The 60,948-nt window shown below is 35.4% G+C and overlaps 1 protein-coding gene across 1 annotated transcript; it reads left to right on the forward strand.

The window, feature by feature from the left end:
* Window positions 1-35,977: 35,977 nt before the first annotated feature.
* Window positions 35,978-57,562, forward strand: LOC145293887 (lys-63-specific deubiquitinase BRCC36-like). Its single transcript, XM_080140645.1, has 7 exons — window positions 35,978-36,206; window positions 42,121-42,240; window positions 47,277-47,364; window positions 49,896-49,984; window positions 52,459-52,517; window positions 54,831-55,006; window positions 56,691-57,562. The coding sequence occupies exons 1-7, from the start codon at window positions 36,099-36,101 to the stop codon at window positions 56,840-56,842; spliced, it is 792 nt and encodes a 263-aa protein (XP_079996771.1). The 5' UTR covers window positions 35,978-36,098; the 3' UTR covers window positions 56,843-57,562.
* The last annotated feature ends 3,386 nt before the right edge of the window (window positions 57,563-60,948 follow it).

Below are 60,948 nucleotides of genomic sequence, written 5' to 3' on the forward strand. Positions count from 1 at the left end.
CTAGTCTCATACATCAATCAATAATTTCCAAAATTCTACCACAGAAATTAAAACAGCCATCTTGTATTTTTTATTTAATGTTAACTTTAAAGAACAAAACCAACCCAATTATATTTCAGGATGAATTAAAAGATATTGAAAAAAAAAACAAAAAAAAAACATCATTCCAACTATAACGTCTGAACTCCAATCTCTAGTCCCCCTTCCCCAATCTTTCATGAAAAACACCCGTCTAGCTGAATCCACTGTGAAAAATTTCCCCCACTCTATATCTGTGCCTAAATCAAAACGCAGATTCCATGAACAAAGCTTCTTTCTTAGGACTGCACGCCTGTGGAACTTTGTTCCGTCTGTCTGCTTCCCACCAGACTACAACTTGGATGTCTTCAAGTCCAATGTTAACAAATTCCTAATGAACCGCCCCCTTAAGTAAACACTTCATCAAATCTCCACACTAACGTAATGTACTTGCAATAACCCTTATCCCTGAGTGGCTTCAGGGTCTTGATAAGTAGTGATCACTGTGTAAAAAAAAAAAAAAAAAGTACATCCACACAGGCGGATCTAAAGAATCAGATGCTATCATAAGACAAAAATGCAGTGTAGACTACCTGACAAAGCATCAATTTCCAATGCAGAAGCTGCAGCAATCTACTTTCATCATCTTTTCCGACTTTGTATCAATGCTTACAGCACTAAAAAACAAAAAATTATGGATAACCTTAAATAATCTCCAAAATCTTAAGCAATCTTGGAATGAAGGCCAAAGTAATAAATTACGCAAGATTTGGTCTCTTATTGAATAGTGGTTCTAGGCGACAGAAAAGCACAAAGAGAAGAAGTTGAAGTTGCCAGATTCCATGCAGGACCTATATTACTCACAAGCATTTGTTGCAAAGTGAAGAGTCCCCAATGTGTATATCATGTCAAGAATCTTATACAGCCAAAACATATGCTAATAGACTGTCAGGATTTGTAACAAAGCTGAAGGAAATACAACTCAAAAAGTCTAAAAGATCTGTTTAAAGACAGAAATCTGAACAAAATCTTAGATTTCTTCAAAGTTAGACTGTTAAAATAAATTAATTTTAAAATTTAATAATAATAATAATAATAATAATAATAAAAAGATGCGAATAATGATAACACTTGGATATGGATGCAGAAAAGACATGTAAACCGAGAAACTGAATCCCTAATAACGGCAGCACAAAATAAATTGATAAGAACAAACCACATTAAAGTAAAAGATCGGCAAAACACAAGAAAACAGTAAATGCAGACTCTGTGGACAAAGAGACGAAACGATAAACGGTAAGTGAATGTAGCAAACTAGCACAAAAGCAATACAAGAACAGGCACGACCAAGTGGGAAATGCAGTATACTGGGAATTGTGCAAACAACTGCATCTTGAACACACAGACAAATGATACAAACATAAGCCAGCAGCAATAACTGAAAACGAGAATCACAAAATCCTATGAGACATGGACATACAAACGGATAAACTCATTCAAGCAAGAAGACCAGATGTCATAATAATTAACAAGAAGGAAAAATCCTGCCAAATCATAGACTTTGCTGTTCCGGCTGACCACAAGATAAATATCAAAGAAAAGGAGAAACTGAAAAAATACACAGAGCTAGCCAGAGAACGGAAAGGGATATGGATGATAAAAATAAAAAAATCAAGATAGTACTTATAATAGTAAGAGCACTAGGAACAATTCCAAAAAACTTTGAAAAAAAGAATGGGAGAAATTGGAATCAGAGGAATGATTAGAAAGATGCAATGAATAACAATAATGAAAACAGCTGAAATATTAAGGAAAACCTTGAATGCTGAGACTAATACACATGAGCCACATGCGCGAGCCAGACGAGCTGCTGCAGAGACAAAACATAAAGAAGCGTAACATGGAACTAAGAACATTGAAGGTGCATGTCTATAAGTTCCCAATCTCCTTCTCCATCCCTCCCATTACCCAATCGCCCCCTCTAAAAAAAGAATGATGCCAAATAGCTGAGAAGGGTCAAGGAGAAAGGAAAGACCGAGGAGAGAGCACTGATGAGACCTCCACTGGACAAGTGCAAAGAGAACTGGGACCTTGAGGAGGTTTATTGCCACTCAAATTTCAGTGGAGACCAATGGCTGCTGCTAGCGAGAAATCAATGGTAAGTGACTGCTACGATAATGCAAATTCATTTGCAAATTTTATCAGAAGAAGTGGAGAGCACTGGAAAATTGGAGAAACTTGTTGTCACTCAGCTTCCAGAGAACATCACAGGCTGTTTTCAAGGAGAGATCCTTTATGACCTGTGTGAAAGCTCCTTGTGAGCCAATAATATCGGAATCAAATACAAACACCAGAACCCCAATAGTTATAATATGACTAAAATAGATGAAAAAGAAATATAAGTTGGTATACGTTGCCTTATAATCAAATGGTAAAAACCAAATTCCGTAAAAATTTCTTAAATCTCATCAAAAAACATTTCCTTGTAACAAATCCCTACCACAAAATCTTTAATAAAAACAACCTATAACTCTTCTATAGTTGCTGTGACAACTTAGAGATGATGATTAAAGCATATAATAAAATATTGAATGAGAGAAATAAAAAAAAATAATGGTTGGTTGCTTTTGTTTTACGGCATATCAACCCTTTTCAGGTTATTTAATGCTGAATCCAGTTATTTTGAAGAAAAAATTTAATAGAATATATTTGTTTTTTTTTCAAGTCGGTTTCTATTTAAGGCATAGTTGGGGCCCTAACAGGTACTACCACTCCGGGTCAGAGTGGACCTGGGAGCAATGGCAATTAAAGGGTGGCTCCACACTCCCCAAAGTCCGCAAGCTGGGGCCTCACCATCGGATATAGTTTAAGGTCATATCTAGGACCAAAAGAAAATAATGACAAAATTAATAATAAAAACGTGACCAACATAGTAACAACAAAAATAACACAAAGAACAAAAATATCATTACTAGAAACAGCAAATCCCGATAGAAATAAAAAAAAAAACTAACAATGAGCAAAAAATTGTAACTGTAGAATGCAGACATCCTGTCCACTACAAAACGAATGCATAACTAAAAGCATTGTTTATCAGGCCACAATATTGGCCAAAGAAACCTCGAATAACAAAAAATATTATGTAGGAATCACCTCTTTAGATTTTAAAAGCAAATATCATGACCATAGAATTACATTTAAAAACAAAAAACACTAGATAAAAACAGCATTAGTGGGAGCTGAAGGAAAATGGATGATCACCAACTGTAGAGCAGAAAATAATATGACAAGCCAGCACATGTAGAAACTTAGATGATTCATGTAAACTGTTAGAATAAAAAATTATCTATTCTAAACATTAAAAAACACAAAATTTATTAAACTGCAGGAGTGAAATAGCAAACGTATGTATACACAATATAAATTTACCATAACAAGGTGTGAATAACAAAGAATCTGATTGGCTGACTATCTAACTCAGTACCACAGGGAATATATAAAAACACATTGATTTCATGCAATAGTCTGATAAATTCTCATGAGAATAAAATATGAAAAATTCTGTGTAGCTTGATTGGCATATTTCCAAACTCATATATATATATATATATATATATATATATATATATATATATATATATATATATATATATATATATACATATATATATATATATATATATATATATACATATATATATATATATATATATATATATATATATATATATATATATATATATATATATATTGCATGTGTGTATTTACACTGCATTTTAGTGAGTTAGTATGTTAGTGTTTGTCTAGGTGAGTGCATAAATGTGAGTACATACCTGCATGAGAGCTTTAATATATGCCTGTATTTATGAGTGTGTGTATATGTGTGAGTAAGTAAATGTGTGTGTGCGTGTGTGTGTGTTTGTATGCGTATGCATGTGTAATACAATCTGTGTATGTGTAAAAATTTGCAAGCGTTTTATTTCATTTATAGTGCATGTGTTCGAGGAGGGAGGGTCCTTCTTGGTCAAAGAAAGATCTGACGTAAAAATAGATTGGAAGAAAAGAAGAAAGGAAGGAAGGGAAAAAGAATGGAAGAAAAAAGAGATACGGAAGAAAGAATGGGAGGGCGGCATGAATAGTGTTGCAAGCGTTTGTGAAAATACATATGTGCAAATGTAGGAAAAAATACTAATGAATAAATAAAGAAATACATAAATTTGTCTCCTCTTCTGCTCTATAGTGTGTAGTAAAATTCCACCAAGAAAATTTGAATTTCCATCAGAAGAGGCCAGCACTCTTCAAATCGGGCCAGTGGCATTTCCACTAGGACAATGCACCAGTTCACAACTCCATCTTTGTCACAGACTAGATGATCAAGATAAGCATAAAGACAGTCCTTCGTCCTCCCTATACTCCAGACCTTGCTCCCCGTGACTTTTGGTTATTCTCTAAACTCAAGAAAAACCTTAGAGGCTATCATTATGAGACAATTGAGGAGATGAAATAGGCTGTGACGAAGGTCATGGGCATGCTCACGCAGGAGTTTTCCAGAAGTTGTTGGAACGATATAGCAAGTGCATTGTAACCAGAGGAGATTACTTCGAAGGGGACTAGAGTTTCATGTATGTACTATCAATAAAAGAGCCCATATGAAAAAAAAAGTCTGGAAACATTGAAGGTACCTCGTATATTTGAATTTTCAAATGGGAGTAGACTTTTGAAACACTCCAAAGAAACTGAAATTTTAGGAATAATTATTTGTTGGTTCCGATTCAAATTTCAAATGACAAATATTTCATTTCTCAAAGAACGATGTCTGTTAAAGAAATTAAGGCTTAAATGATACGCTAGTGTATCTCAGAATTCTTTAGTTCAAATTTCATACATATTTAAAGAAGTGGAGCTACGAATAGTTTTTTTTTATTTTTAATTTTGTTTATCGTTTAATATTTTAGTGTTTTTTCATTTTAAACTGAGACAAACTCGAAACACACGTAATAAATATAAAAAATGAGAAATACTAAAATATCAAACGATAAACAAAATTTAAAAAAATAACTGTTGGTAGCTTTGTTTTTTTTTTTTTTTTTTTTTTTTTTTTTTACAAAGGCATCACCACATTATCAAGGCCCAGAGGCCACTCAAGGATAAGGGTTAAAGAGTGTACAGTAGAAATTGGTCAATATAGTAATCATTAGTAATGAAAATTTGGTAAATTTAATAACTTATATGGAACGGCTCATCAAGAACTTATTTACTTTAGACTTGAACACAACCATATTGTAGTCAGCCGGAAAGCAGGAAAACGGAAGACAATTCCACAGGCGTGCAGTTCTAAGAAAGAAGCTTTGTTCATGGAATCTACGTTTAGGTTTAGGCACAGATAAAGAGTGGGGGAAATTATTAATAGTGTTTACAGCTAGACGAGTGTTTCTTGTGAAAGTTTGGCGAGGGGGGACCATAGATTGAAGCTCAGTTGAACACTTTCCATGAAAATAACGATACATCAGAGACAAACTCGCAACATCTCTTCTGTGAGATAGAGGTTGCAAGGAGGAGAAAAGGACATCTCCTACGAGGCTACGAAGTCTATTTTGAACTCTATCAAGGCAGGACAAGTCCTTTCTAGCAGCTCCTGCCCAGATGTGGCAACAGCATTTCATCCTTGGGCGTACCTGGCTCTTATATAGATAGAGAATAGCATCAGCAGTGAGATATCTACTGGATCGATAGAAAGATCCCACCATTTTTCCAGCGGCCTTGGCAACAGATTTGATATATGTGTTCCATTTAAGATCAGGAGTAATGGTCAAGCCCAGAAGCTTGTCAAAACTTGAGGCCTCCTGAAGACGAGAGCTATCCATTTCAATTGATGACAAATGTGGATTAGAATGTTGATGATGTAAAGAGAGAAGCTTGGTTTTAGATGCATTAAAAGTAACCAGCCACTCCTTTCCCCATTGTACTACGTGCTCAAGATCAGAAGAGAGAGAATTGGAGAGAACTTGGTCGTTTACTGTCTTAGATGTGGTACCATAAATGGTAGTGTCGTCAGCATAAATGTCTACAAATGATGTAAGGATATGATTTGGAAGATCATTAATGTAGATCAGGAAAAGAGTTGGGCCCAGGATGGATCCCTGAGGGACACCGGCATTAATACTGTGAGCTTCTGATTTTTGCCCCTCAACTACTACTCTTATGAACCTATCAGAAAGAAATGATTTAATAATTGAGAAGACTTTTCCAGCTATACCATAGCTAGAGATCTTATGAAGTAAACCTTTATGCCATACCCTATCAAAGGCTTTAGATATGTCAAGAGCAATTGCCCTAGAAAGATTGCCACCGTCGAGAGATTTGCTAATCCTATGCGATATAACTGTAAGGACATCTGCTGTAGATCTAGCAGAACGGAAACCATATTGAGTGTCACTAAGAAGGTTATTTTTGTTGAGATGTTTGATTACTTCTGTATTTAACACAGATTCTAGCAACTTACTCATGACGCACAGGAGACTTATTGGCCTGTACTGAGAGGGGGATGAGCGATCACCTGAATTCTTAAATACAGGGCATACTGATGAGATTTTCCAGGGAGATGGGAAACTATTCTCATTAAGACAACGTTTAAACAGTTTTGTAAGTATGGGCGCTAGTTCAGGTTGAAGTTTTTTGAGTACTATAATTGGAATACCATCAGGGCCAGTTGCTTTACTCGAATCAAGGTTTTTGATTAGCTTGGCAACATCACGTACAGATATACGTATATCACATAGCGTGTTTTCTGATACAGGAGGAAATATTGGGGGTTGGCGATCTTGGTCGCAAAGGGTAGAATTAGCTGCAAAGTTCTTGACAAAGAGTTTGGCTTTGTCTGATGCTGACGAGATTACCTCAGGTCCATTGATAATAGTTGGGATGGAGCACACGCTTCTGTTCAGGATTCTGTTTGCTATTTGCCAAAACTGGTGGGAACCAAGCCGCTGCTCAGCTACTTTGGACTTAACAGATTGAGCATACAACTCTCTTGCGTTCCTTATTACTTTCTTACAATGGTTGCTGGCAGTCCTGAAAACGGCTTTAGTTTCCATACATCTATTACGTTTGAAGCAGTGGAAAAAGTGATTTCTGTGCGCAATGGCAGCAGCACATTCTGGAGAGAACCATGGCTGGCTGTTAGGTTTTTGCTGAAACTTTTTAGAGGGTATGAAATGGTCAATACCTACAATTAACCATTCAGTTAGGTCTAATACTATAGAGGACACATCCTTTTTAAACATGGAATGCAGAGGTAGATCAGATATAAATGTACGGAAGCTATCCCAGTCAGCCTTAGTGTATCGATATACTGTACGATGAAGAGGTACGTCTGGGGACTTATTACATTTCATTTTTATCTTAATTGATACAACAGAGTGGTCGGAAGATCCAAGAGGCGACAGAACAGAAACTGAACATAGTTCAGGGCAAGTTGTGAGAAAAAGGTCTAGTAGGCTCGCATACTGGCCGTCATTATTGGGCACACAGGTAGGTTCCTGAACAATCTGAGTGAGGTCATAGGCAATGGAGAAATCATGACAGAACCTCCCCTCATCATCAGTCTTGTTTGAGTGGGTCAACCATTCGACGTTGTGAACATTGAAGTCTCCACATACGTGAATGTTAGCTGAAGGATAAGTAGAAAGGACTTGGTCAATTTTCTCAGATATGCTTTGAAAGATAGTAACTCCGCTGTTGTGGGGGCGATAGAGAGTAAATATAAATGCAGTAGTGTGAACTAAAGCAACCCAGAAGCACATATAGGGTAAGTTAGGATCTTCTCTGGAGATGTCCCTCTCACATGGAAAGCTATCTTTAATATAGGCACATATTCCATGCCCATGGCGATCTTAGGGGTCAGATTTAGAAGTTAAGTTAGAGTATCCTGTAATTGCAAACTCATCTAGGGAAATAGCCTGTCCAATGCCAGTTTCACTTAAAAATAAAAGGTCTGGTTTAGTCTCCTGTAATTGGGTTTCAACCTCTGGAAGGTTAGAACGAAGACCCCTGATGTTGGAGAAGGAGACATGGTAGTAGGGGTCTACGTTGGAAGTTGGAGAACCGGGTTTAATCGTGTATTTTTTCTTGAAACTTGTCATGATGAAATTTTGGAATTTGTGGACTAGGTCGACAGATTTACTTAGAGCAGGACAGAGAGGGGAAACTAAGAGAGAAAAAGAAACGAAGAATTTTTTTTTTTTTTTTTGTAGCACATGATAAGGTAAAGCCGTAACAATTACCCACTAGTATGGCATCGAGAGGCCCCACCAGAAGCTACTGCATGGTCCAGATTCCATTCACCAAATGGCAATACAGCAGCCCCAGTACTTTGCACCTGCTGATAGGACAGCCTCCTTAGTGGTTAATCCAAGGTTCGGGTCCCTGACTATCAGGCGGATAACGTCAGCCCAGACAAAACGTTTACCTCCAGCACCCTTACTAGTGACATGGCTACAAGGATAGACATAGAAACAGAAAATTTCCACCAACTCTGCCAACTGTTCGCGCAATAATACTGCCAACCTAGAAAACAGCTTTTTCTTCTCCCTTTGTCAGAAAAATCACTCATTTAAAAAATGAGGACTGAGGGACAAATAAGAAGAAGCGAGAGTAACAGGAGCTGCCGATAACGCATCCACAATGCGTTTTCTACTCTCCATTAAAAAAAAAAAAAAAAAAGCTAGCATTTAATACAACAGAAATACATAAATTAAATACTGAAATAAAATGTAGTTATTAATATTGGAATCTAAAAATAAAAAGTGCGAATTAGTAGAGAAAATCACTTATCACAACAACGCTTCTTCCGTCTCCAAACTGCAAACTAGTGAAGAATTAAACTTTTAATAGCGTTCAGAAGATTTTTTTTTTTTTTTAAATTAACCGTTAAGAGAAAGCGTGATTTTATTCTGAACTTTAACTAATCACGTTTTAAGCAACTTATGATATAAAGGAAAATCAGATGGGGGGGGGGTGTTCTTCCAAAGTTAGTTGGTGACGTTATAAGTAATTGCGAGATAAGATGGGAGCCAGAAATTAGGGGTGGGGGACTGAAAATGATAATATAATGGATAGATTATACAATATTTAAGATCAACTTGGTAGATAAACATTTATGGACGGAAAAAAAAATAAAAATAAAAAAAAAAAGCTAGCATTTAATACAACAGAAATACATAAATTAAATACTGAAATAAAATGTAGTTATTAATATTGGAATCTAAAAATAAAAAGTGCGAATTAGTAGAGAAAATCACTTATCCCAACAACGCTTCTTCCGTCTCCAAACTGCAAACTAGTGAAGAATTAAACTTTTAATAGCGTTCAGAAGATTTTTTTTTTTTTAAATTAACCGTTAAGAGAAAGCGTGATTTTATTCTGAACTTTAACTAATCACGTTTTAAGCAACTTATGATATAAAGGAAAATCAGATGGGGGGGGGGTGTTCTTCCGAAGTTAGTTTTTCTCTCATTGGAATCACACTACCCTCTACTTTTAATATATATGTGTGTGTGTGTGTGTGTGTGTGTGTGTGTGTGTGTGTGTGTGTGTGTGTGTGTGTGTGTGTGTGTGTGTGTGTGTGTTATTTTTTATTACCGTATCTTTCTGTTAAGTTACATTATTGTTATTGTTTTAAATCCGTCAGCTTCTGTTGGGACAACATGCATATATATATATATATATATATATATATATATATATATATATATATATATATATATATATATATATATATATATATGTATCTTTTAACATTATTTTATTATTCCGTGTTTTTATTTTTTTCATTGAAAATTATGTTTAGATAATTGTAATAAATGAAACAAGTGATGAATTACATAAAAACTGAAATGAACAAAACCCAGAAAATTGTAAATGTAGATACTGTGAACAAAGAGACGAGACAGTAAATCATATATTAAGTGAATGCATCAAACTAATATAAACAGAACACAAAAGCAGACATAGCTGTATAAAGGTAGATCACTGGGAACTATGCAAACGTCTACACTTTAAATATACAGATAAATAGTATGTTCATAAACTGGAGATAATATTGAAAAATGAAAATCATAAAATTCTTTGAACAACCAAACACGGAAACCAGATGTAAAATAGTCAACAAGAAGGGAAAAACCTGTACAATCATAGACCTCACTATCTCAAGAGACCATAGAGTGAAGATTAAGGAAGAAGAAAATCTGAAAAAAAAAAGTTGGACAAATTGAAACTAATGGGAAGATATATACTGTACAATGCACAGCATTGATGAAAATAGTTGAAATATTAAGGAGAATCCTTCAGTGCAGAACCAACTCACATGACCTTATAATGCTAACCAATTGCAAGTGAGCTAAAATCGAATGTAGCTGTGGTGTAGCCACATGTAGGAAAATTGCATGAAATTAATGAAATGGAAACTGAAACTATCACAGTAAAATCACATGATCTGCACCTTCCTCCCCCCCCCCAAAAAAAAATACACATGAAATACAAACATACAAACTCATTCAAGCTAGAAAACCTTGGATGATAACAAGCAACCTAAACTAAAAAATGTAAAATAATACATTTCGCCATCCCAGCAGTTCACAGGTTGAACACCAAAAAAGCAGAAGTTGTAGACAATCATCAATGTTTTTTTTTTTTTTTCGAAATTGCCAGACAAAGCAAGAAACCAGTTGATATAAGGAGCTGACAAGAACAAAAGATGATTATCGCCAAAACAGAAGATGCCTATTGGCCTTAGTTTAGGCAGGAGGAAAGCAGTCAGCAGAAAGAGAGTTCCATAAGCCTGCAGTTCTTGGAAAGAAACTACTGGATGTTGGTTGATTGTTTTTGTGTTATGGCATATCAACACTTTTCAGGTTACTTAAAGCCGAATGCAGTGATTTTGAAGAAAAATATTTTAATAGAATATATTTATTTTTTTTTTTTTCAAGTTGGTTTCTATTTAACCCATAGTTGGGACCCTAACAGGTACTACCACTCCAAATCAGAGTGGACCTGGGAGCAATGGCAATTAAAGGGTGGCTCCACACTCCCCAAAGTCCGCAAGTCATCTGCTCAGAATTTCAAACGGAACTCTTTATTTAATCCATGGGGAGAGCGAATAGCATGAGTTTTGTTTCGTCAGCCATGACCAGGTAGAAGTCCTAAGTAATTTGTAATTGTAATTTTTTCTGTTGCTCGCACTGAGGATTCAACCTTCAGGAGTGTAACTTTCACAACTGAATTTTAGAAAGTGTTCTATCCACTGCACTATGGATCCTTGCAGATTCCCAAGTTCGACATGAAGATTCATGAATTCTACAGAAAGTTGGTTGGTTGTTTTTGTTTTATGGCATATCAACACTTTTCAGGTTATTTAATGCCAAATCCAGTGATTTTGAAGAAAAATATTTTAATAGGATATTTTTTTTTTTTTCAAGTCAGTTTTTATTTAACCCATAGTTGGGACCCTAACAGGTACTACCACTCTGAGTCAGAGTGGACCTGGGAGCAAGAGCAATTAAGGGGTGGCTCCACACTTCCCAAAGTCCGCAAGTTGGGGCCTCACCATTGAATATAATTTAAGGTCTCTACAGAAAGATTTCCAAGTTCAACAAGATACACTTGAAGAAGACCGGAGATTACACTGACTGAAACGGGTAAATAACACTCAAGATGAGAACGGGTGTCAAAATAAATCCAAATAATCCAAATAATCAATCCTCATCTCAAACATTCAGAACCTCGGGAGACTTATTGTCACAAAAACTCCAGAGAACGCCATCTGTTACCAGTAAGCGATCATTGATAATGATTTGTGTGAAAATGAGCTCCTGGTGAGTCAATAATAATAATGATGATGCTGATTTTTTTCTCAGCAGTTAAAATATTTGTTTCATAATAGTTTAAAAAATATACAGTAACTGAATCGACTATTTACAGTATCAGATTATTTATATATGCATAAAAATTATAGTTGGACTTTGTTTAATGGCAAATTTTACTTGAATGTGTGAAAAAGAAACATATTTATGCACACAGTAATATGTAAATTACTAGAAGGGTCTATTATATTATTTGGATTATTCAAACTACTGTTCTCATAACGTTTTCAGTTGATGTAATCTTCAATCTTCTTCAGGTGTACCTGGTCAAACTCGAGAATCTGCAGAGAATTTTGAATGGGAACCTTTATTTAATCTATGGGGATAGCATGCTCTACTACCATTTGCCATGACTGGGTAGAATTCTTAAGTAATTCGCAATTATATTCTTAGCATCGTAGCATTGCCCACACTGGAGATTGAACCTTCAACTTCAAGAAGAGTGTCACTTAGAACTTAATGGACAAGGACCCAGAGCATAGCAGATAAGGTACCAAGTAAAATTTAGTTGTAAAAGACATTAATTGGCCCCAATCTGAGAGTTTTCAGAAATGTTAATTCTTACCAGGATCCCGTCCACGTGTTAAATACGGGGTGGAACGATAAATTTGTCGCCCTAAAGAAAAGAACACTACAGCTTCATTTTAAAACTTTTATTAAAAAAAAAAAAAAATTTTCAGGTAGCTTGATTATGTAGTAGAGCTGACATCTATTCAATGTAGCCATCTTCAGCCTCAATTAGCACCTTGATATGGAATTGGGAGCATGCTTTTTCTACAAGCGCCAACAAGAGCTCAGCAAGTACTCGGCGATCAGGATTGTTTTGGTGCTGTTGGAAGTCATGTTGGTGATGTTTTCGATGTATGACCAAATGAAGTAGTCCAGCAGGTTCAGGTCAGGAAGGAGAAGTGGGCCAGTGAGAGAAGGGTACAAAATCGTAGCACTCCTTCTGAAGCCAAGACTAGGTCTCTTTGGGCTTGTGAACTAGCGCCAAGTCCTGCTGCCACACCCAGAGTCTGCCAGTAGCCACTTGATTGCACCAGACGATCACCACACACTTCAGCACATCCAGGTACACTTTAGTGTTAACTTTCAAGCCAACTTCGAAGATGTGAGGTGGCATGATGTGGCCCCCACCTGAAACCACACTTAAAACCATGACCGTGGCCAGAAACTTTGTTGATCTGTGCTCTCAAGTGTTGAACCGTCCGGATTTGCATTTTGAGGGTGCTGGCTGTTGAGACACTTGTAGTCTGTCTAAACTGTACGAACGAACTCGCTAAACCAAGATGGCCGACTCCTATTTATATCACCACAAGCAAGGGAGGTAACCAATGTCTACATTAACATTGCTGCTGTCCTCAAGTGAATAATTTATTTCTGATTTAACAAGTCCCTTAGAAGCTCAGACGAAGCTCCTGCCTTGGTCAAACAATCAGAGACCTGATCACAACCCTTGATCCATTCTATCTGTATCTCCCCTCTACTCTTCATTTCCTTCAGCCTTGCTACATCTATTCTCAATCATCGATCGCTTACCAGATTGTTGGAATTCAATGTCTCCACAAGTGATGCATTATCTGTCTTGCAGAGAACGTCTGGCAATTTAGATAACTGAAATACCTCTTGTATCATAACCGCAGTCAAAACACCAGCATCAGCTCCCTCATTCAGAGCAAGAGTCTCTGAGGCCAATGGGCTTTTTGTCACTCTGTCCAATTTCTTTGACGCCCAACACATGGGGGCCATTTTGTCAGTACTTCCTCCAATAAAGACAACAAAACCACCCTGTGAAGATCCATCTTCCAGACTGGCATAAGAGGCATCAGTATAACACAAAATGTGTAAATCTGAGGGCTTTCCCAATTTTGGAAATGTTATAGAACCCTTCTTGGATTTCAATTTTGATAAGGCTTTATTCGCCTCAAATAAGGCTTTTACTTTGGGATGCTTTCCAGTGTTGCTCATTTTACACACATCAAAAGCTATATCAGGGCGTGTTTGAGTTGAAACCCACATCATCTGACCTGCAAGTCTCTTCAACTCATGCTTTTCTTCTTCATTCAGTTCATCATTTTTCCTCAGTATCCTCCCTTTGCTTATTTCTATTGGAGATATGGAAGATACATATAGATCTTGTTCTACAGTGATCCCATTTTCCTGTTGATTAACATTCAGTCCAACATATTTGAATGTTCCACTTTCATGAGATCCCACCTTAAATTTTTCTTTCAATGTTGCAATCACATCCCTTTCAAACTCTGTGTTTCCACAGAAAACAAAATCATCCACGTGCATAGCAAGAATTCCAGTCAAATTTCCTTTAATATCATGCCACAAAAACAATGCATTATCATAAGCACTTGCTACTCCTTTTAATTCAATCAAAGCCTGAGTAACTCTCTTGTACCATGCCCGTGGAGCATCATTCAATCCATAGATGCATCTTTTTAATTTCCACACTTGAGATTTAGGACAAACATCAGATGGTGGCCTCAGGTACACATCTCTCTCTAAAATACCACCTTGCAAAAAGGCTGAGGTAAAATCTATGGTCTGCAGCATCCAATTCTTTATTGATGCGGTTAGCATGACCATTCGCATAGCTTCACGGCTACATGTTGGGGAGTCCGTTTTCAGATTACTATTTTCTTCATAGCCTCGTGCTACAAGGCGAGCTTTCATTGTTTTCTGATTATCCTTGAATTTTTCAGTAATCACCCATCTTGTGGATATTGTTTTTTGACCTGTGTATGGCACACATTCAAATACTTCATAGGTGTTCATGTTTTTTATTTCTTTATGCTTGGCATCCATTACAGCTTTCGGCTGCTCTTGTTCAGCGGTGAGCAGGACTACATTTTCCTGTTCAGTATATTGGGGCACTTCTCTCCAATGATCAATATGATTCCAGTTGATACAAACTTGATCCTCGTTTTCATCCTCAGGTTCTATATTGATCCAATGACTATATTTGCCAGTTGATTTAGGCTGTACTGACATAACCTTTCCTTTCTTCCACTCCTCACTTCCATTTATTTTATAAGTTATGGTCTTATTTCGGCCAGGTTTTTCAGTCTTATCTCTTAAACTGGTAGAACTATCAACAACTTCTTCTCTGTCTATATCTTCACTTTCTACCACTTGATTCTGCAACTCCTCCTCCTCAACTGGAAGGTATTCATTCTTCCCTTCTGTAGTGTTTCCCAGCATTTCAGCTTTTTTTGTTCTTTTTTCGTTGTTTTTATTCACTTTCATCAATTGGCACGGATGCATCCTATAAAATGCTCCGCCATGTCTGATTAAGACAAACTGGCCTTCTCTGCCTAACACTTTTGCTGGACCACGCCATCCTTTAAAACCCTGCCTCCGATAATAGATTTGGTCTCCGGTAGCATAATCTTCATCAGCATAAGTTCTGACATTAGACCTGAGAGCTCTCCTAATTCTCTCACTGGACTCAGCTTCCAAAAAGTTTCTCCTTGCACTATGGAGAGCATTTAAATTTTTTCTCACCATGTCACTTGTAGTAGAGGACTCCATAGCAGGTAACTGGTCTGTCAGAATTGAGGGTGTATTTACATTGAAACCGAATACAAGTTCATTTGGACTGTGTCCAGAGTAATTGAGGAGGGCATTTTTTGCACAAATAGCCCATGCCAAGGCAATTTCAGGTTCACACTTCTCATCGTCAATTGTTTTTTTCATTGCCTCAGCAACTATCAAATTATGACGTTCTACAGTACCGTTGCTGAATGGACTTTCTGCGGCAGTAGTACAGGTCTCTATGTTGAGTTTTTCATTCATCTGTCTATAGTGTTCGTTGTTGAATTCACCCCCATTATCACTCAGAAAACGAACAGGAGATCCGAAATAGGTAATCCACATCATAAAGATGTTTTTGATGATCTCCTCCTTCTTCTTTGTTTTGATCAATGTTGCCGCTGAATACCTGGTAGCGGCATCAATGAGATGTAGTATCCACACCTCATTGTGGATGAACTCTTTCAAATCCATACAAACTGTGTGATTAAATCTATTGCCAAGAGGCAATCCCACAACCGGTCGCAGTGGAGCTTTTTTAAATCTAAGGCAAATTTGACAGTTTTCACAAACCTCCTCAATCGCCTTTATAAATTCCTTGTCATTGAATTTGCCACTTTTTTTAACCAAGGAAACAAGTTTTTCCTTCGAGGCATGAGCAAACTGTCGATGAAGTTTTTCTGCTTTTTTTTTTTTTCTGTGAAAGAACACTGACCAAAATTCTGAACATGTAATACAATGTTCTTAGTACCACTATGATCCAACAACTTATTTGTTAAGGGGAGACAATAGTGCCCTGAAGTTGTGGTCTTTAGTTCAATACATTTATCAAAAATCCAGCACATATCTTTCCGGAAATCTAGCACTATTCCTGCTGTCTTCATTGATTTGTGACTTAATAGAAGAGGCAAGTCGTTTTTCACAATATCTGCTTCGATATAAACTCTTATACCTCCGAGTGTAACCGGAAATTTAGCAACTTTAATTGCTGTGACAGCCACTCTATCACCAAAACAAAAACTCCGGTCTGAGTTCGTATACTTCACTAGTTGCAGGTCACTTTCATTTAAAGTATCTAAATAAACATCAAGCCACACTTCGCCAGCCAGTGTGCGAGTACAAGCAGAATCCAAGACTGCCATTCCAAATGTTTCCTTTACAAGATTTGAGATTTTTTCATTTGTACTGTTCAAATAAATATTTTCTTGAATGAACAACGTAATGTGTATTTGTTCTGTCGCTTCCGTAAACCTGGGCGTATTTCTAGGACACTCTCTAATTAGATGGTTCGGAGACTGACATTTGTAACACAACAACACGTTTCCACTTTGGTCACATGGATTAGATTGTCCTCGACGAAAACGCCTTTTGTTGTTACCCGGTTTAGAATAATTATAGTTGACGATTTCGGGCTCTGATTTCACTGCCGGTACATTTTCATCACGATAAATGTCACCAAATACTTTCTTTATCGATTCCTTCATGTTTTGATACGTCAAAACAGAACATGTTGTCCGCGCTAATTTTTCGTTCTCTTCCGATATGTTAACCGCGTTCAAAACAAGAAAAGCTTGCACTCCTTCCGGTAGAATAATGTAGAATTTTTTTAATCTTTGGTACAAAAACTCATAACGAACAAGAAAGTCATTTATACTGGTACCTGACGGTCTTTTATAAGTGTAAAATTCCTTAAAAGTCATGTAAGCGCGCGTGTGTTCATCCTTTAAATATATGTCATCCAGTTTCTTTATTAAGATCTTCAAGCCATCTCGTCCGCCGATGTCACTTGTTGGCAATTCACGAACACATTCTCTAATATTCGGTGGTAGCGTCAAAAACACTGCTGGCCCTTTTTTTTCCTCAGAAAGATCCGTGAACAACGACCACATTTCAACGTCTTGTTTCCAGTTCTCGTAAACATCCTCCCCCTCCAACAATGGAGGTTGTTTGTTCGAAGTTGCCATATCCGATATCCGATCTGTCTAGTGCTACAGACAAGCTGTACAAAAAAAAAAAAATTTTTTTTTTTTTTTTTTTTTTTTTTTTTCCGTTTTGTCGCACACAGAGGGATATCTCTGCTACCATTTGTTGAGACACTTGTAGTCTGTCTAAACTGTACGAACGAACTCGCTAAACCAAGATGGCCGACTCCTATTTATATCACCACAAGCAAGGGAGGTAACCAATGTCTACATTAACACTGGCAATTGTCCTATTGTCATAACTTGGATCGGTAGAGAGCATGAGCTGTACAGCAGCACTTCTCCGATCTTGCTTGTGGAATAATTATGTCATTTTCAGACAGGATAGAAGATTCCTATCGCTCTTGGAATTTGTACACAACTAGCCAACTAGAAGATGGTTTGCAACAAAAAAAAAAAAAAAAAGAAAACTGATTTTCATCAAACGGAAATGGAATCATGTCATCTTTTTTCTATGACGACAATTTTATCGTTCCACCCTGTAGAAACAATTTTTGAGCTTTGAGGAATGTAGAATCATCCTTCACTTACCATTATTCCCAGATTAACCCGGGTTTGTGTTAGTACCTATGAGAGTCCTATTTTTTCTTAGTAGGGAAGATCACTGCTTAAAAGACCTAAAGGCCACTCAAGGATAAGGGTTAATGGCTATATTTTTTTCCTTTCTGTCTGATACACAGTTTGCAACCCGGAATGAAAAATATGTTTGTTTTATAAAATAAAATCAGTCACACTATTTCAAAACAAGACGAAAAGAAGCTGAACAAGAATGATGAGAAGAACGGCAAGTGAAAAGCACAAAAAAATTCACTTTAAAGATGACAATTAGTACACACACCAACATTTCTGAAGCTGCCATCCCAGATTTCTTATATATATATAGTCTTGAAAGCTTTTTAACCTTAAAAACTATATAAAAAAAAGTTTTATAAAAATTATTTTCTCAGTAAATCATTTAATCTCTGGCAATCGCTGAATAAACCAGCTTTCTTGAACTAACAATAATTCTACGTTTTCAGGGATCATCAGTTGTTTACCATGAAACACTGTTTTGAGGATATATAAAAACAAAACAGTATATTAATGTATGAATTCATTGTTTGAATTGAAATAAATTTTATTGTGATATTTTTAGAAATTTTGATCGATTCATAAAGAATATGCAACATTTGTGTTATTTTTGATGGCATGCGGTACTCTAATAGAAATATAACTAGAATATCTGTCCCAAAACGGGTAAAATTTATGGTGCTGGTGCAGAATAATGATGTTTTAAACAAACGCATTTCAGGTGAAAACATTATTACATACTTACGTGTCATGTTGAAATTAGAATAAATTCCAAATTTACAAAAAATAATGCAAAGAACTCATCCACAATTACCTTCTGATATTTTGTGCTTAAAAATAGCCGAATTACAATTATGTAGTCAAAATGATCAATTGCAGTTTTCTCCCCTGCATCTTGCAAACTCGTCAATGTTATAACAAGTACGATAAAATTCGATAAACTCAATAATTTTTATTTTTATTTGTAATTATTTTTCTACTGGATCATTTTTCATAATTTTTTTGAATTTATACTAATTTCGACATGACACGTTAAGTACATAATGTTTTCACCTGAAATGTGTTGGTTTGAAGCATCAATAATATGCATAAGCACCAAATTTATTCCCAGAACAGAACAGCTTTGCGCCAATTTTATTACTGATTTTAAACCTGCAAATCGGATAATTTGTCCAAATCACCAGATCTAGGAAGGTTGTCGACTAAAACTAAGGAGATTTCCTTCCCTCAGTGTTTTTGCTGCCATCACGTATGAGGTCAACAGCACAGGTTTTATATCAGTTTTTCTTTGCCTACAGGGTGGTCAAAAAGTCAGGTAACATGTTAAAGGTAGAAAAAACAATATGATCCATTATAATCTCTATTTGTTTAATATTATTTGTTTAAATATTTGAGTGTAATATATAAACTTACCCCTCCTGATTTCTGGCTTTGGGGCTATGTAAAGGATAGCGTTTATGGCAAGAAGCCTGATACAATAGCGTCTTTAAAGTTATTTATTGAAGAGGAGATTGCGCGGATATCAGCTGACATGATTACACGTGTTACACAATCAGTGGTTAATCGCTTCCAGCGATTGATAGAGAGAAATGGACGACAATTAACAAAATAAACATATTTCATGTTTGTTTCATTTTATATTTCAATGTATGGTACTTAAATATACGTGTATTGCTAATATCGTTTTTCTTTAAAATGTTACCTGACTTTTTGACCACCCTGTAGATGGATACCCTGACAAGATCTATGGGTTCATCACACAAGGAGAGGTAACCCTGTGCCTGGGTTCTAAACCAGGTATTTCTGCACTCCATCCTGGATTGATAAGAATACTAAGTTTCTACTTAAATAAAGTTTTGTTCTCTTCCTAAGAAATTAAAATAATATAGGAGATATGTTCCCTTCTTGCTATAAATAGAAAAAGGGGTAAGTATAAAGCCTGGGCAGCAAAACCAAATTAGTTTCTACTGGCATTTGAGCCTGGTGTTGCCCGGGTTTTTAGAGGTGTATGTTGAGCAAAAAAAAAAAAAAAAGCGGTCAATTTTTTAAACTTTGACCCCCTATTATGACACCTTAAAATTTATTGTTTTGGGCTCAAAATCAAGTTATTAAGTTAGATCCATGTCTAAGGAACCTATATGTAAAATTTCAAGTGTTTAGACCCAAAATTCGCGGAGGAGTTTGGTAGAGTTCTCAAAGGTCAAATAGTTGAACTTTGACCCCTTAATCGCCAAATTTCTGGCCGAAAACCAATCACATCGATTTTCCCAAATCTCAGTACCCTATATATCAAATTTCGAGTTTGTAGACTTAAAATTGACAGAGTTATTGCATAGGGAAATGTACACACACAGACACACAGACAGATACGCAGACACATTCACTTTTATATATATATATATATATATATATATATATATATATATAGAGAGAGAGAGAGAGAGAGAGAGAGAGAGATAGAGATAGATAGATTAATTTAAAAAAAAAAAAGGAATACAAGCATATGTTCTCACATGGAAGTTCTGTAGCAAGCTCTGTCTCTACAATATTTCACTTTTTCACTTCAACTTGTGCAGCTGGCATTGCACAAAAACAGTATGCATTCTGACGATTTGTCCGCTATGAGTCAAGTATTAATAGGCAAATATTTATTGATGCTAAAAATAATGGATTCTGAATAATGGGCAATTAACACTTCCCTCACTATCTAACAACCACAAGGTTGCTTGCACAGCAACTGAAAAGTCTGAATTGCTTGCCCAATTGGTTTGGGCAACCACGTTCTCCCAAAATTCCCTATGTGGACAAAAGCCATGCTCAATGATTTGAAAATCACCTTTTCTCATGTTCATGATATCATAAAACACCTAGGCAGTCTTGTGGGTCTGCTCTCATCCCTGCTATACTAATAAAGAAATGTTCTGTTGATGTAGCCCCTGTTCTCGCAAAACTCTACAACAAATGCCTTACCGAATCTTGATTCTCTGATAGCTGGAAAATTTCTCCTGTTTACCAGTATTCAAGAATTCTGGTGAGAGAACTGACCCACTTAATTATCATCCTGTTAGTCTCATTCCTCTCTTTGCTCAAACTTTTGAGTCATTAATCACTCAAGCTTTAGTCCACCGCTTCATAAATGTCTAACTTTTTTCTGACCAATGGTATGGATTTAGGCAAGCTCGTTCTACTATGGATATCCTAATGGTCATCTCTGAACACTTATACCATGTACTGGATAAGGCAGGAAAAGCTAGGACAGTAATCCTTGATATATCGAAAGCTTTAGACAGGATCTGGTATGAAGGGCTTCTTATGAAAATTAAATCATACGGTATTACTGGACAAATACTTAATGAAATCAAATTTTTCTTAGACAAGAGAAAAATCCAAGTTATCCTCAATGGCCGTGTCCAAACAACATGATATAAATGTGAGTGTGCCTCAGGGGTTGATTGTTAGACTTTTGTCATTCCTGATAAAATTGTCTCCGAGATGGGTATATTTGCTGATGACTATCCTCTAAAAAAGACATGTGGGGAAAACAAATGAACACATATCTAAGGCAATGGCTGAAACCTTAGAGAATGAACCCCAGTCTGTAGTGAAATGGGGATGTAAATGAATGGTAACATTTCATACTACCAAGACTAAGCTTCTTTTCTTTGACAATTACAAGAAAACTTCTCAATCACTGAATGCCATGATTAATAACACTCTACCTAAAATGTTGCTAAGGTTGCTGTAAGGAAGGTGAGCTCCCTTTACCGTGCTAGAAAATTACTCACATTTACCAATATCCTTTGTCCTATCGCCGCAATATTGCATCCTCGTGTCTGTTTTACAAGTACTTTATAAAATGCACTCTGATGAATTCATAGCATTTGTGCACTTGATGTGAATACTGCTAACTGATCCAACAAGCAGCAAAATTCCACACCTTCATTATAGCGGCCCCTAGATGTCAGAAAGTCTTTTACTCTAATAGCTTCTTCCCTCGAACAGCTAGACTTTGGAATTCCCTCCCTGTTTCCTGCTTCCCTGACAATACTAACATGCAGAAATTTAAATGTAATGCAAACAGACATCTTGTTGCTCAACTCCCTACATAGTGCCCCTTAATGCTAAATAATAGCTCCTTACATCTAAGTCACAATATGACTTGGTGAATAAGAGTTTAAAAAAAAAACATGACTAAAATTTTTATTCCAATTTTGATCAAAATACATTTCATCATTTTGATTCTAGAAAATGTCTAAAATTTAAGGCTTAAACTATAAAAGATTTAAAGAATAAATTGAAGTTTATGAAATCTTGCTTAATTGGTGTCTAATGACTATGGATCAAATTTAATGCAAATTTGATAATATTTGAATTTTTAAATCGGAGGTTGTGTCCTTATTTTGCCCACTAAAACCCATTTAAAATGCTTCAAAGAAAATGAAATTTATGAATTATTTATTAACGTATTTATTGTCATTGGAATATTTATTAATTAATGTATTAATTGTTAAAATTTCACAAAAATCAGAGGTATATGAATTTTCATGCAAGACTTCTATGCTTTTTTTTGTCCCCTTTGCATAAAAGTAAATTAAACTAAATATAGCCTACAGTTGAATCCCTTGCGTCTAGCAGCTGTGTTCTAAAATGCATAATGATCGGTTTATTAGCCGAGGTATGCACACACAATTATATAAACATAACAAAGTTTATAAAGATATGTAATTGGCTATTTTGTTTATGTTTGTTCTAGCTTTTATTTGAAGTGAGTTTGAGCTATAAATAGCAAGTCAGAAATGATGAGAAGACTGGCTATAAAGGAAGTACTAAAACAAACGTTCTTTCATTGTTGTTAATGCTAACATACACTTTTTTATTCAAATTCAGACATACTTAAGATTTGCCACTTGAGAATTATCGCCATTTTAATGAAGAACATATGTAGAACTGTAAGGATCTAAGAAATTAGTAGTTTGAGGTGCCAAATTATACCATATCTCCAGACCCTTTAAAGGGATGCAAATGAAGGGTTGTCAAGAGGTCAGTGTCCAAGAGCCCAAATTTCTATGTTGTGTCAGGAAGAAAGTATGTTTTTGTATTAGTTATATTACTGTTGTAATCTTCTTGAGTTTTATTCTCACACCGTTTTGGCCGATGTAACCTCTCATCTTCTTTAGGTGTGTCTTGTCAAAGTCAGGAATCTTCAATTAAAAAATTTTTTTAATGAAAATTGCTCTAGACAAGAGATGAGACCACTTGATATAAGGAGCAAATATATATATATATACATATATATATATATATATATAGGCTGACCCCCCCCCCCAAAAAAAACGGGCCCAACTCTAATTAGGCCCTGTTTTTTAGTGTTTTGTCCAAATGAAACAAACTTTGGTCATAACTAGTTTATTATATTCAAAACATTACATCAAAACACTAGGGTCTTTGGCCTTTTTTTTCTCCGTTGACTGTAAAATGCTCAGAAAAAACAATTGAATGTCCTCTTTTTGGGGTCACCCTGTATATACATGTATATACTTCTATTACTTCAAAGTGAAAAACTAGCTAATGATAAGTTTTAGATGAATAAATTTCGACCCAGAAAATAGCAATTCTTCCCCCTTTGTAAGAAACATCGCTCATGGAATATGAGGACTAAAGGACAACATAAGGAAAGAAAAGTATCGAACCTGTGCAGAATTTCGAACTGAATCCTTTATTTAATCATTTTTTTCTTAATGAGTTATGATATCAGCTTCCCAACAGTTCTACTGCTGACCTACTCATCACCACTAGATGAGCAAGAAATCAAGATATGAAATCCCAGAATAATGAAGATGTGCAGAGATACATTAATTTAAAAACTAGTCTGTCAAATAGTTTCATACACAGCGAACACACAGACACAATTTGTAAATAAGAAAGAATAAGCAAATATCACCCTTTTGACCTTACTTCTGACAGACTGGTGTCGACACTTACTTTCCTTTACTTCTGTTCCGTCTCTCTCTCTATTTTTCGCCATGGTATACAACAGTGACGGACGGTGCACCATGTTTTCTAAGTTTAGTTTACACATACAAACCAACTCTGTAATGAAAAACTTTTGCGTCCTGATCCAGCCTTACCGAGGTAAGTTAAACATTGCAAAATCATGAACAAACTCTACAATCCATGAATTACCTCGATAACAACATTGAACAAAATATTTACTCTCAATCCACACATGATCGCCAGAGATCAACAAATACACACATGGTCTTATCCATTTTCCATCAAAAGGTATTGTTTGTATAAAAAAGTGTATAAATATTTTCTACTTGTTTTAAATAAATTTTGCAGGTGGTACATATATAAACTCGACATCCCACTTCATTAATTTATGTCATTCAAACATGTAATGGTGCCGCAACAGATGATACACCAATATATCATAATACCACATGACAAAATTATCATAATGCTGTGAAAACATTTTGGATGAGCAGTCGTGTCTCATTACTTGTTCATTAATGAGATTTCATAATAACTTGTAACATTAATTGTGCTTACTTCTATATAATAAAGTAAAGTCAGTTGGATTCTGGATTTTTGTTATCAATACATTCCTTTTCTACAAAATCAACATTTCATTCTGAATAGCCATTTTATTTTGCTGAACGTTTATTCATGTTGTTAAGAATAATAAAATGCAGTTCAAGTTAATTCTTTCCAGAAAATGATTCATCCAGTCAGACATTTTCAAATAGTGCGGTAGGGAGGTATTCGTCTATTACAGACTTACTGCCCTTTGTTTGGTAGAGAAATAATAATATTTTAAAAGAAAAAATAAATAGGGATGTAACTCTGCACTCATCATTTGCAGACTGACTTCTCTTGCTTTAGAAAAAAGATAATATTTAAGGGGAAAAAACATCATAGTTTAAACATAATATAAGAAAAACAAATTGCATCTAAATATATTATCAGGCAATGCCATGTAGATACTGGGAGTAATATAACAAAATTGTTTTCGATAACAATTATGTTTTTATTATAAACTTGTATACTTTAATAACATTAAGGTCGCAACAAATAACCCTCTACCTAGGAGCTCATCTTTCAAACTCCTCACCTTAATATTCATAGGCAATATGAATTGGAACAAAGACATTGCCAATGCTGCTGCAAAGAAGGTGGGCTCCCTCTCCCATGCTAGAAAATTACTTATACCAGAGAACATCTAATATCTTTACAAAACCACAATTCGCTCATGCATGGAGTATTGTTGCTACATCTGGGCTGGTGCATCTACCATAAGTCTCTCACTCTTAGACAGGATCAGAAAAAAGGGTTTCAAGTCTAATAGACACTGCACTATCGGCCAAGCTCCAACCTCTGTCCCATCACCACAGTGTTGCATTCCTGTGTCTGTTTTACAAGTAATTTAATGGAAGTGCTCTGATAAACTCACAACGCTTACCTCCTCAATGTACAATACTCCCAACTGACCTGACAATCAGTAAAATCCCACCCCTTCACTGTTGAGGTCCCTAGATGCCAAAAAAAACTACTTCCCTCAGACTGCTAGACTTTGGAATTCTCTTCATGTTTTCTGCTTCCCTGACTGTACTAACCTGCTAAAGTAATGTAATATGAACAGACATTCCTTGCTCAACACCTAACAGTCCCCTGTTAGACACTATCACAAATAGTAGCCGTTTACATTCCAAGTGGCAATATGTCTTGTTTGAGGTGAGAAAGAGTTTTTTAAAAATAGCTTTTCACTTTATTTGTTTGTTTACTGTGTCTCTTTGAGAATCTCCATTTTTATCAATCTTCTGAGTTAAATTTTTGTTTCATTTGTGTGTGTGTGTGTGTGTGTGTGTGTGTGTGTGTGTGTGTGTGTGTGTGTGTGTGTGTGTGTGTGTGTGTGTGGACACAAACATTTACTTTCATCAATACATCAATTTAAAAATGAAAGGTGGTAATGCAGAACAGACATCCACAGAATTTAGATTCTTGTGGCGATTTTCCTTTTTTTTTTATTTTTTAAAATTTTTTTTTTTAAACTCTTATTTAGCCCAAACAAGGAATACTACCACTTGGACATAAGAGGCTACTATTAGGGACCATGTCTCCAGGACACTAAGTAGGGAGGTGAGAAGTAGAACACTTTCCTGCATCTAGCAATCTCTAAAGGTGTTGGATTTTGCTGCCTGTTGAGTTAGTTGGGGGTATTCATATCGAGGGGGCACAAGTATTACAGGTTTGTCAGAGTATGTTCTATTAAAATACTTGTAAACCAGACACAGGGATGTAATATTGTGGTAATGAGACAGGGGTTGGAGCTTGGTTGACAGTGTGGAACTTATTAGGCTTAAGACTCTTTTTTGGCCCCTGTTTAAGAGGGAGAGACTAGTGGTTGATATTTCCAAGTCTAGCAGTCCAAACGAAGAAACTGTTAGATTAGAAGATTTTCTGGCATCCAAGGTTCTCAACAGTGAAGGGGTGGGGTTTTGCTGCGTGTCGGGTCAGTCGGGAGTATGTAAGTTGAGAGGGCACAAGTGCTATGAGTTGATCAGTGCACATTCCATTAAAGTACTTGTAAAACAGGCACAAGAATGCACTATTGCAGTGATGGGAGAGAGAATATTTTCTACTTGTTTTAAATGAATTCTGCAGGTTGTACATATATAAACTCAACATCCCACTTCATTAATTTATGTCATTCGAACATGTAATGGTGCCGCAACAAATGGCTTGGCCGATAGTGCTGAATCTATTAGATTTAAGACTCTTTTTTTGAACTCTGTCTAAGAATGAGAGACTAGTGGAAGATGCTCCAACCCAGATGTGGCACCAATACTCCATGAATGGTGGATTTGTAGAGATATAAAATACTGTCACGTGTGATTAATTTTCTAGTACGGTAGAGAAAGCCAATCTTATTTGCAGCAGCCTTGGCAATGTCTTCATTGTCTTTGTTCCAATTCATGTTACCTGTGAATGTTAAGCCAAGGGATTAGATGGTATTTACCTCCCTTTCACTACAAGAATTTATGACACAAGTTCAAAAGGTGGGGATTAAAAAGAGTGCCCAACAGGTAGACACTCTGGCCTATTAAAAATGCCTGAGCAACCTCAGCAGCATTCACGAGTGTGGGGCTTCAGAAGATTAGCATTAACAACACTTTCTCAGAGGGAGATGGTAAAACCTGAGAAAGTGAACCTCCTAGGACTGTACAGAACCATACCCCGGCCCAATAGAATAAAGGTCACTTATTTCAAATGGCCAAGACTCTGTTGAACTGATTGTCGAAGATGTATCCTCAACTTGGTCAGTGGATAGACAGATACATGTGTAGCTATGTGAACACTCGGAGGACAGAACAGACTTTTTTTTTTATTTCAAACAATTTATTGTATTTTCTTGATTGCTCAGAAGAGGGCATATTTTTAATTCTATTGTTTTTTTTTTTTCCTCGGTTTTTTTTTTTTGGGGGGGGGGGAGGGATACTGATGGTTGATAATTGTTTTTTCATTTTTCATTTATTTTTATTTATTTATTATTCTTTCGGTCTTTTTTTTATTTGTTACCTTCTGGACATAGGTTTAGCTTAGCTTAGGGTTAGGGTTAGTAATAGCGTTCCAATCATTTTTTTTGTGTATGTTGGGGAGGGGGGAACTGCAAATGGTGGAATTAAAATTAGGCATATTTATGAAATATTAGAAGAAGAAGAAGAAGAAGAAGAAGAAGACAGCAAATGAAAGTCGGTGGTCAATAATTTATTTATTTATTATTCTTTCAGGTTTTTTGTTGCCTCTTTGACTTAAGGTTAGTGTTAGTGGTAGGGTTCCAGTGTTAATAGAACTAGTTTTTGAAATTTGCTTGGAAAATAACATCCAAAATGGAAGAGATTTTTTTAAATTTCATCATAGAGAAAGAGAAATAAATAAAGACCTGGTCAAAGATTGGTGGGTTTAGAAGTCAATTTCTTAAAGGCATCCAACCCAAGCAAGCATGTAAAACACAGATGATGAAGATGATGAATATCATTTATTCATTTCGTATTAATCAGATGATTATTGTTGGCACTCGTTTCTCCAATATCTTTCCAGTTAGAATTATTTCAAGAACTGCAAGCTTGTGGAACTCTCTTTTTGCTCACTGTTTTCCTCTTACCTATAGCCTTGCTCTTTTAAAGACTAAAGTCAATACACATTCCCTGTCTTTGCGATAATCATCTTTGTTCTTGTTAACTCCTTACATCAAGTGGCTTCATCCCTTGACTGGAATGATTTCCATTAAAAAAAAATACCATGGATCAATGTGGACATGCTTCCAGCTGATGAAACAAAAATAAAACCTTAACCCATGAATCAAATAAATGGATCAACTCAAAATACCATATAGATTCCCGAGTTCAACATAAAGATTTCCAAGCTTGAAAACATGCACCTGAAAAATATTAGAGGTTACATCGGCCAAAATGCTGTGAAAATAACCAAGATGAGAATAATCATCTTAATAATCCAAATAATTTAAGTTATTCCTTTCGTCATTCTTTACAAGTTATTCAATGAAGAATGAATGTGAAAAATTGCATGTGATCACAATCTTGACCGAGTTATAACTGTTGAGCAATGAAACCATTCGATTTTAACATATTTTTTAATGGAAATCGCTCCAGATAAGACATAAAAGTACTTGATTAAAGGAGCTTAAAAAATACTTCACGGTCAAAACTAGTCAACGATAAGCATTTGATATATAGATTCCAACCCAGAAAACAGCAATTCTTCCCCCTTTATCAGAAATACTGCTGATAGAATGTGGCTAAAGGACAAAATACGGAAAGCAAGAGTTATGAAGTTGCGTAAAGCAAACCTAAGACCCACTTTCTACTCTCCATTTTTCTTTTGGAAAGTTTGTAGAAACCATAAGCAAAGAGCAATTGCATCGATAAAATAAACAAGACAAAACTGATAATTATCTTGGCTACAAAATTTTTCACTCTCCTTTCATTGAAAAAAGTTGTAAACAGTGTTCGGTACAATTTACGTCAAAACATAAAAATAAGGTTTTCATCTATCACTTAATCGCCACTGAAAAACAGGAAGATGGTGTGTCACTCACCAAACACTATCAAACTGAATCAAAGAACGCTAAGCATCAATTTTGATACACAAGACAAACATATTATGGGTACTTTTATGAATGGGCATCTAAATACAAAATGGAGGCAAAGCATCCTTGGCCTTTTGACTAGGAGCAAATTGTAGTATCTGTTCTGATACTACACTTCATCTTTTCTGTCCTCGGTCACTGAAGGAAAAATTCCTTATAGACTGAGGTAATTTGTATTTTTGGTCTAATCTAGAGCATCCCTTTTGGTGGGAACTAGATTTTTCCCCACATAGAAAACCGAATTTGTGTCTAACTTTGCCCTCATCAGGAGGCAATTTTTTTTTTTCCATGGTCATAAAAATCGTTAGCAATAGACAGAGGCTATTAAGCTAATTAGAGAATACATAAAACTTAGGAATATCACGATAGTTAGACAATACAGAACTATTAAAATGTGACAGTGATACATGTTCATTCACACAATTTTGAGGCAGCACGTTCAGGACTGCAGAATACAATGCAAAAGGAGATTGCCGGTACATCTCTGACCATCTCTGTGATTATGCTGAGGGTCTAATGTGAATGCATGTCATTGCAGGTTTGATCTGTTCAGCCATACCACAGGACAATATTTAAGCATTATGGTGGAGCAAGAACCATAAAATAATGTGTAGACAATATATGCAATATATTATATCCAGAACAATCACGTTGACATACTGGTTCTCCCTAGATCACCAAAGTTAAGCAATGCTGAGCCTGGCAAGTACCAGATGGGTGACCATTTGGGAAGGTGTGGTGGTGTATGCACCATGAGGTAAAATACCAGGTTGAGAAACTGGTGCGATCTATCCCTCTCTCGAGGGTAGATAGGACTCTCTTAAGCCATGGTAGGCACCCCGTCTAGTGATGGCATCACGATAAAAAATACCCTTGATAGCCCTGGTGAAGCATCAAGTATTCAGTTACTGACAAGATTTGAATTACACTAGAAACTCATGTAGTGAGTTCAATCTCAGCTGTCGCCACACAGGAAGGATGATGGAATATATGCAATTGTCACATTCTGGTGAGTAGACAACAGATCTAATCCAAGCAGATCAGAGGGAACAGGGTCGCGACAAGGAATATGATGTAGAATATATCTGATGACATGATGTTGTAGATGCTCAAGAGAATCAGAACACCTTGTCAACTGCGACGAACACTAGGAACCTATATTCCAAGTGGGGATAAATTATTGCCTTGTAAAGCCTAGTCAGCAAATGCCATTCATGAGGAATTTGGTAGCTCAGGATATGCAACACGTAAAGTTCCCTATCATCCATGTCGGATACATAAAACAAGTGGTTGTCAAACCTGAGATTGCTAGATTACTCCCAGTTATGACATTTCGAGAATGGCACAAATGTCTCTTGAAACATAGATAAGGACTTTGCAAAAACAAGACTGCCTACTTGATAACGTTTCTACAAGTCATCATCGTCGCCGCCCATAATTTCGCTAATGTAAGACTCCATCCGAAGAACGTTAAAAAAAACATACCAAGTCCCAGCAACGATTCTGTGATCTCAAGACAGCTTTTCACAGGCTGAATATCCACTGCTCATCTACCGGCATAAAAAAATCTGCACGAGTAAAAGTGTCATGAAAACAGACAAAATATATGACCCCTTACTAATGAAGCTTACGCAAACAACAATGGATGAATATTTTATGCTCACAAACTGTTTCCCCCTAGTATTTTGCAGCTGTAAAGTTTTCTTTGTAAAATAACGCAGACATTAATAACTTCCTCAGTCTTGCAGGATTTCTTTGGTCACTAAAAGCTTCGAGCAAAACAATTACAATCATGCAATATTCTTCTTTCACTTGAATGATGTTTCTGAACTCTTGTCATAAAAATACACATTATTTTTTTAATTATGTATTTTTTTTTTTTTTACACAGTGATCACCACTTATCAAGGCCCGGAAGCCACGCAGGGATAAGGGTTATTACAAGTACATTACGTTAGTGTGGAGATTTGATGAAGTGTTTACTTAAGGGGGCGGTTCATTAGGAATTTGTTAACATTGGACTTAAAGACATCCAAGTTGTAGTCCGGAGGGAAGCAGGCAGACGGAACAGAGTTCCACAGGCGTGCAGTTCTAAGAAAGAAGCTTTGTTCATGGAATCCGCGTTTTGATTTAGGCACAGATACAGAGTGGGGGAAATTTTTCACAGTGGATTCAGCTAGACAGGTGTTTTTCGTGAAAGATTGGCGAGGGGGGACCAGGGATTGGAGTTCAGACGAGCACCTGCCATGAAAATAACGATAAAACAAGGATAGGCTCGCAACGTCTCTTCTGTGGGAGAGGGGTTGCAGGGTAGAGAAAAGGGCATCCCCCACTAAACCACAAAGTCTATTTTGTACTCTGTCAAGGCATGATAGGCTGTTTTTGGCAGCTCCTGCCCAGATATGGCAACAGTATTCCATCCTTGGACGTACTTGGCTTTTATATAGATAGAGAATTGCATCAGTAGTGAGATATCTTCTGGAGCGGTAGAAGGATCCCACCATCTTTCCAGCGACCTTGGCAACAGACTTGATGTACGTGTTCCTTTTCAGATCAGGAGTAAAGGTCAAACCCAGAAGCTTGTCAAAACACGGGGCCTCACCCAGACGAGAGCCATCCATCACAATTGATGCCAGCTGGGGATCAGAGCGTTGATGATGTAAGGATAGGAGTTTAGTTTTTGATGCATTAAAGGTAACCAGCCACATCTTCCCCCACTGAACCACGCGCTCGAGATCAGAGGAGAGAGAATCTGAGAGAACTTTGTCATTTACAGCCTTTGATGTGTTGCCGTAGATGGTCGTGTCATCAGCATAGATGTCAACGAATGATTTAAGTATGTGTTTAGGGAGGTCATTGATGTAGATCAGGAAGAGAGTTGGGCTCAGGATTGACCCCTGAGGGACTCCAGCATTTATATTGCAGGCCTCTGATTTTTGTCCATCTACCACTACTCTTATGAGCCTATTGGAGAGAAATGATTTAATGATTGAGAAAACATTTCCAGTTATACCGTAGCTGGAAATCTTGTGAAGTAGACCCTTATGCCATACCTTGTCGAAGGCCTTTGATATGTCAAGAGCAATTGCCCTAGAAAGGAAGCCTTTGTCAAGAGATTCACTAATCCTGTGGGATATAACCGTCAGCACATCTGCGGTAGATCTTGCAGAGCGGAAACCATATTGTTTGTCACTAAGAAGGTTATTCCTGCTGAGGTGGTTGATTATTTCTCTATTTAATATGTATTCCAGCGACTTACTCATAACACACAGGAGACTTATTGGTCTGTACTGAGAGGGAGATGACTTATCACCTGAATTCTTAAATACAGGGCAAACTGATGAGGTCTTCCAGGGGGTCGGAAAGCACTTCTCCTTAAGGCAACGCTTAAATAGTTTCGTAAGTATGGGAGCAAGTTCTGGTCGAAGCTTTTTTAACAATATAATTGGGATGCCATCAGGGCCAGTTGCTTTACTGGAATCTAGGTTTTTTATTAGCTTGGCGACCTCATGCACGGATATTTGTATGTTACCTAGCTTGTTCTGTGTTATAGGAGGAAATATGGGGAGTTGATGGCCTTCGTCGCATAGGGTAGAATTAGCTGCAAAGTTCTTTGCAAATAGTTTGGCCTTGTCTGACGCTGACGAGATGACCTCTGGTCCATTGATAATGGTTGGGATAGAACGCACACTTCTGTTCAGGATCCTATTTGTTATTTGCCAAAACTGGTGGGATCCAAGCCGCTGATCAGCTACTTTGGATTTAACAGACTGGGCATATATCTCTTTTGCATTTTTTATTACTCTTTTACAGTGGTTGCTGGCAGACCTGAAAGCAGCTTTAGTGTCAGTGCATCTATTACGTTGGTAGCTATGGAAAAAGGGATTTCTGTGCGCGATAGCAGCAGCACATTCTGGGGAGAACCATGGCTGGCTGTTAGGTTTTTGTTGGAATTTTTTAGATGGTATGAATTGGTATATGCCTACAATTAACCATTCAGTCAGATCTGATACTATAGAGGACACTTCCTTTTTAAACATGGAGTGCAGAGGTAAATCAGATATGAATGTACGGAAGCTATCCCAGTCAGCCATGGAGAATCGGTATACAGTACGGTGGAGGGGTACGTCTGGGGGCTTCTTACATTTCGTTTTTATCTTAACTGATACGACGGAGTGGTCGGAGGATCCTAGAGGAGAATGAACGGTACATGAACATAGCTCAGGGGAAGTTGAGAGAAAAAGGTCTAAGAGGCTTGCATATTGATCAGGTGTATCGGGCACACAGGTGGGTTCGCGAACAATCTGAGTGAGGTCATAAGCAATGGCAAAATCATGACAAAACCTCCCCTCATCATCTTTCTTATTTGAATGGGTCAGCCATTCCACGTTATGGACGTTGAAGTCACCACAGATGTGGATGTTAGCCGAGGGATGTGAAGACAGTATGTGGTCTATTTTCTCAGATATGCTCTTAAAGATAGTAACTCCGCTGTTGTGGGGCCTATAGAGGGCAAATATAAATGCAGCGGTGTTAGCAAGTGCAACCCTGAAGCACATATAGGGTAAATTAGGATCTTCTCTAGAGATATCCCTGCCACACGGGAAGCAATCCTTAATGTAGGCACATATTCCATGCCCATGGCGATCTTGGGTGTCAGATTTAGCTGTTAAATTGCAGTATCCATTAATTATGAACTCATCTAGGGAAGTGGTCGGCCCTATTCCAGTTTCACTTAGAAATAATACGTCCGGTTTCGTCTCCTGTAATTGGGTTTCAACCTCTGGAAGGTTGGAACGTAGACCCCTGATATTGGAGAAGGAGACCTGGTAGTAAGGGTCTACATTGGAAGATGGGGTTCTAGGTTTAATCGAGTTTTTATTCTGGAGATATTTCATGTTGAGGTTTTGGGATTTGTGGAATAGGTCGGCATACTTGGTTAGAGCAGTACAGAGAGGGAAAGTAAGAGAGAAAAAGACAGGAAAATCTTCTTTTTTTTTTTGTAGCACACGAAAAGGTAAAGCCATAACAATTACCCACTAGTATGGCATCGAGAGGCCCCACCAGAGACTACTGCATGGTCCAGATCCACTCACCAAATGGCAATACAGCAGTCCCAGTACTTTGCGCCTGCTGATAGGACAGCCTCCTTAGTGGTTAATCCAAGCTTTGGGTCCCTGACTATCAGGCGGATAACGTCAGCCCAGACAAAACGTTTACCTCCAGCACCCTTACTAGTGACATGGCCACAAGGACAGACAGAGACAGAAAAATTTCCGACATCTCAGACTACTGGTCACCAAGTACTACCGACCTTTAAGCAGCTTTTCCTTCACCCTTTGTCAGAAAAATCACTCATTGAATGAGGACTGAATGACAAAATAGGAGAAGCGAGAGTTACTGGAGCTGCCGATAACACATCCACTGTATTATCTACTCTCCATTTAAAAAAAAAAGGGGGGGGAATGGGTACAAGTGACTTATTTATGTCTAAGTAGTAAGTCCGGTGCGAAGTTAATAATTCAGGACACTTTTGGTGATAATCTCCCCTCCCATATTAATGGGTGGAAGTTTGTCGTTATCTATCTAGTTTGAATCATTAAAGTTTCATCTTATAATTAATTAAAATCCAATAATTAACTATTATCAATTTGTAAAGTCGGCTTAATATTAATTTACATTCGAGTTTAAATAATTATTCAAAGTTTTAATTTAGGACTGAGTGACTGTTTCTTTGCACAGTATTATATTTCGAATGTACTTGAACTTAAGGCTAACTATATAATTAATGGATCCCAATCTTTTTCATTTCATGCACATGGGGAGATAGCACACATTCAAGAAGAAATGTGATTTGCACATACCGAACACATAAAAAATGATCCTTTCTGTTTAAATAAAAATTATTCTTTTAAATGTTTGTAATTGTTCCCAAGTCATTGATATTTGCTGATGTTTTTTTTTCTTCATAGAGAAAGGAGTTTCGACCCCTGCTCTAATCTCCGTCATGAATTCAGAGACAGGTCGATCCCCCTTCTCTATATAATGTTCCTATTTACTTGCCTCCCCACGAGGGCAGTTTTTAATGTGGGAAAATCCAGCTCCCCAAAAAAGGGGCACTCTGGGTAGGAACAAAAATAAAAATTGTCTCAGTCATGTAGGAGGACCCCTCATCCATCGACCGAGGACAGAAAAGGTGAAGTGCAGCATCAAAACAGACACTACACTGTGATCTTGTTATGAAGGCCAAGGAGTAGGACTTCTCTCTATAATGTTAGCATCCGGTAACTGTACACATACACACAAAAAAGGGGGTAAAAATACTGAAAAAAACAGGTACTTATACATTAAAAAAGGTTTTTGTTTTCATTTTAGGAGAATTCAGTTCGTAGCAAAAGAAAAGTTAAAGCTCATCCCCATGTTAAGAATGGCTTTCTAAATTTGAATAAGAATTTTAAAATGCACAAGCGCCCAAAAAAGCGCCTTTTTTTTTTTTTTTTTTTTTTTTTTTTAATTAGAATAGATTTAAGGGACCATCGAAGGAACGTTGTGAATATAGCAATTAAGATGAGGAAAATAGTCCGAATAATTTAAACATTACTTTAAAATTTCTTTCAACATGACAAAAAAAAGTTTTTGTAATATATAAAATCGTTATGTATTAAGTGATGTTTTAATTTGTGAATAGTTGTTTTTCTTCTGCTCCACGTAAGAGGAAATAATTGTAACCAAATATTCTGCAGTTAAATATGACCATTCCGTAGAGCTCTCCTACGTTGGAAGACATTTTTAGTTCCTTCCCACCATATTAGAATTATCGTCTGTGATGTTTTTTAGTTATTCTCTTTTCGTTTAGTTTTTTTTTTTTTTTTTTATTAACTGGATTGGTATAGGAAAAATGTCAGCTGTAGCATCGGTTCAACTGGAATCGGCTGCCTATTTGGTATGTCTGACCCATGCCTTGTCGACCGAACGAGAGGAAGTTATGGGACTTTTGCTGGGAGAGGTAAGAACGTAACCAAATATTTTCAAAGTGTAAGACAAAATTTGGGCTAAAATTCTGATTTCTATCAGTATTTCGTTTTATTTTCGATTTTTTAACGATTATCGAGACTCAAGGACTGCTTCATATTCACCATCTTGCCGTTTTAACTTAGCAACCCTGTACTTGTGGGAGTTAAACCAACAAACAACTAAGGGATGAAAAAATCAAATATATAAAAAATAAATAAATGTTACCATAGCCGGTACTCCTGCAGTATTTTACCCACCGATTTCACGATCTTAGCCGAGCGTTGATCGACATCCGTCGGAAAACGCCGGAACATGGCGAGCGGTACGATACTCTATCAGCCAATCAGGGCGCTTCAAACGAACGCGCAGCAGACGAATAATTTTCTTTGAAATTACACACATAGCGTTTCATTTCAGTTATTTTATTGTTCAAAGTAAAAATACACAGCCTTTCATTTCAGCTATTTAATTTAGCGATAAAAAAAAAAACCGGGAGCTGTTGGAAACATATGCGAATTTATGTGGAGACAAAAATTTTGACACAACCCCTTTTGTCTCCATAATAAATCAAATCGCGGAAGGCTACCCGGTTTGGGAAGGAGCTTCTTCTTTCCACATCCTCTGAAAACCCTTTGCTCCCTACTTTGCCTCTCTACAGTCAGTAGAAAATCTTCCAGTCGGAACTAAAGATAAACAGTAATTGTTGTGTCCCCCCCCCCTACAAACATTACTGAAAAAAAAACAAAAAAAAACATTGTTGTTACTGTTTAATAACGTTTTGTTAAAAACAAACAAAAAAAAACATTGAAGTGTTTATTACTGTTGCTTACCCCCCCCCCAAAAAAAAAAGCTATCGGAAAACAAAATGAACCAAAAAAAAAAAAAAAAATATTCAACAAAATAAATTTATTTTACTTTAAAAAAAAACTTACGGTAAGTGTTTGTGATTTATTTTATCCAAATTTTTTGTATTAATTTTATCCATTTTGTTGTGTGTGTGTGTGTAATATCTTTTCCTTGTAATGTTGTTGCTAATTCACATACTTTTTAGCGTTCTTGCACCGTAGCTCCGAATTCTCGGCTTTCGTCGGCGTTAACGCCGAAAGCGTTCGTCAACACTCGGCTAAGATCGTGAAATCGGTGGGTAAAATACTGCAGGAGTACCCCATAGCCAATAAAAGTTACTTTTCTATATACCAGTCTCTCTCTTTTGTATGTGTTTATTTATTATTTAGGTACTAGTGCAGTGCACTTATTGATCCGTGCTGACTGCTGAAATAATAACGTTATTATTTAAAAAGCCATTCTTAACATGGGGAGGGTGTTTTGTAACTATTCTATACTTTAACCTTACAATTGAATAATAAAAAACAAAACTTTAATTAAACTTGGAAATACGATTTAAAAAATAGCGCGGATCAGTAAGTGCACTAGCACCATTATTTATTGGCCCACATTTTTATGTTTTCTTCTTTGACAAAATATAGTCCTCCTCACCTCAACCATACTGGCGAGTATATCTTCAAGAACTTCTTGTATTGGCTTAGTATTTGTGGGGAAACCTAAAATATGTTACCGTTGCGCGTTGCATCATACAAATGTTACAGCAGTTGTAGAGGGTAAAGCAAATTAAGGTTGATTAATTAAAAACTAAAAATAAAGGTTTCCATAAGATTGTCATAGTAACCTCCCCCCTTGTTCATGTAGCTGCAGTTGAGGATACAGTATAAACAAATAAATATTGTATTTTATTTTTTAAATAACTAAATCCAAAAATGTTAACAAAAAAGATGTGCATATAATTCCAGTTGTTGTTTTTTTTTTTTTTTTTTCACACCAGACGTAGATGAATGCAAATCAGTAGTTGGGGTTATTTTTGGTCCACATTTTTATGTTTTCTCTTTTTGAATAATACAGTCTTCAAGCATACTGTGAACCGCATTTCTAAGAACTAGCTTAGCATTGCCAGAAAACAATAAAATATGTTGTTTTAGATATCCACCGATTGCCATGACAAAATAACACCCTAACTGAGAGCCTCTTTCGAACTCTTTAACCTTACTTTCACAGGCAACATGAATGGGAACACATTGAAGACATTAAAGAGACTGCTGCAAAGAAGGTGGACTCCCTCTACTTTGCTAGAAAATTACTCATACCAGAGAACATGCTATATTTTTAGAAAGCCACAACAATTTGCCCATGCATGGAGTATTGTTGTCACATCTGGTCTGGTGCATCTACCAATAGTCTCTGGTCCTGGATATGACCTTAAACTATATCCGATGGTGAGGCCCAAGCTTGCGGGCTTTGGGGAGTGTGGAGTCACCCTTTAATTGCCATTGTTCCCAGGTCCACTCTGGCCTGGAGTGGTAGTACCTGTTAGGGTCCCAACTATGGGTTAAATAGAAACCGACTTGAAAAATAAATATATTCTATTAAAAAACTTTTCTTCAAAATAACTGGATTTGGCATTAAATAACCTGGAAAGGGTTGATATGCCATGAAACAAAAACAATCAACCAACCAATAGTCTCTCCCTTTTAGATAGGATCCAAAAAAGAGTTTCAAAGAGGTCACACACTATCAACTAAGCTACAACTTCTGTCCCATTGCCACAACGTTACATCCATGTGGCTGTTTTACAAGTACTTTAATGGAATGTGCTCTGATGAACTCCTAAAACTTATGCTCCCTCGACATACATACTCCCGACAAGCAGCAAAATCCCGCCCATTTACTATTGAGGTTCCTAAATGCCAAAAAGCCTTCTACTAATAGTTTCTTCTCTCAGACTGCTAGACTTTGGAATTCTGCGACCTGCTTCCCTGATTACTAATCTGAGGATGTATAAATGTAATGTGAACAGACATCTCGCATCTCAACTCCCCACAGTCCCCTGTTAGACATGATCCCAAAAAGTAGCCCCTTACATTCAAGTGGTAATAATGCCTGAAAAGAGTAAGAAGAAAAAGTTATACTCTCTGAAATTCATTTAAAAACTCCAAAGAAACTAAAATTTTTACAATATTAATGTCTGATAAAATTTGATCAAAATGTTTCACTCGTTTGTATAAAATTAAACATAGCTTATTCACCCTTATGCCAAGCAGCTATGTTACAAAATTCATAACGATTGGTTAGTTAATTTCTGAGTTTATGCCACACAAACAGGCAGACAAACAGAAATTGGTAACAACTATTTTGTTTTATATATGTAGATATATGTAGGTACTTCAGTGAAATGTGTTCTGATGAACTCGGTACTTGTTCTCCCTCACTGTATATACTCATGACCAACCCAACAAGCGGAAAAATCACACTCCTTCACAGTCTCTAGATGCTTGATGGAGAACCTTCTACTTTAATAATTTTTTTCATCAGACTGCCAGATTCCCATCCCTGTTTCTTGCTTCTTTGGCTTTACTGGCAACAAAATCCCACCCCTTCAATGTAGATACCACTAGATGCTGGAAAGCTTTCTACTTTAACAGTTTTTTCCCTTGAACTGCTAGACTTTAAAATTCCCTCACGATCTTTTGCTTCCTTGACTTTACTGACGTGCAGAAGTTTAAATGTAATGTGAACAAACATCTTGCTGTTCGTAATGTTAAATCAAAGTTAGGATTCTCATAGTCGTCGCGAATGCTGATACACTGCATAATCTCTTCAAACTGAACAACATCCTCCCTTACATCACTCTGTGTACTTTATCAGAGTATATCCACAAATTAAATTGCACGTCTGTAGTTATTCGTTTGAGAAAGTTATTGCGTGTACATACATTTTATTCTGCATTTATCCTATGCTGTGTAATACTATTGACATCGATCCCCCCACCCCAAGTATTGGGAAGTAAAAGAAAAAAAGAAATCTAACAAAAGAAATAGGAAATAGAGTTGATGAAAGGACAATAGATGGGAAGTTGTTCATTGGGGTAGACAAAAGGAGGTTGACATGGGATTGTTGGCCGTGGTGTAGTAGTGACTAACAAAAGGACAGAACAGTGGATGTAGATATATTTAGATTTGGTTTGCAGGCACTTTGGGGAGTAGCTATGAGTTTGCAATGGTGTCTGGTTGGGAGCAGTTTTTGGCAACAGTCAATGACAGAGTTGAGTTATAAGTTGGACACTTTTCAACAGTTGAGTGTTGGAGACAGCCGAAGACAGTTTGTGGTTCATGGCTTATAGTGAAATGAATTGATCAACCAACTGACAAACATAGATGTAGATGTGGATTTTATAATTTAGAGGGTCGGGAATGTCACACATGCACCCAGACTTCAACTAGTATACATAGAATGTGTTGGAGTTTGTGTTTATCTTTGGAGTTATGTTTTATTTTAGTTTTATACTTGTGAACCCATGTGTCCCCTTTAAGCAACTGCCAACGTGTAAAAGATGCTGACACAGCTAGAACAGGAATGAGAGAAGATGAAAGGAGAAATCTACAGCAAACATTGTTGGGTCAGTAAGTTGTCAAGCAGGGGACACCTGGTCTCACAGCCGTACTGAATTTCTCTCCTTTTGATCAAAGGCTTGGTGAGGGTGAAGTCCAACTATCCTACAATCTTTGGTCAGAGTATCCAACAACTTTTGTTTCAGAAATAATCTTTGCCTTTCCCCAAGAGATCTTCCTCTTTCAGTATGGTGTTCTCTCTATTCACTTGCCTCCCTACGAGGACAGAGTTAGACGTGAGGTTGGTTTTTAATGTGAAGAAAATCCAGCTCCACCAAAAAGGAACACAATGGATAGAGACAAAAAATTTTAATTGCCTCTCTCTAAAAGCATTTTTCTTTCAATCACTGAACACACGAACAGATATTACACTTTGCTCCTACCTGAAACACTGTTGATGTCGTTTGTACACAGAATATGTCTATACCAACACAGGCGACGTCCCTCATTTTGTCAGATTGACCTCATGTTATGATGGTGACAAGTAGCAACATTTTGGACAAGTTTGGTTCGACCATAATACATATTACTATTATATTCTTATCTATTAGTGGCCTTGTCTGTCTGTGTGGGGAATGATTTCTACCAAAGTACTCTGTCAATTTTTGGCCTAAAGACTTGAAACTTGATATACACGTTGATATTTGGACTTATGGTACAAACTCGATTTGCTTTTTAGCCAATAAAAATAACTACTAAGGGGTCAAAATTGAAAAAAAACATTGCACAAATATCTCTACTATTATATAAAAGGAAATTTGTATGTGTGTCTGAGTTTGTTCTCTATGGACCTGAAAATGGCTAGATAAATTTTTATGAATTTTCACGCTGTGGTACTTTATGTGCCTGGCAGTGTTCTTAGATAGGTTTTGTGTTGGAATATCTTTAAGTATTGGTAATCAATAATCGAAATAATATTGAGATATATAGTAACATATTTTATTTTCACACACACAAAAAATAAAATAGGTATAATTAAACAGAAGCTCTGTGTGACGTAATCCCTCAGAGGCCCGGAGAGGGCCGAATAGCTATGCTAAGATAGCTTTTGACCGATCCCGGGTAACGGCAGGTGCCTCAGGAATTTAGGATGGATAAATATAGATATATTTTAATTCATTGTCAAAATAGATATATTTGCTTTTTGGTTGGAAAAACCTGAGATATTTTGTTATTTGGGAAAAACTCAACAACAGGAAGTGTGAAGATGTTAGAAGAACATATTGTACTGGTTTTGTGTTGGAATATCTTTAAGTATTGATAATCAATAATCGAAATAACATTGAGATATATAGTAACATATTTGATTTTCACACACACACTAAAAATAGGTATAATTAAACAGAAGCTCTGTTATCTTTAATAATGTTTGTTTAAATAATGTTTGTTTTGTGTTTGGTTTTAAGATTTTTCAATTAAAAAAAAAAGTTTTTATTTGTTTTTCAGATTGATGAGAAAAAAGTGACTCATATTTCTGCCGTGATTATGTTACGACGTTCAGATAAACAAGCAGATCGTGTGGAGATTTCTCCCGAACAGCTTTCTGCTGCGTCGATAAAAGCAGAGGTAAGTTTTGCAGTGTTACTTGTCTTATTACGCAAATTTGCTGCCAGTCTTTAATCGAAAACTATATCAGAAAAAACATTAAAAAAAGGCGATCTTCTTAAAATTGTGATTAGGTGTAAACTTGTAATGAAAAGGGGTCAAATTTTTAGAGATATGTGATACGCTCATAATGTTTTTGATCTGACAACCTGAAAAGCATTGTTTTGTTTTAATTTTAAGACTAGTCTTATATATTGGGACCCTACGCCAGTAAATAGAGATTATGTTAACTAGCATAAAGTTTAGTGAGGGTCACATTAGTACGTGCCAAGATAGCTGGCGATGAACAGAAATAAACCTAGAGTCGTCATGTTCGTCTTCGAAGTCGAAGATGACCATGACATCGGTGAGTAAAAGTAGTGTTTTTGTGCTTTCGGAGATGACTTGTAAGGCCGATCCGGGCATGGAAGGCTCTCCCACAAGTTGGACAGTGGTAAGCAGGTGTTGTGGGGACAGGGCTTGTTGCTCTGGCTTTGCGGGTTGCACGCTTCTGTACTGCTTTGAGGGTTCTTCTCTCTTCAGATGTTTCAGCTCCTTTGTTGATGATGTGACACCAGTTAGGTCTGTCTGATGCAAGCGATTCCCGGGACTTGGTACTGATGTTGAAGTCTTTGAGGGAGACTGAGGTTGTCCTTAAAGCGTTTTCTTGGTGCTCCGACTGAATACTTACCTTGGCACAGCTCGCCATACAGGAGTTGTTTTGGGATTCTTTCATCTGGCATGCAGGAGACGTGACCTGCCCATCTCAGTTGGGTCTTTCGAATGGTAGTAGTTATTCTGGGAAGATTAGCACTTTTCAGGGCCTCTGTATTAGGGACATTGTCTTGCCATCTGATATGGAAGAGATTTGGGAGACATCTCAGGTGGAAGTGGTTCAACGTTATGTTATGTTCCAGCCAGCTCCCAGAAATCTGTATCATGAGCCAAGTATCTCAGTCAAGGGACAGAACCTTCAAGCGGTTGAGACCTTCACCTATCTGGGCAGCACTCTATCTCAGACAGCCACAATCAATCAACAACAGAATCGCCAAGGCAAGCAGCACATTTGGAAGACTCAGAAGCAAAGTCTGGGAAAGGAGAGGAATTGGCATTGACACCAAGCTGAAGGTTTACAGAGCAGTTGTCCTCACCACATTGCTCTATGGCTCAGAAACCTGGACTACCTACTGAAGGCATGGAAAAACGTTGAACCACTTCCACCTGAGATGTCTCCAAAACCTAGAGTAAATCCGCTAGAAATGCAGATGTCAATTGATATAACATGGAGATGACATCACGTGTTTGAAGTACAGAACAGAGCGTCAAGTCAGTCACTCGTTGGAAGCAGTACAGATGAGATGCATCCGACAATGTTGAAATCTAAGTGAATGTTGCTTTGAGACTCTGCCCGTGCATTGCCAACATTAAGACTAAGTTAAGAAAAAGAAATAATTAATTAGTATGTCAGTCATAGTGGTATCTTCCTCTACCCCAATGGTTAACCTCCCTAAATAAAACCTTTATAACCTTGGCAAGTAGTTTTGTTCGTCTTAAGTTAAACAAAAGATCAACAACCACGACGGGATCACATTCAATCATGAACAGCAAAAGAAGTGACTGTGAAACAAAGACCAGCATATAAACAGCCCATGCAAAGTATGTGTACAAAGACTTTAACTTTTTTTGCTTTAGCTACTTGATCGTTCACTGGCTAGAGCATACATGTGCAAAACTATGCTGTTATACAAGACAAAGTGCAATGATTTACTTAACGTTTAAAATGTTACATTATTGTTGTTATCTACATATACGTAGACATGACGGAAGTAAATAGACACTCTACACAACATAACTTATTCATCGCTTAAATGTTGAAGTCTTTGTCTCCGCGACTGATAGAATAGTTTTCTTTCTGTTTTCTTTGTAGCCAGCATTTGGAGCCGTCCAAAATGTGTTGTACCCAATCTGCTAGTTCTTATACTTGGTTGATTACTGTTCTGTGGATCACAGAGGATACTAGTGAGTGATGCTTTCGCAGAGGATACTGCACTCGCAGCTGATAGTCAAAATGAGATGTTTGAAACTACATTTTTTTTAATATCCCATACTAATATATATATATATATATATATTGTATATATATATATATATGCTAATTTAGTTGCACTCATGACTCTGTCTGTGGATGACTATATATAAGCTCTCTTTCTTGAGTAGAGCACTTTCGTTAAATGATTTTGCTTACTTAGCATAATGCAAAGCTCTTTGTAAATAAACAAATCCAGCATTTAAAAAAAAAAACAGTAGTCAAATGTTTGTATATAGAAATTTTAAGATATGATTTACGAGTGCCGATCCCACAAGTCAAAGAATAGAACTGATAGCTATCAACTAGATTATTGTAAGTTTGATTCTCGGCTCCTGATGGGTACCAGTTTAGTGGCACTGATGAGCTGTAATACTGTAAAATGGTCTCTGTCAATGATTCTCTCTCTCATATATATATATATATATATTTATATATGTGTGTGTGTGAGATGGAGAAAGAGAGAAAAATAGACAAAATATAGATATTGTTATATATTTTTGTTTATAATGAACTTGGAAACCAAACTCATTCTTCTGAAATTTTGAGCAGATTCTATACATAGCGTGTCGTAGGCTCATATGCTATTTATATGTAATATTGTGTGTGTGTGTGTATATATATATATATATATATAATATATATATATATATAATATTGTATAAATAAATATTAATAATTTAATACCTAGTGTTTCATATTTATGCAATCATCAGTGCAGGAAGTGATAATTACTGCTGGTCAGGGAATTCAAACCAAGTCAACAAAACCAACTTTGGCTTTGTGAGCTAGTGCCTTTTCTCCAGGGTACTAGCAATTAAAATATAAATAAAAAAAAAATTAGCTATTTAGGAAGCCATGCCGGTGAACTGTCATAATCAGCAGTCATAAGAGTATTCAACAACAGGAAGTTGAAATGATGCATATATATATATATATATATATATATATATATATATTGACTAAGAGGTTTTATGCTAATATTTGTGGGAGGATGAGGTCTGTTCATCTTGTATAGCCATAAATATCAAAGACAATATTTTATTACATTAAAAAAAAAAGAATTAGAAATGATAATATGGGGTTCAGGGTTGGGAGCAGGGATCCACATTGTAATGCTGGATGTATCTCTACTAGTTGCTATGTATCAAACTAGATTTAGACAACAAACCTTTCCTTAATCTTTTTTCAATAGCTTTTCATGTGTTCACAATCATACTGACGTTTTTTTTTCTTCTGAATGGAAAAAGAAAACCCCCAATTGATGTGTATGATGTTCATTTGTTTAAACACTTTCATACAAATGCTCATGAATGTGTGTGTGTGTGTGTGTGTATATATATATATATACTAGCATGGATACCCAGCGTTGCCAGGGTTGACATAAAGTTCAGTTTCGCTATACTAAGAATATTGAGCGGTTTTTCATTATTATATGTCAACTGTATCGTTACCCAACAAAACTTTTTATGACTATATTCCAGTTTAAGCGAATTTCTTTTATGCTACCTGAGTCTAGAAAGATATGTCTTTATGGTCTGTTGCAACGAAAACAAACTGTAAATAATTCAGATTAAAAAATACCAAAGTAGAATTTGTGTTAACCGAATGTTTATGTAATAAAAATGATGAGTTATGACCTATTGCGTTATTAAAAGAAAAAAAAAAATTAGTTACAATGACAAAAAAATGTGAAGAAAAATACTGGTAAAAAACGTGAATGAAAGTTTTTTTTTTTTTTTTTTTTTTTTTTTTTTTAAATAAATAATCGTAATTGAATTGTTTGTTTATTTTAAAATGAAAATTCACTGAACCACAACGTTAATTGCGAAATCACGGAAAGTATTTTATTTGAACTAATTCCAAAAATAATGCTTGAATGTTTTAGTTTTAATATCCGCCGAAAAAGAAAACAAAAAGAACAACGTTGGGGCCAAGGGAAATAACTCCAACCGATTCATAAAAAATCGATGTCGGTAAAAATAAATTAGATATGTTATCAATATAAATCAAATTTAAATAATAAACTTGAATAGAACACTTAAAATAATTCTCTCACTATAAACAATAACTAATACACCGCTATTTAATAAAGTCGATTTTTCTTAATGTAATATGCAAATGAGGTCACCTCTTTAATCTTGTATTTTGCAATAATCATAGTATATATAGGAATGAATAATAAGATAAACTAATGGATTTTTGTATATATTAATCAACTCGTGAGCAAACAAACAGACAGGAATACAAATTTATATATATAATTTTGTTTTAGCTGGGAAAGGGGTATTCTACTGTATTCTAGACATTCACTCGCTATCTCATACATTCCAACCAAGAGATCTTTTTAAGATTCTAACTGTCCCTTCAAGTGCAATTCTTCGTACCTCTTTTGCACTTGGCTCACTGGATATAGTAGCCAGGTAGTTTTTGAAATTCTTTTTCATGAGTCCAGTTGCTCCTATAATTACTGGAATAATGGAGATCTTCCTAAGATTCCAGTTTCTTTTTATGTCATACATAAGACCTTAATATTTTATCTTTTCCCTCTTTGTTCTGTTTAGGCCAATATCATTGGAGACACTAACTTCTAAAGTTGCTTCTTTCTCCTTATTTTATATCAGTGTGTCAGGTTTAATAGCTCGGTTTTCTGGGTACGTAGCTGTAGGAATTCCATAGTCATAATGGATGGTGTATAACTTATTTCCAACTATTTTTTCTGGTACATGTTTTCGAGACTTGCTGCTGCATTCGATATTCAGCTTTTTAGACATAGTCCAGTGGAAATATTTATATACTCAATTGTGTCACATTGTAGAGTAGTTGGATGTTAGGTGGCTCACATATATAATGTATGTATATGCATGAATTAATTCTATTTATTTTACATTTAGTTTTTAAAAGATTATAAAATATCATGCTTTTTATTCAGGAATTGGCCCTTGAACTTCAACGACCCTTGCGTGTTCTGGGTTGGTATCATTCACATCCGCACATAACAGTGTGGCCCTCACATGTTGGTAAGTCTTTTCGAGCTTGTTTTTACTTTTACTCATAAAAACATGCATTCATGTGTATGTGTGTTGGATAAGCCTTTTCTGTGGTCAAAATAGGTTTGTCTGAATTCCCATATTGACACAAATGACATTTTGTGAAAAGTTTGATCATCAGTGAAGGAATAATTAAATTTAAAGTAAATTTGAAATACACGCATGACACCGATTTTTTTTTTTTTTTTTTTTTTTTTTTTTTAATCTCTCCAGCACCCTTGATTTCAAGACCTTGCTGGATTAACTATTTTGCCGGATTGTTCAATTTCACCTTAATACTAATTCATCAACCCTACCAACTAATTATACCCTGCCTATAAATTACCAAGAATTGCTAGAAACTTATATTCATCAAATGTAATTCAACATTTTTTTTTTTTTTTTTTTTTTTTTTTAAATAGACAAATATTTGTGCTAGCTGTTATTTTATTTAAATTTGTCTGAGAATTCATAACTAGGGTTAAATTTAAGCCAAAAAAAAAAATAGTTTTCTTTATTTTTGAGATTATATCACAAAAAATATATGGTGTGCTACATACGGAGCAAGTACTTTCCCAACATTTGCCTACATGAAGCTTCACCTATTTCTAGTAAAATATGATTGTTGTATATCATTTTGAAGATTAATTCTCTGCAATTAGCTTGGTTTATGACACAATCTCCTTTATTCTTGCAACATTTGCTTACCCTACTGCTACTCTCCCATCACAGAGCTCTACCAAGTTCTACTAAAATATGATGGTTATGTATCATTTTGAAGAATCTAATTAAAACTAGATTAGCATCAACAGGATTATCAAGTTTTCTTTCATAATTTTGTCTGAATTAAAACAAGTGCCAAACCACATCCGTTGTCAAAAAATCAGTGTTGAATGTGTGTTTCTTTTCAATTAAAACATTTGACCAGTAGGTTAGCTCGGTTGCTTATTGGCTAAAGTAGAGCCAGGATATGTGTTGTTTTGCTACTTATATTGAAATTTAGTAGTGAAGGCCTCAATATGGGAGATTTTGGGGAGTGTGAAATCACACCGTAGTTGCCATGACTCCCAAGTACACTCTGATTTAGAACGATAGTTGTCGGTTGGTTGTTGGTTTTTACGTCATGCCAGCTATTGTTAGGCTACTCTATGTCAAAACTGTACGTTTATTTTTTTTTATGGATGGGTCACCACATTTTGACGATAATGTTTTGTATAAGTTTGTAGATCAATTTGATTTATAGGCATATATTTTGCAGACAGTAGTTTCTACTTTTTAATGCGTCTGCCTGCTTCCCTCCGGACTACAACTTGGATGTCTTCAAGTCCAATGTTAACCAATTCCTAATGAACCGACCCCTAATTAAACACTTCATCAAATCTCCACACTAACGTAATGTACTTGCAATAACCCTTATCCCTGAGTGGCTTCCGAGCCTTGATAAGTGGTGATCACTGTGTAAAAAAGAAAAAAAAAAAAAAATTAAAAATAAAATTTAAAAAAAAATTAAAAAAAAAAAAAAAGACTTACAGGTACTACCACTCCTCCAAGTCAGAAATGAACCTGGGAGTAGTGCTAGTTTAAAAGTGACTCCACACTCCCCGAACATCCCACCAGACGCCCTTTCAAACCTTATTAAAACCATAATATGATCCTGGAAAATGGTATATATCATTTGAAGTAATTGTGTAGTCTTACTTTAGTTTTAGTAATAAATCTGGTGTGTCGTAGTATGAAACAAGTGTCATAGTTGAAGCAAGAGTTCGTAGTGTGAGGTTTGTTTACCTTTCAACGTCTTTCCCAGCCGGTGTTTATGGCCAATCACAATATTGCAGGAGGAAAGACCTGGGTGTACTTACATTCATTACATCAAAGCATGCATTAGACGTAAACGTTGTAAATAAATAGTTTGTAAACAATGGTTTTTTTATTTAACCCATAGCAGGTACTACCACTTTGGGTTTTTTTTAACCCATAACAGGTACTACCACTTTGGGTTTTTTTAACCCATAACAGCTACTACCACTTTGGGTTAGTGTAAACCTGGTAAGACATAACTATATTTTCCGAAAGCTCCAAAATTGGGGTCACTATACCACCTTTAGATTATACTCAAAACTCTAGAGGTGTAATATCTGTTAGGATCCCATCTATATTTGTCAAATAGAACCTGTTCTGGGTATGACATGAAATGACATCTGGTCTAATTTAAGAACTGTGCATAAATATTTGAAGAGATTAAGAATCTAAAGTATAAAATCTTTCACCAAAATGACTGTATCATTAATTAATCAAGAGAAAGGGCTGATATGGCGTCGAACAAAATTATGTTAAAAAAAAGAAAGAAATATTGATTATTAGTTAAAATAAATTATTTTGTTGTTGATTTGCATTTAGTTTATTTTGTATAAATAAAAACTTTCATAAGAAACGATTTCTAAGATTGGTGATTTGCTATTTATTTTCCGGGAATCATATAATCAGAATGAAGAGTTACAAATCCATTATTGTTTTATTAACAGATGTAAGAACTCAAGCAATGTACCAAATGATGGATGCAGGATTTATTGGCGTCATCTTCTCTGTATTCAATGAAGACAAAATAACAAAGGTAAATGCAGCTTCAGTTTATTCAAAACTCAAAAAGAAAATCCGTAAAAAATGTGGTTTGATTTAACCAGGATTTTTCTTTACTTTTTATTCATTAGTTTTGTTTTATTATGCCGTGCAATTTTCTTGTTTTGAGAATAAAGATGCAAATTAGCTGCATGCGTCATCCACACTTAGCACAGCACGTTTTATTAAGTGTTACTGAGCAATCTTTTCAATGATATTTATTAATAAACTATCTTCCTTTGCCAACTCGCTATCATTTTGCAAGTTCCCTAACTTAATAACTTAAAAAAAAATAAATGATAAACATTTCTCGATTTGATTGAAAAATGGTTGATTTCACCGATTTTGATGAGAATAAAAAACATAGGAGTGTGAAACATTCATTGATTGTCATTTAATCTTGGGCAACATCGGGTCTCCCTGCTAAAGAAAAAAATGGACCACATTTAGTTGATGTTTAATAAACTAAAATATAAATAAAATAAAGAGGGAAAGAGAAAAAATAAAAAAAAGATATATATAATTGAATAGAATAAGTTGATTAAAAGAGAATCCCGAGGTGTAATTATTAAAACCTAAAGCTTTATATATATATATATATATATATATATATATATATACATATATATTAGTCATCCACATACAGTACTGTTTCGTTGTATCACAACTCATCAGTGTAGCTAAACGTACACCTTTTCCCAGCCATGGATCGAACCTACAACCGTTGTGTTGACAGTCTGGAGCTCTAACCATCAGATCACAAATCATTTCCCGTAAATATTTCTCCTCAAATATCTATTAAATTAACATTTGCTTATCGCACAGTGCTCTAACTATAAGTTTGTTTACAAACAAATAGTTGGCTTTGCTTAATATATATATATATATATAGGAAAGGCACTTATATAAAAATGTTTTGTATAATCAACGAGCAACGAAGACAAATCCATTAGTAAAGAAAGGATATTTGACTTCCATTATTAATAATGGAACAGGTATTTGAAAATTTCAAACTTAAGCATGACACATATGATCAGATGATCAAATTCTAGATTATTGTCATACTTAGCACAGCATGTTTCATAAAGCGCTACCGAGGAGTCTTTACAGTGATATTAATAAACTTCCTTTGCCAACTTTCTATTGTTTTCAAAGTTCCCTATTTTAAATACTAAAAAAAATTAAATAAACATTTAATTCGTAATTTCTCACAAACACGCGATTAAAATTTTCACCTTTATTCCTATGAACAGATAAATATTAAGATTTAATAATTGTTATACAAATTTATTCATCCTTTTAATGTAATCGAAAGAAAGAAGAAATTAATGCACCTGAGAAAAATACGATGATGTTAATGAAAGAGAACACGAGTAAGACAACCCACTGCCTTCCCTTTTCTTTCTTTGCTTTTGCCTGTTGGTAGGAATCCTAGTGAGCAAGGTTAGAAGAAAAGTTTTCAGGAAGTTATCCATTTTTTTAAAAAATCATTTTAGTCAATGTTATATCGTGGGATGCGTTAGAATCAATATAACATAAAATATCTTACCGCAGGGTGTCCAGCCTTCACGTGGGTACGTTTGCAGCACATGATGAAAGAATGGAACAATTATGAACAAATAAGAAAATCACTCGCTGTTACATAACGATATACATTTATTATGGAGACACACACACGTAACAACAATTCAAACATAATACATGAAAGGCGGAAGTCTAATTATGATAACGGGAACAAACGGGAATGATGCTCATTTCTCCATTTTGAAAGTCACTCTGTTTTCCCTCCACTCTCTACTTCCGGTCGTTGATCTCGCGAGAAGTCGCAAGAATTTCAAGTCTAGAACTGAGACAAGGGGAGGCAACTTTGCCTAAAGAAGTAATGAATTAGTCCCCTTGCATCATACTTTTGTATCGTCCTAACAGTCAATTATTGACAAAACTATTGCTTATATATAGACAATATCCAAAAATAAAATCACAAATGTATAACAAGAAACATTAATTCATTATCAAAACTAAAAAAATAGTTATTCTATTTAATCCTACAAATAATTGTTCATCTCTACAGTATTTCAGAATATTAAATTGTATTATTGATTTAAAAAACAGTAAAGTTTTCAAAAAGTCAGCTAATAAAGTTAAAAGATTAGATGGCATGAAGCGTAAGAACAGAGGTGAAGAGACATTAGTAGACAGGAAATGATGTTATAGAGAGAAAACGATTTTGTTAAGTATAAAGAGAAATCCAGGATAAAAGCAATGCTGATCAGATGTATCTGAGATGAGCTTAACAGAAAGAAATGGGTCTCTCTCTCTTTTTCTCTCTCTCCTTATTAAAGTTAACAGAGTTATCTCCCTTAATGTTTTTTATTTGTGTTTTTAGAAAGTTCAGCTAACACTTCATTTCATCAATTTTAAATTCTTCTAATTGATATTTCTTTAAAAAAAAAAATGTTTTTATTTCAGCAAAACAAGATTCAAGTGACCTGTTTCCAGTCTAGAAAGATAAATCTTTCCGATAATCAGTAAGTAGGTTTTTTTTTTTCTTTAAATTTTTTTTTTTTTTTTTTTTTTTTTTTTACTGGTGCTACCAGATCAGGCTGTCTGAAGATATTGGCTTCCTGAGACGAGATGCACCTAATCTTGATGCTTTTTGTTTTTTCTACTTTTTTGTTTTTTGTAAAATTTAATTATGATCTGCAAACCCAAAAACAAAACCAACACACCTTTTCTCCCTTTTTCCCCTTTCTATCTCCCTCATTTCCTGACTGGTTTCCTAACTTGAAATATACCAAACATTAATACTCTAACCTTTTTTCCTCTACTATTGCAAAACTCATTCATGTTCTGCAAAGCAGGGAACAAAAACGATAAAATCCACTATAAAACAACCAAACCAAACACTACAAACTAGCAATTGAAGATACAAAGAGCTTGAAAAATAAAAACCTTCCACAAAATAACTGTACACAACATGGATACTATTTCCAAAATAACTAACAAAACAACCTAGAATAGAATTTTTTAAAGATTTGCCAAATTAAATATAACAGAAATCCTAAGCTTCTTTGTAGTATGTAACTTAGTACTTAGGGAGTGACCATTTGTGGATACCAGCCTTGCCAGGAATAAATTTGGAGGCAGATTCGCATCCTATTGCAGGTATAGTTTAGCCCATTGGCTTTGGTTAATGATAGAAAGATGGGGATACTTACCGAATGTGGTAAAAACATTTGATAAACTATTTTTAAAGTTTTGTATATTGTAATACTTTACTTGTATCAGCTATAACTTTGGTCAGGTTGAATCACATTGGACTTGAAGGTTGCCATATAGTAGACAGCTGGAAAGCAGGTAAATGGAAGAGAGTTCCACAGGTGTGCAGTTCTAAGAAAGAAGCTTTGTTCATGGAATCTATGTTTAGGTTTAGGCACAGATAAAAAGTGGGGGAAATTATTGATATTGTTTTAGCCAAACGAGTGTTTCTCGTGAATATTTGAGGGGGGGGCATAGATTGGAGCTCAGACGAGCACTTACCATGAAAATAATGATAAAATGTCTCTTTATTATGCCAATAAAACTAATGATTGAATAACTTTTCAATTAACATCAAACACTGTGATTAATAATTAAAAATTACATTGTGTACAAATTTTTAAAAGAATTAAGATAAAAAAAAAACTTACTTAGTTCCAAACAAGTACGGAGTTCCAACCACTGCAGCCCATTTTCGTCGATCATGACATGGTTTGCACAATATGACCAGCCATCTGATATAATCGTTTGATAATAAATGTGAATTATTTGATATGATCTCCAAACAGAACAGGTCCAGGATATGACCTTAAACTATATCCGTTGGTGAGGCCCCAGCTTGCAGGCTTTGGGGAGTGTGGCTATTAATTTAATAATTTAATTTTAACCCTTTAATTGCCATTGCTCCCAGGTCCACTCTGACCCGGAGTGGTAGTACCTGTTAGGGTCCCAACTATGGGTTAAATAGAAACCGACTTGCAAAAAACAAATATATTCTATTAAAAAAATTTTCTTCCGAATCTTTGGATTCGGCATTAAATAACCTGGAAAGGGTTGATATGCTGTAAAACGAAAACAACCAACCAACCAAACAGAACAGTTTTGCACCACTTTTATGCTCCCTTTCTGTTATATAAAGAAAGTTTTTTTTTATGTGTATGTTTCCCTCGTTTCATTTTACTTCAGTCAAAGTTCTCAGAAATCAACGAGCCTATAACCTGGGGCTAACACTTAATCTCTATACGAGATACATAGATATTTGAATGTTCTATTCAAGTTCTCCTTTACATCTCAAACACGGAGTTAGTAAAGAAGTTGAGAACATAATTTTCCTCTTTCTCTCTCTAATTGATCACTTAAATATGTTATAGTATATTTTTCTCTTGGTTTTACTGGATTCTAGGACAAGAATTCTGGTCGAGTATCCAGCTTTGTGTTGCTACATGAAGTAACATCACTTGGAGCAGGTGCACTATTCCTCATAAAAGCTACTGTGGGTTGACCATTCCGAGGAGATCTTATTTGGGCTGTGATTATTATTAATCAATGCCGCTATGCTCTATATATGCCGTTATATATCTCTGCGTGTGTGTGTGTGTGTATGTATGTATATATATATGTGTGTGTGTGTGTATTCTTATTATTATTACCTAGAATATCATAGAATATATAATAGGAACGTATAGATAAAATTCTCTTAACTCTTTAATAAATAATATCTATTTTAGATTCAGTTTTTAAAATCTTTCTTTCTGATTATTAATTGAGGTTCTAAGATTAGTTTCTGTTTCTTTTTATGGCAGATATGAAAGAATTGAGATCCCTCTTCACATAGTTCCGAGCACAAGTATTGGCCAGGCTTGTCTGGAGTCTCTTGTGGAACTTCCCAGAATCTTTAGCCAGGAAGAAGAAGAAGCCTACCAAAGTTTGGCAAGGAAACCCAATATGGATTTGATTACAAAACTTCACAATGCTTCAGGTAAGTTTTTTTTTTTTTTTTTTTTTTTTTTTTTTTTTTAATTGAAATTCATAGAATCATGCTCAATTAATGTCTTATGACTATGGACCAAATTTAATGCAATTCTGACTTGTTTGAATTTTTAAATGTGAAGTCTTTCCATTAACAATTACAATAAATCTTCTCAATCACTGATTGCCATGACAAATAACCACCTACTTCAGATCTCATCATTCAAACTCATCAGCTTAACATTCATAGCCAAAATAAATTGAAACAAATACATTGAGGACATTGCCAAGGCTGCTGCGAAGAAGGCTCTCTCTACTGTGTTAGAAAATATTCACACCCAACAGCATTCTATACCTCTACGAAAGCACTATTCGCCCATGCATGGAGTATTGTTGCCAAATCTGGGCTGGTGAATCTACCATTAACCTCTTTATCTTAAACAGTCCAAAATGCATCTCAAATCTAATAGGTCCTGCCAAGCTCCAACCTCTGCCTCATCACCAATGTTGCATCCCTGTCCCTGTTTTACATGTACTTTTATGAAATGTGCACTGATGAACTCCTAGCACTTGTGTCCCCTCAACGTACATACTCCTGACTAACTCAACAAGCAGCAAAATCCCACTCTTTTACTATTGAAATCTCTAGATGTCAGAAAGCCTTCTACTCTAATAATTTTTTTCGTTCGGACTGCTAGAATTTGGAATTCCCTCCATGTTTCCTGCTTCACCCAACTGTACTAACCTACAGGATTTTAATTGTAATGTGAGCAGACATCTTGCTGCTCAACTCCTCACAGTTCCTTGTTAAATATGATCCCAAATAGTAGTTCCTTATGTTCCAAGTGGCAATATGCCTTGTTTTGAGTGAAAAAGCATTTTTTAAAAAATTTATGCTCCTTTTATGCTCCTTAAAATTCATTTTAAAAAAACTCCCAAAAAACTAAAAAAATTTTACAATATTTATTAATTGATGTCTTATAAAGATAATTAAATATAGCCTACATTATTCACCCTTATGCCTATCAGTTATGTTCCAAAATTTATAATGCTTTGTAATTGATAGTGTTGATACAATGACTCTGACTCAGAAATTGAAAAAATTGGAATTTTAGAGGGTATTGGGTTCTGAAAAATTTGTGCCCATTTTCCTATGCCCAAAATAATTCTTTTTATTGCTTTTTGCTTGTTTACTTTCATTTTCCGTGGTTCGTATTAATGATAAATGATAAATATTTATTGATTTTTTAAAATACCAGTAAAACTAAAGTCTATAGATCACCTCCTTGCCTCCCACAAGTCTATTTTTACGTTTGCAAAAATATATGAACATATATTGATTTTTGCGGTAATCCGCCACCCTCACCACCCACAAAAAAAAACAAGCTCATATTTAAAAATTTTAAAAGAATCAGAATCATTGAAATCGATTCAATATTGAAATCGGCAAAAATATTGGAATCCTCTCATTACTAATTAATTTCTGACTTTACGTCTGAAAAATAGAAATTAGTTACAAACATTTTGTTTCATATATGTAGATATTAATTTGCATATCTGTATTGAATATTTTCACTTTGTCTATATCGAGTATATGTTGAATACCATCTACTTTTTTTCTCTAAAATATCCATCCAAAATTTTTTGTCATTCAATTTTCCAGTACATTTTTAAAGAACTATTTTTTCTTCCAGTCTACAGCCGCAGCTTAAGTGTTATCATGGAAGTATTAATGGGTCCACTTATGCTCAGCTTTGAGACGAGACACGAGCGCAACCTTCTTCGTATCCAGGAACTCACACAACGGCGTAAACAACTACAGAATCAAATCGGTGAAGGTTCTTGAGGCCTGCCCTTCAGAAGTGCATCACCTGCACTTTGCTATGTTTTGAAATGCAGTATTGACTTTTATCGTTTCTGCCATGAGGATTGTACAGCACAAATGCAATTACAAAAAGCTTTTGTGTGTAAACGAAATATTCAAACAACAAAAAAAAAGACAATATTATTCTTGTTGCCATCTCACGTCAGATCAATTGAACAAATCATCTTACAAGAACTATTTATTATGTTTCTGTATTTTTGAGATGAACAATGATCATTTGGATTACTGTTCTCATCTAGAGTGTTATTTGCACAATGTTTCGACCAATAAATAATAGATAAGATCACCATCAAGAAAAAAATAATATATATATAGTAATAAGTAGAGGTGTATACTGACAAGTATTAAGATTGTACGTCTAACAGTAGGCTTAAAGCACCAAAATTTCATACTAGAATTGTCTGCAAGGACCCATGGCCTAACTGATAGTACTAGGTAAAATTCACTTGTAAGTGACACTCTTCTGGAGGTTGAGAGTTCAATCCTTAATACGGGTGATACTCAGAATACAATTGCGAATTATTAAAGATGTCTACTCTGTCATGGTTAATGGAATTTCGTCAAAAGAAGGTCAGTGGTTACATTGACCGAAATGCGAATAACACTCAAGATGAGAATCGTATACTGAATAATTCAAATAATCCGAAAGCTATTTAATATTTAAAAAAAAAAAAAATCATATACCTGGTGTTCATAAAGTCTTTCAGTTGTTTTAAGATCCGCTACAATAAAAATATCAGTTTGAGCGAAATGTTGGTTTATTCAAAGATCAAATTCAAGTGAGAAAATGACAAAAATAAATTATTTTGTTTTATAAGTTAGTTTTTAAAAACATTGGAAGTTTCTTTGTCATAATTTAGAACACATACTATTTTTTTTTTTACTGTAGCTTTGTACTTTAAAAACCAAAAAAGCATAAGTGAGTGGCGTGAACATAGCGATGAAAAACTGAGCAACAATCATCGAGGATTTGGCCTAGCTCTTTGGTCCACACAAGTGGTTACCCTTTGATAATGGAAACGATTTGTTAGCCATCTCAACCATCAGAACTGTGATGGTCCAGGATGTGATCTCAGTTACGTTGTAAAATGAAACAATGTTCTGTGATAAACTGACTTATCAACACATCCTGACAAGGAATGGGGAAACTTACATACAACTAAAACTCTATGGATGCTTGGTTGTCCCCGGGCACACTGGATGACATCATCCACTGAACAGATTGAAGACACCAGGAAGTACATTTACGACATAAACGCTTAAGCAACAAAAGAATGATATCATCCATTAAAATAGAACAACAATGACTCATGCCGTAAGGTTTTTGATTTGTTCTGTGTAGATTAAACTGTTTACTAAACTTAGCTATTGTCCTTAGTATGAAATGGTACATTTTCAGCTTCAGGCTACTTTTAATGCTTAATTCAAATCTTATTTATATAGAGAGAATCCTCCCAGGCATTATTTCCTCCTTGATGAGGCGGGTGTACTTAGATTTGTGAGAAAATAATAGTTTTTTTTTTTTTTCTTTTAGATTGGTAGGAAAATATGTTGAAAACTTCTATTTATTGGAAAGAATTTCAAGATTTTTTTTCTTTTTTAATCGAAAATTAGTTTGCTTTACAATTCACTCAGCTTAAGCTTTTCTGAAATTTCTATCTTAATAGCTCGCAAAAAGCTGCGGCTGGAGGGATCATATGTCTGCTCATAATTATAATTATTTCTATTTTAGGTGGTAATGTATCAAAGGGGCTCCAAAGTTATGGTCTCTTTTTAGCCTTGGAAAATTTAGGTCATGGGATACTAGCTGACTGTAACATCAATTCACTAGCTTCTTTGTTTTTCCTGTTTTTTAATTAGTTACTTTTATTTTTTTATAACTTTATGATTTTATTGATCCTAAGTCGAACTCAGAAAAAATAAACTAACAAAACAAAGAAAAAAAAACAGCGTTTTTTTTCTTGTTTTGTTTTTTTTTTTTTCTTGCATATATGTAGTCTTATATAACCAAAAATTAAATAGTCGTATGAAAGTCTAAAAAAAACTTCCATGTTTTATGGAAAAGTGTCTCCCTTTATTTGAACAACATTTCCAACAATGGGTATCACTTTTTAAACCGTTTCACATCATTTCTCTTTAACAAATATAACAGGAATTTTGCTTCTAAGAATATTTTTCCTCTTAAAAAGGCTTTTACATCGTAATACATTCCCCAAGTCTGTCTCATGCTAGTTATATCCATGTTAATTTTGATTTATTAATTCAATATCACTTCATTTGGTATTACACCAGTCATCTAATATCACATGATCTAAATTTTCTGAGGCCAGATATTTGGGACCTCTTTCGTACACTGGCACCCTATTTTGATTGGTAATTTGTTTTTCATCCTGGCTTCTTTGGGCACTTATTTGGTAGATTATATCATGGCCGACATCATTTTGATTTGACCACTCAGCCCACAGATAGGATGCTATGCCTATATTATGCACTTTAAAATTCTTTCAAAGTGAATCCTGTCCACACATGCATACCTAACTTTATATAAAGAGTAAGGTACAAGTCCAGAGTTCAGCCTAATTAAAAACAACAGAAAAATCTTTGTACATCATGGAACAAAAAAAATCATATTCCAAAAGTCATATAAATTGATCAAGTAGTTTTTTTTTTTTTTAGATTAAGAAAATAAAATTTTATCAAAATGCGAGACCTTATATCTTGATCTGTTTTAATAAATAAGGGGAAGACAACTCGATTCGAACTACTGAGATGATAATCAGCCTTGTAATGGATACGATATACTATTAAAATCGCTAAAAATCATTTTTAAGAAAATATTTTCTATATAAAAAAAATACTTGATCAATTTACGTAATTTTTGGACTATGACATTTTAGTTTTGTGACGGGTACATACATCATAAAGATTTTTCTGTAGACTTACACTGAGATTAATAAAATGATATTTAGCAAATCAAATGTGATTGATAAAAATAAACTTGAAAGCTTGTTACTATGTAATATTGCAAGAAATCATCTTGATGATTTTTAATGAAATGCATCTTTTTTTTTTCTCAACAAGTACTTTTATTTTCATCTTTTATTTGAACAATTGCAAAGACTTCTACCCCTCACCCCCACCACCAAAAACAAAAAAAAAATTTTTTTTCATAAAACATACTTTAAAAAATAACCACACCATTCGATGGTGAAAATAAAATATGTAAATTAATAATGATAAATGCTTTTCAATAAATAACCTTACTTTTGTTTTTTTTGTTAGTTTATATTTTTTTCAGCATTGAACAAAAATCATGGCTCAAAATTTTTTTCAAATAGAATTAGACATTCATGTATGAATCTTATGTTTCATGTCTCAAAAAAGAAATGAAAAACTAGCAGGAATTACTGTGACCTAATGATCACCTGATCGTGTTATGAAGAAACACAAGTACTTAATGTAAATCTGTTTAGTTGTGTGCATCACATAGCATAGAAAAAGAAACCTACCCCCCCCCCCCCCACATTGTCTATTGCTAGCTGTCTTGTCATGTCTGCCCCCAGCATTTTTTTGTTATTTCTCTTACTGATCTCTCTCTCTCTCTCTTTGGGGACCTTCAACCCACTAAATGTCCCAAACTGAACACTATCCTCAACTGTCGTAAACTCAAGACAGTCTGTAAACTGACCCTATCATAAATTGTTATAAAAACTGAAACTGTCCGTAAAGTAACTCTAAATATATTGACCTTCATTATCTGGTCCTTTTGTCCCAATCACTACCATACCTTGATTAACAATCCTATTTTAGCTTCCTTTGTGTGCATCAGTGAACAATTTCCTCTCCATCATCTTTTCTACTAAGCTTAATCTATAATTTTTATTCTGCTGATCAACTCATTTCCTCTTTTTTGCTTCTTCCTAACACTTAGCAGGGAGTGGGGTGGGTCGATAGTATCACATTACGTCTGTTAAGCAATTTGATGTGCACTTCAAATATTGGTCACTGACTATTTTTTTTTTTTTTTTTTTTTTTGGACATTTCTTATGACGTTGCTAACCGCTTTC

This window comes from Euprymna scolopes, chromosome 15 (genome assembly GCF_053919585.1).
Source record: "Euprymna scolopes isolate OS-2025 chromosome 15, ASM5391958v1, whole genome shotgun sequence".
Lineage (NCBI taxonomy): Eukaryota > Metazoa > Mollusca > Cephalopoda > Sepiida > Sepiolidae > Euprymna > Euprymna scolopes.

Excerpts from the sequence above, each read along its gene's own strand:
- LOC145293887 (XM_080140645.1), top strand. The coding sequence starts at position 36,099 with ATGTCAGCTGTAGCATCGGTTCAACTGGAATCGGCTGCCTATTTGGTA. Across the intron at positions 42,241-47,276 it reads CTGCGTCGATAAAAGCAGAG|GAATTGGCCCTTGAACTTCA; the intron begins GTAAGTTTTGCA and ends CTTTTTATTCAG. Across the intron at positions 47,365-49,895 it reads AGTGTGGCCCTCACATGTTG|ATGTAAGAACTCAAGCAATG; the intron begins GTAAGTCTTTTC and ends TTTTATTAACAG.